At 40.0% G+C, this 72089-nt stretch overlaps 3 protein-coding genes across 4 annotated transcripts; all 3 read right to left on the bottom strand.

The window, feature by feature from the left end:
• Positions 1–6245: 6245 nt before the first annotated feature.
• On the bottom strand, positions 6246–26663 carry slc6a2 (solute carrier family 6 member 2). Of its 2 annotated transcripts, none has more exons than XM_028402582.1 (15): positions 26544–26663; positions 25640–26125; positions 24256–24387; positions 23042–23279; positions 17744–17882; positions 16340–16474; positions 15614–15717; positions 14779–14903; positions 14546–14658; positions 12767–12895; positions 11963–12062; positions 10640–10740; positions 9142–9309; positions 8201–8272; positions 6246–8013 (listed from the first exon to the last, which is right to left on the bottom strand). In XM_028402582.1, exons 2-15 carry the CDS (start codon positions 25935–25937, stop codon positions 7990–7992), a joined length of 1878 nt encoding a protein of 625 aa, XP_028258383.1. In that variant the 5' UTR covers positions 25938–26125; positions 26544–26663; the 3' UTR covers positions 6246–7989. The 2 variants fall into 2 exon arrangements, with proteins under 2 accessions (XP_028258383.1, XP_028258384.1); XM_028402583.1 differs by having other exon boundaries at positions 26494–26604.
• A 5711-nt stretch (positions 26664–32374) lies between these two features.
• lpcat2 (lysophosphatidylcholine acyltransferase 2) lies at positions 32375–38919 on the bottom strand. The gene is made up of 14 exons (XM_028402647.1): positions 38631–38919; positions 38136–38278; positions 36673–36890; positions 36356–36468; positions 36111–36171; positions 35821–35879; positions 35363–35397; positions 35150–35204; positions 34834–34916; positions 34488–34613; positions 34223–34376; positions 33901–33999; positions 33196–33337; positions 32375–33056 (listed from the first exon to the last, which is right to left on the bottom strand). The coding sequence occupies exons 1-14, from the start codon at positions 38739–38741 to the stop codon at positions 32878–32880; spliced, it is 1578 nt and encodes a 525-aa protein (XP_028258448.1). The 5' UTR covers positions 38742–38919; the 3' UTR covers positions 32375–32877.
• Positions 38920–39773: 854 nt separating this feature from the next.
• Positions 39774–51512, bottom strand: mmp2 (matrix metallopeptidase 2). The gene is made up of 13 exons (XM_028401982.1): positions 51191–51512; positions 50807–51033; positions 49859–50007; positions 49357–49485; positions 48727–48900; positions 48146–48319; positions 47221–47394; positions 46830–46985; positions 46618–46744; positions 42822–42958; positions 42199–42358; positions 41802–41911; positions 39774–40929 (listed from the first exon to the last, which is right to left on the bottom strand). The coding sequence occupies exons 1-13, from the start codon at positions 51344–51346 to the stop codon at positions 40826–40828; spliced, it is 1977 nt and encodes a 658-aa protein (XP_028257783.1). The 5' UTR covers positions 51347–51512; the 3' UTR covers positions 39774–40825.
• Positions 51513–72089: the final 20577 nt, after the last annotated feature.

Here is a 72089-nt window from a genome sequence, read left to right on the forward strand (position 1 = left end):
GTCCCAGGATGACTCCACCAACTCTGAGTTCTCATCCTTAGGTCGACCTCCATGGTTTCTAAGGCAGCATTGGGTTATTCAAAAACTCGGATAAAAATACCGCAGTAGTTAATTAATTTAAAACTTCATGCATAATAACTCAAAAAGTATACATAGTACATAAAATGAAGCCTAAAATTAATTAAGCATCTCTCATATACACTACATAATCCAAAACTGTGCTACCCCATCCACTTTATTATGAACCAGCTTGTCAAAAAACCTTTCAGTGCACCCTCCAGGTTATATAAAATATATCTATAATTCCCTCTTTGTGCCACTCAGTCCCTCTGTAACTTCTGTGTATTGCATCTCCCAGACCAGATGTCCTGGCACAGACTACAAATCAGTCTGATAAGAAAACGGCTCAGATAACTTCGCCCAGTGTCTCTTCTCACACACACTTAATGCACATGGTGTGCCTTATCACAGAGGTTCATCGGCAAAGCAGGACAACTCGTGCTAATGTAGAATATACAGCATGTTTAATTGCATTTGATGAGGAGTGCCCATGTGAAATGGAATGTTACACAAATGAACAAACAGAAAAATATATTGCCTTTTTAGGGCAAAATATTTTGTTAATATTACAGACATTTCATTCTACTATTTTACCATTTTTCTGCAGTTTGTAAAATATGGATTCTTTACTTCATTTAGAATATTTTATGAAACCAATTCTATTTAGAATGCCTCACAACAACTTTGTTCTTTGCTTTGAGTGTAAATGTTTACCCATAATGACAGATTTACACACATACACACACATCCACAGTCACAAGCACACACACACCCACACTATCCTCTCAGGAAATCTACTGCTGATGGACATGATAACATCAGTACCATACTCCTTCTTTGACAGACTGCAGACGAGGAACCAGCTCAAACAGGATTTAAAATAATAGAGCAAAAGAGACACGGAAAGTGGAGGAGGTAGACAGAAGGAAAACTGAAAGAAACATGCATCAGAGATCCAGAGAGGTGGAGACATTATCCCAAGGTTAGGTAAAAAATAAACATTCTCTCTTCACTCACGACAGGACGTTTGTGTTTGCCCTATCCTGTTCTTTGTAGATAGCCATTGCACGCCATGTAACTTCTGTACTTTTCAGGACTGACTGTGTAATGGTAAACAAAAACATTGCACAGCAATGTGTAGTTATAAACATCACATTCTGTAGTTGCGTGTAGGCCCCACATTCTTCCTTTCAAATTATATCAACCAATTGGCCTTGACCTCTGACGTGATGACTCTGCTGATTGAAGAAGGATGCTGATTGTGAACTTATCCTTTGCTCATCTCTTCCCACCACATCCTTTTTCACATAGGAACACATTTAAAATGCTCTGCCCTTGTTTTATTGAGTTGACCTGATTGGCAAGTTATGCAATCATATACCACTCTATCAGATGCAGTCCCATCTAGCCATGTCTTTGCCAGATTTATATGTTAAAGGATTTTTGACCACTAGAGGGCAATAATATCTGCATCTACTGTACAAGCAAGTGTGCAAAATCATTACACATTTCTCCAGTTATGTGCTTTATCACATCAATATAAAATTGTTATACTGTTGTTGATACCAAAATAAAATTCAAATTCAAAGTTAGGTTTAATCTGAGTTTTGAGATGTAGCCCAAATAAATGCCAAGTCACTGGAGTTTAAAATAAGATAAATCAACTACCAATTTTTTTTCTTAGGCAGCTTTGTGTCATGCAAATTAGCTTACATATGGCTCACAGCTTACTAAGATTTTAGGATGGAATGAGCTGAATGAAGAGAAGCTTCCTTCGCACTACAACCAAAATATCCATAACATGCTAATTTGATGTAGGTGTCAAAAGCAGAATCAAGGTTGCATGACAAAAGAAATGGATAATGCTCTGTAATAGTGCTATGGGATATAAGATGTTACTTAATTGTAAACTCCGGTTTATCCAGCACACCGTATTCTGAGCTTTCGCCTTTAATCAGTGCTTGTTTCTTTTTTCTCTAACCACCACTTTACTCTGCTAATTGTCTTTAGATGCTCAGTGGCTATACTGAGGTGTTGAAATGTGCCAATAATGCAGTAAAACTGCTTGAGGCTGCATGGAGAAACTTGCTTGTTAACAAGAAAAAGAACAGCTGCTCCAGTTCTGTGTGTAGGTCCCCATGTATTGAAAGCATCTATTGTGACAATACCTGGAGTAATGTACACAGAAGGGAAGAAAAGAAACAATAGGTAAAAGCATAAGAATAGGCTTGGTGGTGCAGATGTGCATGTAAAATTGTCAGGATTTAACTATGGTCCATACGTGGGCAGTGGTACAACATGCTGCCAACAATAGACTGAAAAACTAATACCTTATTAAGGTCTCTCTCTTTTTTATACTAAACAAGGTCATACAGGACTAAAGTAAGTAACTAGGCCATCACTTAGTTTCAGGGGTAATGCAACTGGTCCCTCTGAAGGAGCAACTAGATTTAATCTGGCTATGGTGGTTTTAATAGGCCTGATGTAAAAGAACCATTAAATAAAGAACATGCACTCTTACACGTACCCACTCACACACTCTTGAAACATTTATTAAATAAACAAACAACCACACCCATGCCACAGTGACACCCTTCGTACCCTATCAGGATACCAAACACCCATCTTATAAGGCATAATAGTTCTTACATTAAAACTTATTGACACACATTACATTTTTTAGTATGTCTTTTATCTGCATTTTGTTTCCTGATTTGACTTATTGTCATTTCTTAAGGCAATACTGATAAGATGACAAATACTCCAGTTGATACTGATAAGCCTGGTTGTGAACTGGAATTTGGAGCCTGTGTAATCCTATTTTAGAATGATTCAATAAACAGAAATCTTGAAAGCTTGTTTAAATTGTAAACAAAGCTGTTGCCTTTAACAGTCAATGAAACACACAAACCTCTTTTCAGTAAAGACATTAGGATTATAGTAGCTGAAAAAGAAGTTTCATTAAATCAAGGTTAGATTACATTGAAACTAATGTTATCACCTCTGGAAATTTCATAAAATACAAAAAAGAAACATATATGAAAGTGAATGGAAGGAGTTGTTTACTGTCTGTGTGGACCCACCGCCTACGTGATTTTCCAGTTCGTGTTATCACACCTTTTTTTTTTTTTTTATGGGGAGTTTGTAAAGCAAAAATGTCTATTTTAAGCATGAACCTCATGGTAACCCTCCCAGAAGGATTTATATCAGATTATTGTGGTCTGCAATGGGTGCGTGTGTTCTTACATACATGGACACATGCATAAATCCATGTTTGTTCCCACGAAAACAGACCACAGGCCTTTTGGGAATTGAAGCAGTGTGGATGCAGAGAACAATGTGGTAAAGTAAAACTCCACCAAGACACTTTTTTACTGTAACTTTCAACATAAATGACTATTCAGGTTAAGTTCTTGGTCATAATGTAACCAAAAGTGGGTTTAGGCTTATGTTTGCTTTTGCTTGGGATACAAGAACAGGTGCTACTTGTTTTTTTTTATCTGAAGCCATTCAAGGTGACTGGGGACTCTCAATTAGGTCTGAGAGCACAAATATGGACAGAAGGCTCCCATTGACTACACTTGTCTCATTCTTTTGAAGACAATTTTGACTAGGGCCAGATTCTTTATTCACAGTTCTAAGGGTGGCTTAATAACTAAACAGGAAATACATAATCTACAGAGTGTACCCATGGGAGGAGAGGGGTTTCCTGCCTGTGAGGAGCATCAGCCATCAGCTGCTGTGTGGCTGAATGTCCAAGTTATCCATACAAATTCAGAGACACATTTATTAAAAAAAAAGAGGGAGAGAGAGTATTTAGAAAATATGCACTTTTTAGTCAAAAACAAACAACAGAATCAAATTAAGTTATTAAATAGGCTACACCTGGCGTTCAGAAATGGAAAACACCTAATGGCGCATCCTATCCATCAAAATGGAAAAAACAACCACATGTTAAAATATCAGGAAATAGTTTTGTTAAATCTCGCTGAAAGATTGTTTTTGTCACACTTGGACATCAGGCTGGAAAAGCTCCTTGCTCTTTGACTTTCCTTCATATTTCCAAGAAAAACAAAGGGATATTTGCTCTGCCACTGACATTCTCTGTTGAAACCCGACAGTAACCCTCACTCTAACATTTTATTAGTCAGCACAAATCAGCCACAGTATACACATCTGTGAAGTGTGCTTCAAGATGTACATATGTGCAGACAGAGAAGAATGCTCAGATTACAACATTGTACATTCACTAGCATGATCTCATAGGGAGAAATCAGTGTGTTGACGCTGATAAATGGAATAAATTGGATAAATTGGAATAGACTGCACTATTCATAATTACTCTGTTTCTTAAAAACCTAAGCATGTGATGGCGATGATGTCTTAGTTACATACTGCAAAGAGTATAAAAAAAACATTTTCCACAGAGGGTCTTTTAGTGGTTCTATAATAGCACGTTGACTGCTCCTTCTGTCAGGATTCCCTCCATGAGGTCTTCCTGCCAAATGCATAAAATGTCTCCTGCCCAGTCATATGGAGTATCGTCTGGCAATTGAATTGTAAGAATAGTCCTTGAGCCAAAGAGGTGCATTTAAAAATGGCTCTACTTTACCCTAATCACATTAGTGCTGAACAGATCTCACAATTAAGAAGCAGTCTATGATGGTCTGGCTTGACTTTTATTGGCTAAACAAATTTGATGAAAGTTTGTTGGGTTGACCTTTGTGCTGCAATTAGGTAGAACTGAGGGCAGAGAGACACAAGGAGGATGTGAGCTGAGAAAGCACTCATGTGGATCTTCCACAACAGATCTGAGGCAGAAAGACTAGAAGACATAAAAGTGTTCATTAACAAATTAGCAGACGGCAAGAGAGACACACTACTTTTTTCCAGTTAAACTTTGCTTAACCTGCAGTAATTTGCCAGTGACCTGGTCTGTTCGTTGTATCTGGAAGAATAATTTGTGGGTCTATTAGCTCTAGCCTGCACCACTGCTTTTTACTGACATACTCAAAAATGCAGAGTTAAAGAACCCCTCTGTTCCTTTAAACATATCAAAAACAATACATAACCTGTGAGAAAATGGTGGCATATCACATCCTAAAATGCTTAACCTTCTACGTCTGTTTTGCACACCATGGTAAAAATGTTGTGGCAGAGCCAATGCAAACATTGTTTTGTGGTGGAGTCTTGTATTGCATGTAACAAAACGTCTTCACTTAATTACACTTGTGGTCTTATGTTTCAGAAGAAAGCTTTACTTACATCTGGAAAATGTAATAGTGTTTTAACAGCTTAAATGAAGCCGGAAAAAGTCCTAAATTTGGATTAATTGGTTGTTTTTAAAGGAGTAAGATTAAGGCGGAAAGACTCATAACATGAGCTGAAGTTATGAACAGAATGTGAAGAAAAGGTACACTCTCACCCACAGCCACTCGCACACAGGCACACTGTCAGTGTCCCTTCATGTCACACTATGAGCACTTGAGCTTTAGTTTTAGGTAGTACATAATCCTGCTGTGTGAGGAATTTCAAAGATCATGACAAAGTTCACATCAGGAGGACAGAGATGGACCATTACACTTAACAGGAGGCTCGAGTTTGACTCATGTTGAACACTACTTTTTGTTCTACTTACCTTTGCTTGTTCAACACACTTCAAACAAACCTGTGCGCTGCCACTGTTGCACAGTTTCTCCAACAAGGCTTCATTGTGTCTTTTACCTACCTGTCTCGGGTGCCTCATGTGCCTTACAAAACACCTATTTGAATCAATCCAGCTGTGTACATCCTCCAAAACAAAAGCATCATCTTGTAAGCCTATTTTCTGTAACTGAATATGGACATGTCCTGTACTGCTACATAGGGACCACCTGAGATGCTGCTTTCTCCCCGTACTGCTTATGTTACAGCTTCTATATAGACATCACATAGTCTCAGGCTGCTCAGCCCTTGTACTGGTAAAGACGTGCTTATTGGCTGGATAGAGCGGCACTTGCCTTCTTCTGGCTTGGCCTGGTCTTGGTTTTTCTGTTATCTCATGGACTGGGTCCATGTTATTTGAACCTTTGTGTCACTCAACATCAGGTTAAAATTTTGTTTCAGAAAAGTCAAAGTTCTGGCTCTTACTTTTCTTCAGATAAAACGTATTCAGTATTATAAGTCACAGTACAAAGCATCTTCAATTGTATGTAGAAGAAAATCTTTATTATCATAGTGTGAATACTTCAGACTTCTTCATAGATAGCTGTCACTCACGTTCAACAGGACATTGGTATTGTACACAGTATTTCTGTAAACATAGTCCAGGAAAACCAGGGTGTATTTGTTCACATTCATATGTGACAAAGTAGCCCAGAGTTACACTGAAGAATATATGTATATTTCTATATATGTATTTATTTTCTTCTAAATAGTTCATCTTAGCTATACATCAAACACCATGTTATAACTATTGACAGTTACATTTAAAATACTTTACATTCACGTTTTGCTATAAACAATTTGATAAATACAAGATTAGATATAACAAAAGAATATATTTATATATTTTTATGCTTTCTTATATACTCCACATGTATTTGTTTTTTGTTTGTGGCTTTATTCCTTTCAGTAAGGGTCTTATGGTTGGTTATGGTTATGGTTCCGGTTAAAAACTCAACTTCAGTTTCATTCCAAAAAGGAAAAAAAAAAGAAAGAAAAGAAGGAAAAAGATGAATGTGTCACTCCTAAAGGAACATGTTGGCACTTCTCTGGTGATTTAAAAAATAGGAACACCACATTATACTTCAAAGTAAAATATAAAAGTTGTCATGCAGTTATTTATAACAGTTCATATACTGTACAATGAATGAGGCATTGGGCAGTCATGGGTTTTCAATCTACTGTACACCAACAGCATCCTGTATGGTTGGCAACAAAATACCAATGTACACACTCACACACAGACATATACAGACAGACATACACATGTACGTATGTACACACACTCTTCATCTTGTTGCCTCTTTAGAGGAAAAGCCACAGATTTCTCAGGAGCAATGAACTGACAAAAACTTCACACAGAATAACTATACAAAGTCTCTGTAACAGTTATGCCATTTGTTTTGGTGATTTTTTTTTTATCCCCCTGCATCTTTAGTGAGCAGCTAGACACTCACAAACGTCCGCCTTAGTCTTTCTTAGACATTAAGGTTTAGTTTGAGCCTGGCTTTTCAAAGCATATACAGCCTGCCACATGGGTTAAGGCTTTGGAGTGATGCACACATTGTTCCCTTTTTCTATAACACGAAATGACACTAAAGCGCATTATATCTGGCCTGTTATTTTTCTTTGCTCAGGAGCTTGACCTTGGCAATGCTCTGTTGACCTCTGACTGTGTTACTTTAATGTCAAAGTACTGGATGAGATTGCAATCCACGAACTGGTTTGACTTTACTGGCTTCCTGAGACAAAACAGTTTGTTTTATTTCTCCATGTACGGACTGTAAGAAACATAGTGTCTTGCTTGATAAGGCACGGACACAGACAAGCAGCTGTGCCAACAGAATTGCAAGAACAAAGACATTTTGTCCAATAATAGTGAGCAGGGAACAGGGATTGTGTGTTTGGGTTTTAATTTTAGTGTCTTATCTGATCATCACAAATGCATAATTAAAATTATAAAGAAAAACAAAAAACAACTGTAAATGATTCCCATGGGGGGCACTTCTCCTTATAAGCTGAAGGAGGACTTCAGAATGTTAACAGCCATGACTATGAAATCAAAGTGCTCGAAGCCACTGTTGACAGCAAGGCCTTGGGTTATAAATGCACAGGATGAAGAGGGAGGCTGCTCAGAGAGGACGGAGCCTGTTGCTCTCCTTAAATGTCCGATCACTGGTGGCACACAGGAACTCCAAAAGCCAGATTTGAGGATAGTATTTGTGATCAAATGGCCAACCAGTGCCTGAGCTGGAAAGTAACAGAGAGGTTGTTGATGCTTGTTATATCATTTAGACTGCTTGATTATAGACCCATCCATTGTTTTTTTTAAGCCATCTTATATCAAAAAGTGCTGTGAACAATGTTTTTAAATACTTCATGATACATATGTAAGAAATAACAGAATATTTACATGAAATGCAAAATGCAGCCTTACTTTGAACTGCCGTACGTTTCCGTCTGCCACCAGGTGATGTTCATGTTCTGGGGTGATGCAGTATGCTATTCTCTGCAAAATGAGTAATTATGAGACTTCAAGTTTCAGGTAACAAGTGTGTTACAATTCATAATGCATACATAAACCACTCTGGCCCTTAAATACAACACAGTATTATCAATATTATATGCATACATTTACATTTAATTTGATTCTTATAGGAACAGTGTCAAAAAGCATTTGAGGTTTTAGTTTGCATTCAGCTGAATATCCCACTCCTTTTAAGCTTGTATGCCAATCTACAATGGTAACAACAAAGCAGTATTATATTACAACACTGCCAATTGATCCTTCTAAATATACACTGGTTTACATGTCTTCACAGAGCTTAAATAGTCCAGGTAATATCTGAGATTAAAGAGGGATTGCAATTACATTTGTCTTTAAGATTAATAAATCCTGAAATGTCTCACAAGGAGACTAGTGACAAAAGATTTCAGGAAGAACGTAGGTCCTGAGAACCTGAAAGAAACACAGAGTATACACGGGAAATGCCAATGGGATGTGGAAATTTTTACAGGAGAGTGAAGCTGACACTGGTTGACTGCTGAGGGATGAAAATAGCTCTCCGGTGCTTTGATGATTGTGATCATAAACTCTCAATGCTTTGAACTGATTATTTAATCTGATGGTGTTCTTACAGTGCCAGTGTCATCAAGTTGAAAGTAAAGTTTTTTTTGTTTGAAAAACTTGCCCAGCTTAGACAATTACACAAAATTAATCTCCTTGTGAATATGTTTCTTATTAATATGTTTCTTCTTAAAATAAAAAAAAAAATAAAAAAAGTTATTATATATTTTTATTTGAAAGGATGTGTAAATTGTTCTCATTAAGTGAAATTAGTTTTTCTCACTTTGTGACAAATATGCTTTAATACATACCTCTCTGAATGTTCCCGGAACACTTAGGAATTTATACACAGCATAAAAAGGAACAAACAGCATGGAGGACATGGCTACACCCCAGCCAACATGGTTAGACCAGTTAGGGAAGACGTAGTCGTCATACTTCAGGCCGGATGCTGTCAAAGTACTGGCTATTACCACAAACTGTGGAAGAGACAGACACATCATTTTGTCGATATTAGTCCATCTGTATTTCCTTTAAATTCATCTCCATGAGTTTGTCAACATTTTTTTAATTCATTTTAACATCACTTATAGAGACTTTATAGATGAGAAAGGTTTTCTTGAACCATGATGGGCATAGTAGCTAATCCTTGAACTACATTACTCATCTTCTATTTTACCTTCACAATGGTGCATCATGAACACTCATGCACTTTATTAGTTGGCAAGTTTTGACAAGTAAGTTTACTCTTCAAGAGTACACAGTAATAATTTATTTTTGCTTTTTGTCCCTTTTCTCACAATGCTTTATGGCAATTCTCAAAAATGTCCACCGTTGTCCAGGGGAGGGTGTAGACAATGATTTGTATTAAAGGAAGCACACAGCTGTCTACACCCACCCCTGGATAACAGCTGATGCAGCCATGTGGTTCCTTTAATGCACATGCAGCTACTTTCACCTGCCAGTGAGAACTCGCCAGGAGGTGCACTGAGGTTCAGTCTATCCTCCCTTATCTCAAGGCCCCTGTGGTAGCAAGCCAAATGCACGATTGCAGATGAGTTTGAGTTTCAATAGTGTTGAGTGAGTACACTTACTAGGTGTCAACTTATTGTATTACTTAAGCTGATTTTGGCCATTAAAAGTAGGCTGTGAACTATGAGTTACAGGACTATGAGTTAGCCAGGACAGTGTTCTTGACTACATGTACATGATAAATATGCTATTATTGTGAAATGGCTGCTTAAATATCTAATGATTAATAAAAATAGCATTTCTCTGTACATGCAATTGTTCTTGGCATCAAAATTAATTTATTTAGCTTTCTACTGGTAGCTGATATGTTTGGTTAGTGAGCATAGCCTCCTTTTCTCAATTCTTCACCCTTCTTCTGGAAAAGGGTCAGTGTTGTACAATATTTCAGCACACCCAAAATCCTGCTGGTAGCCAAATATTTTGTAATGCTTCAAAGTTTGTATTGTATTCCTTGGGGCATGCATGTCTACACTAGCCTTGAAAATCACTGGCTAGTTGGTTTGTGTACAACACAGTGCTGATCATAAACAGATGCACAGTGAAGAGCATTGTCTGTGTTATACACCGGTCAAGAACTGTCCTGACACTGAATCCTAAAATGTATTATTGTAAGTGATAGTGAGTTATAGCATGTGTAAAAAGGTACTGACTTCACATTGATATAGCATGCAAGTATTTAGAATGCCAGTTAGTAGAACAGATTGATTATCCGTTTTGGTCAGGTATCACCTATTCCAGTCCAAGGATAAAAGCACAAAATGTGTTTATTTCTCTCACCAAAAGAAAAGCTGGACTGACAAATTTCCAGCAGAGCCTCCAGTAGAGACCTGGCTTAAAGCCCATCATGCGCTCAATATCTTCACTGAAGCGGTCCACACCTGGAGAGGGCATGAAAAGTTTAACAGCAAAGGATACTGAAGAGAGTACAGTTATACACGTTCGACAGTCAGTCAGCGTAGGTTACAGCAGGCTGTCTGTGCCAAGTATGCAGTCTCACTGGACAGTTGGATCAAATCCAACACATAGTCTACACCCATCTTAATATTTTCCTGGTCTGATCTGAGATTACTATGACCTGACATGACATGTGTGTTTTAACTTATTTGCTGAATTATCATATTAAGATTTTCTTGCATATTTTTTAAGTTTTCTTCGGTTCAGCAATTGGCTGCCATGGATAATTTAAAATTTTGTGGAATTTTTCCCTTACTCTTCTAAAGGCATACAGATTCAGCTCAGGATGTGCAGACTGACAAATAAGAAACAGTGACAACCATAAAGCAACAAATACATTTTAAAAGAGCCCACAATCACATCTCGGATGATTAAAGCCTTGGGGAAGCCGCTGATGGTCGCTACATGAATGACACCCAAAGGATTAATAGCCTTAATATTTTTGATAGACCTGCTATGTCACCCAGCATTCATATTTAATTGTTTTCTCTCTCTGTCTGTTGATTGTAAAACATTTCTCATTTGTTACTGAGGAGTGTTACTAACTCTTTTATTTGACCTTGTAGTGGCAGTGGCGATTCCTTAAACCAAGACCAGTGTGACCATATTATCACATCCTGTTTCTTTGTCTCAAAGTCAACAGGGTACTCTGATATAGTATATAGTCCCAAAACTTCAAGAGATTTGCACATTTGATTTTCCAAGACAAAATATTAAGTATTGATGGTATTTACAGGATTGTATAACTGAAGGAGTTGTTGAATATGCTATGGACTAACGGCCATCCTGCATTATCCTGTGCGTTACATAATTACTTAACCAAGAGATCAATAACTTGCAGGTTAAAAATAACTTAACTAGATACCTTCGGTGGATTGGACATGATCCTCAACAACACTCAGTTCTGCTTATGGTAGTGTTCTGTTTTTCAGAAATGATGATCCCAGTGGACCAATCAGAACTGAGTATCAGACATACGTGTCTATGTGAGACTACAGAGTCTCTGTTGGGACATTTGGTTTCTTTTCCTTTCCTTCAACTTTGTTTCAGTTACTATCATTGTAGTTTGTCATTTCATAAGCGACTACTGTTGCTGATGTTGACATATAACGGAATAAAAGTAAATAATAGTAATTAATTTCTTACCATAAACCCAAGAAACTCCAATTGCTTCAATCAACACACCAAATAGTATGGAAGTCCCAGCTGCATATTTGTCTAACAAGGTCAGCACATAGATCCCACCCTACAGTGGAGAAGAGAAACAGGAGATGTAGTGTGGCTGAATAAGAGTGTGGTATAGAAGTCTCCATCCAAAAATGGACCCTTGTGTGCTTTCATTCAGCAAGGGGCCTTACGACTTAATATAATGGACTGTGTTCAGTACCTGTTTGAGGTGACTTAAGGACGAAGTTGTAAAGTTGACACAGTGGGGACTCCCTGTGCATTTGAACTTTTGTGCAAGAAATCTTTGATTTGGATCCTGATGAGGGGTACAGACTGCATGTTGTGCCGGATTGCAAAAGGCATCATTCACTATCTCACTAATTCTATTGATTTGATTTAGAAACCATGTGAATCACTGACAAAATACCTTTCTTTCTCCAAAGTCTGTATTTCTGTAATCAGTAGGTATTTTCTTCTTGCTGCTGATACCATGTGATTAAATGGAAACTACAGAGAAAAATAATCATCAGGTCCCCACTATAATTAAATCTTAATTTGTCATCATGGTGGGATGCACCTTTTGATAAATCATTTGGCTTTTTAAGTAGACGTTTGGACATAACATCAAAAAAAAGTGTCACATGCAGTTAAATTTCTTAGGACATTGCAAGAATATATTACTATATTATTTGATTTTTATTTTTGCTGTAAATAAATCTGAGATAGGTGTAACTAATTAAACAAAAATAAACATCTAAATAGCAAAATTAAACTTATACTGACATTGGTAATGCAGAGCAGAGCAACGAGGAAGGTTCCAAATGCAGTGGCAAAGGTGAAGAGTTTTCTATTCCTCTTGAGAATCTTGAAGTCATCAGTCAGGCCTGTGATGACTGCCTCCATGCCACCCATCTGGGAAACACAAGCAGAGAAAGAGAGACATGGTGCTCAGAAATAGGTTTTAAAATTCAAAGTATTCACTAATGGACAAGTATATCTGTAAATTTGAGGTTTCCTATCATAACTAATGATTCCCTTTGAGCTTCAAAATATTTGTGACGTTTTAGCAGTGTGCACATGTTCAGATGTGTCTTCCTTATATATTCCTAAAATAATTTATCACTTTACAAAATGGGATAGGAATTTGGTACTTTTCAGGAGTGCATTTCAGTGGTCCTATAGAACACATCACCCATTTTGCAATTTGTATATTTATAACACAGTGAAAGCAATGGCCATCTGCTCAAAAACTGCAGATTATTTTAGCGACACAGCTAATCTGAAATTTCTTACCAACATGCTACTAGTAAACATAATTTTACATATTTTGTGTCTGAAGCTGTATTATAAAACCAACAGCAGGCCATAACATAATCAGCATAATCTATACTCATGTTTTAAAACACGTTTTTAATAAATTAAATAAATATTATTTAATTTGATCTATCTGATAAATATTTAAAAGGATTTGTTCATAATTAGATGATGAACTATCCTTTCTCATATGAACATGTCAGTGAATCATAGTAACACTTTGGACATAATTGACATTACTGTACATTTATTTTCTAAATTCTATCACTTTCCCATACAATTAGTTGTCAAGAATCATTTTTGTTCACAGGTTTTCATGCCGCAAAGGTGCTAGACATCCTGTCATCAAGTCATCCTGCATGTTTATTTATCTTTCCATAGTACTTTGTTACTTGAGCCTGCGCTTTAATAATTATAACCAGGGGGAAGAGTATCTAAAATAAATAAATCAGGAAGTACAGTACACTGGACCTATGATTTATTTAGACAACTTCTTTTAGAAAGATACCCTGCTGCGTTACTTCCATGTTTTGTGAGTGTCATGGTACTTGACTTGGTCACGGTAATTTCATTCAGAGGAAGGGTGGTGCATTGGAGGGATGCACAGATTCTGTCTGGACTGTACTGAACATGTGGGGTGGCTGTGGCTCAGGTCTGATGATCGGATCCTTGGCTCTTCCACATGCCAAAGTGTTCTTGGGCAGGCCTGTGCCGTGACTTGCAGTTTTAGTAATGATAAACATTTGAAAAGCATTTGGTTTAGAGTTTTGTAAAGTGCAACGTCTGGGGCCTTTTAACATTAGCCCTGCAACAAATGGCAGGTTTACCAGGCAACACCGTACAGAAAGCTTTTTGGGATGATTCATGGATGTCATTATAGCACACAGTGGGCCTGCTCTGTTCTCTATATGTACAGCAAGGGTGACAATGTTTTTCTAAGGTCTGGGTCAAAGTCAGGGAAATCTGACTGATTTAAATGAGCAGGGTACATCAATCTGTGAACCTGGTACAGACTGAAGCCCTCTGCACCCTATAAATTCTATTTTATAAGCACCATGAGTGTAGTAGTGAGACGACCAGTGCAACTGACATGGAACGTGTGCTTACAAAACCTAGAATTAAATCAGTCCTTTTTTCTATAATTACTAGCAAGGTTATTAAATCATTTTAAAATATATGGACAATTTATATTGTTACTACTATATGCTATTGTTTTTCATTGAGGCTTTATAGTGTGTTGATACTCACCGAGCTGTCAATACCCAGAGTCAGCAGCATGACAAAGAACACAATAGCCCAAAATGTTGAGCCAGGTAGTGTAGCAATGGCCTCAGGGTAGATGATAAACACCAAACCTGCCCCTGTATGAATGACACAATACATGTTTTGTAGTGCAGATTTGTAACTACGATTCAGTATATCACTGACAAACATGAAATATGGATTTTTTTTGTGTTTGAATTTGAAATATCCAAACAAACCGTCTGTCGCCACATCTTTAATGTCCACTCCGTGTTTCTTAGCCATGTATCCAAGCACAGAGAAGATGACAAACCCTGAGAAGAAACTGGTAAAGCAGTTCACAGTGCTGGTCAAGATGGCATCCCTAGATGGAAAAAAGACACCAACAACAAAAATCAGATTTTCACAAGAAAAACAAGACAGTTGCAGCTCTCTGTATGGTTATCGTTCTGAATGATTAAAAGACTTTCAGCACTTGTTACAGTAACATTGCCAGCTCTTCCAGGCTGCAAATCCCACCTGCCAGCAGTGAGTGATAAGGAAGTTAGAGGCCCAGGCTCGGGCTGAAGAGGGTACAGGAAATGAGAAAGGACAGAAGAAGAGGGGGACATAATGCTTTTACCACAGTGCATAGCTCAGAAACTGCTGTAATAACACTCAGCATTATGTTTCACTCACTGGGAAATCATTTAATTGAAGGCAATCATTTTTATCCTTAGTTAATAGTAGTAGATATGATTTGTCTGCTGGGTAAGTTATTTATGATAGCAATAGGTCAAACTGCTGCTTTTTGATAGAACCTACCTCCAACCTCGCCAATGCAGTCTCTAAGATTAGCAAAGCTCAAAACATCATGCCTCCTTTTACTGAGGAAGAACAGCCAAGCTTGCCAAATACACAGCCTTTGGCTGTCATCTGGAAACCCTTCCTGGCCTGGACTTTATCTGTCTTGTTAACACCTGGCTGCTGGGGCAAGCTGGACAGATTGGCATCACTTCTGCTGCGTTATCTAGTTACAAGCTGGAAGTGGCCAGCAGGATGTTATGTCAATGTGGGCTTGTTTCAGACCCTCACCTGTAGCAGTTGTTGTCAAATTTGTTGTAACTGGCAAAAGCAATGAGGACACCAAATCCTGCACCCAGTGAGTAGAATATCTGGGTGGCAGCATCAATCCACACCTGTGGCAAAAACAAGAAATTTCAAACGTTTCAAATTTCAAACAGCTGAGATATCATATTGACATTAGCTAATTATAATATACATGCTCTTAATTACAATTTAACTTTTTTATCTTTATAGTGCCATTATTTTAACCAAACTTCATGGCTGTTTACCTGTACACTTATTATCAGCCAGGACTGCCTGGCTCTGGTTGCAAAACATCTCATCTCTCAGTCCCACACATATTTTGCAAAACATGAACCTTTTCTCAACCCATTACACATATAAATGATCTCAGCTAGTGGAAGATTGTATCTTAAGTATGTGTGTATAGAGTACATTCATTCCTCTTCTGTGCATACACTTAGTATGGGAGGCACCAATGGAATCTAGCCTTTAACCCTCAAAGCACAAGATACTCCACCCAATGGAACACAGAAGGGAGGCCCTCTCTATCTACTTAGGCTCTGATATACAGTAAATGGTACTCTCAGCATAAATGACTAGAGTCCTACGGGTTAACAGAAAACTAGTGTTTACCAAATGATACAATACTGAAGTGAAACCTGAAATTTCACACCTACAGTGACAATCTGTTTTTAAAGGATGGTTTGTAGAGTAGGAAGGACTGCCTTAAACCTCTAGATTGTTGAGTTTCTTGAAGTCAATATGGAGATAGGCTCTGATGCCGTCCATGGACCCTGGTAGAGTGATGCCTCGGATCAGCAACACAAAAAGAACCACGTAGGGCATTGTAGCAGTAATGTACACCACCTGAATAAACACAATGGTAAAAAGAAAAAAAATGATATGGACCATTTATTTATTGAAGCATTCTCATAAGGTGGCCCACGGTGGAGGCCAAAAATCCTACATGTAGTTTTGGCCTTACTGTTTGACTCCAGCAGATGTTCTTAACCACTGATACACAATTTAAGACCCAAAGGCCTGATTTGGTCTATGATAGGGTAGTGGTTTGCCCACTCATAATTGTATTATTCACATTGAAATAAATTGATTTACGGGAGAGTATTCATGCAGATATTTAGCTGAGGATTCACTGACCAATATGAATATAGTTTGACGAATAGTATATTGTTATAACAAGAAAAGCTGTCATAACATGACAAGTGTGTTTGTTGTCACATGATTAGAATAACATTTCACATTACAACATAATACAAATCTAATATTTCTCTGTGGAAGGTCAGTGCTTATGTACACTGACACGGGGGAGGAAAGTGTTGATTTCACGGCCCCCCTAACTGTATGTCCAGTGCAAGGACACATGAGGTTCGAATATGAAAAAAACAAGAGTATCATGTAGAATAATCAAATTTAATTCCGAGGAATTATAACAATTGGATTATTACATTTGAAGGCTAAACTAGTCAATTGCTTCCAATAAAAACTATAAAAAACCCTATTGCGTCCCTTCAGCTTCTGAGTGGTTTACATACCTTTCTATGGCTGCTGTTGAGTTCTCCTCCATGTGTATTAACAAACATCAATTTCAGTTCTTTTTGATGTTCTTTCCTCAGTATATGTTGGCAGCGTCGCTAATTCATTTATTCATGCATTGTCAACCTTTTGTGTGTGACGTGTGCTGCGTAGGAGGGCCGTATGAGGAGTTCTGCACACACACGTCTCGCGGAGTATGGTTACCTCCGTGCCGAAACGAACTTTTTTTTTTACTCTTACCACCCGTGGAGCGAGTTCTCTGTTCTCTGTTCTCGTGGAGTATGGAACAGCCTTAAGCATTCGCCCTTATAAAGTGTTAAGGGACACTACCTAACCCTATTACCGTACCCTTAGACATTTATGATCAAATAGGATTATCAATCATCTTTCAGCACACCTAGGTGAGAGCCAATCTGTATGTTTCAGAATGTTTAACATTTCACTTTTTTCTTTTAACTGAAAATGAAGCTAAAAAAAAAAATAAATAAAATACAAGGTAATTGTCCATTTATTTTGTAAAAGCACAAAGCCAAAAATCTTTCACAGATACTATAGTTGGCACGCATGATTAAGGTTCTGTACCTTCCCTGAAGACTTGACACCTTTCCACAGGCTGAAATAGAGGATGAAGACCACCACAACAAGGCACAGGGTCAGCTCCCAGCGAGGCAAGCCCAGGTCATTGATCCCCCTACTTTCATGGAGATGCAGCACTCCTCGTCTGAGTAAGGACAGACAGATAAAACACTCAATTTGAACATGTATCATGATATATGCCATCACTATTCATATTGATGGCATATATCAGTATCAGCAATATTGTCCATAAACGATTCAACAATATGATGTATTTACTGCTAAGTTATACTTGGAGCACATTAGCTGGTTTTCTGTGGTTTGGCAAGTTATTTATTTTGGCTGTATCTGATTTAATATATTTTACAGGCCCACCCAGGTTTTACAGCAGCTGGGGAAGTCTGAAAAAATCAACCTAGATATACAGTAGGTGGTGAAGATAGGAGATGATGTATGTGACAAAGAATCCCTCAGGAGACACATTTCAGCGTTCCACCCTTTGTCAACATTTCCAAGCCATTTCTGTTATTATGCTCGCTGAACATGTCCAGTTAAATTACTTATGAAAAGAAAACATTTTATGATTCTTTATTCAAAGTTATTAAACATTAATGTACATTTAATCTTTTTACGTTATCTACACCAAAGATATGAGTCTGAGTGAAAGCCATGGGAAGTTTGATAAAAGTCAGGCAGCTTTTGAATCAACGGCTTTCTTCACCTTCCTTACATAGAAAACCTTTGAAACAGTCAGTAATGACCCCTGCTATTGTTTCACTATTGTCAGCCATTCTCTCGAAGCTAAACACTTAGTGTCAGATCAAGGTGAGCGATCAAAGATTCAAGTGTTTTATTATGGCATAATGAAATAGGGAAGAAGACAAATGCTGTCTCTTCCTGCCCAATCTAAATATTGTTTCCAGCTGCAAGCTCATTCTTTGAATGTCTGCTCTTGATTACTGGGAAGGAAATACACAGTTCATATTATTGAAGCAAGGGCAAAGTTCACGAGGGACATAAAACATAAAATAACATTGTTGAGGTGTACCAACATTCATCTGGCAAATAGTGGGTTTAGGAAAAATTAGATGAACATTTGAAGGTCAATGACTGTGTGGTCCAAAAGTTGTAAAGTTGACAGTGACTTGTTTGGTTACATTATGCCTCAAAGTACTGCCACACACTTACAAATGGCTGCTTTACGTTTTCATGCAAATAGATTAAACCAGTCAAACAGATCCAGACTCTAGCCCTGGTCATATTTTGCTATTTGTTCAAAACTTATAGCCATGAATGCCAAGAAAATGGTGGAAAAGCTTGTTGCAAATTGGAAATGTTTACCAACATTAAAGGTTTTTTTTATATATATATATAGATTAGGACGAAGCAATCATTTATGCCATTTAAGGGTTCATTGCATTCTCATGGCAATCAAACTGTTCTGTCATGTATGCAACATGTCTGCACAAAAAATGCCACACTTGGTCTAATACGCTCGGCAAATACGAGACACGGTCACATTTATACTAACGTATATAAAAAATATGCACACGTTCATTTTTCAGGATCAAAAAAATCAACCTCATGTTTTGTTTTCCTGTGAGGATGGGCTACATTTATGTGTGTGGACATTTTGCACTTGTCAGTTTCCATTTAAAATTGGCACAAAAGTATAAAATAGCATAATTGTGTAACTACGTTTTGAAACTCGGGTCTCTGCTCTCACTGAGGTGTCATAATGTCAATCTAACAGAACTGACTACACAATGTCTTAAATGTTTAGATGTTGCTCCAGAACTCAGACACACTGGGAGTGGTTGGGTTTTATTTGGATATCTAAAACTTTAAAAAGCACATTTGTTTCCAAAGACTTTCCTCAAGAAAGATTCAATTTAGTTGGCATGTGATGTTATGGGATGATAAACAGTGAGACTGGATTTGGATCTGATACTCAGGATGCTTACACAACAGTCCAAAACACACACAGAAAAGTTTGTTCTGACACAAACTCCGAAGGGACCCCAGGATCTGTGAAACTCCTCTGTAGCTTTTACTTATCTTTGGCTGATAATAAACTCAAAGCTATGTGGTCTTTAGGGAGGCAGATAGTGGCGTGAAGACATCAGTTTATTTGGGTAGAGAAATTTAGAGTCTTTGCTCCAACTTGCAGAGTCTGTGTTAGTGTTTTGCTGTAATGCCCCAAGGCCTCCTTGCTCATCTGATAACAGTGATAATGCACTGCCAGTAAATTCATACTATAACATAAATTCAGGTCCCTTTGGCCCAGTTATCCTAAACACATTTAGTGTTATCATCACCCAGCAACCTGGCTGTCCTACAATCCTTACACTCACTGCTGCCATTAGTTGCTCTCTGTATACTTAAGGCTGGCACACTACTGCCTTCAGCCTGTTCTTGATGAAACGAGAAACAAGGCATGTAAAAATAAATAAATAAAAGGGACGTAAAACGCAGCTGAGGAGTTCTACCCAATTTCAACCTAATTGATTTAATTCATTGCATATGATCCTGTCCTTGTTTTTTTAATAGTAATTCTTTTAACAAATGTTTGAAAGGGTGTGTGCAACTGAAGCTTTTTTAAATGTCTATGTAATTGGAGCTTCTTGTTTGAAAGAGGGCTATTTATCAAGTCTAGTTATCCTTGACATAAAATCAGATGTGGCTGCCTCAGGCTGGATCTAAAGAGAATTGATATGAGTGTCTGTTAATGAAACGTGTTCATGTTGTCATCACTGACATTAAAAATGTGAACTTTAGTTGATGACTTCATCTCCTGTACTCATCAAACACAGGTCTGCTCGACTGAACACCAGCCACCAGGGAAACTTAAAGAGAGCTGTTAAAAAATCAGTGTTAACATACTTCATATTTACTAGGATGTATCACTGCACTCATTAGCCTGCATTGTGACATTTCATCAGACCTTACAGAAGCTGTGTGATATTTTACAATAAGAGTGTATAAAATGACAGTGTGTTATACCAAAGCATTATCGCCTACATCTACAGTTTCTCTTGATTTTCTGGGGCTTTGAAGTTAATAAAATGTAATGTTTAGGGGTCCTAACTATAGAAAGTGTCTACAAGAAGTTGGTCAACATTTAGCAGCTTAAGTTGCATTATGTTATTATACATTCTGTATACAAATGTGCAAGGGTCTTTGAATTTCATCATCCAGTGTGTATGTCAGGTTGTCCCGTTGCTGCTCGTCTAATGTACTATGCCTGGAGCTACATGTTTTGGGTGCCCATGTGTTTTTGTTCCAAATTGCCCCATTCATGATGTAGAGTTTGAGTGATTGTTGAATTTTCAATATTGAGTCAACACATAGAAATGTGTATAGAGAAAAAGTTCTCTGAAGCTTTTCAACCTTGATGAGCTTCTTCTGAAGCATGCCGGCAGGTTTGAACTGTTATGCCTTTAAGCTTGGAGGCAGCAATGATACATGTTATTCAGTAACGTTAATAGGCACAAATCAGTGATTTGGAAATTTAACATCCTTGTAGAGTCTCTGATCTCTGCACGAGTGAAATTAATCACAGATAACTACCCAGCAGATCTCTTGCTTCCAGGTCAGTTCTCTGGAAGAGGCCATGTTTGTTAACTGTCCTTGTGTGGCTTTTTCCACCCGAGTTTGATAAGCAAGCCCTGGTTTAAGTTTGACTTCAATTATCCATACTGAACCAGGTCATATGTTTAAATTAACTGCATATGTGGTGTTAAAGTTAGACCAGCTTGAACTTTTCAGCCACAGGTATTTTGACTGTATCCTAATATTTATTGCTTCAAATAATGACCTGTCCTATGATAACTTTGTTGATTAGTTTTTGATAAGTCGATCGCTATCGTTAGAAACGGCTAGTCAAGTCAGCTGGCCATCATACGTTATTATAACACATACATTTTTATAGGAATACATGGATCATAAAGTAGTCTGATATCTATCATATTGCTGTTTTTGTCTTCCTGGACTAATTGCCTTTACATCCACTAATCTAAAGGTACTTACTCATGTGATTATAAGCACAGCCTACTGTACTGTCTGTGTCTTGAGTAATAAGTCATAGAATTGGAGACTCACAGTAATGTATTATTACCCATAGTTGGTAAGCCTAAACTATACCAAAGCAGCCAAGTGTCTGAAGGAATGTTCCATTACACTGTTTTACTGCTGAATGTTGCTACTCCCTATGTTCATGCTAAACTAAACTAAAAGGGTTTGTGGATGTAGAAGAGTGTAAGAGGTGAAGCAAGAGAACTGTTGACTCAGTTGGCCTCCCTCATGCTGCGCCTTGGCACTGCTTCTGTGCTCAAAACTAGCTGTAAGCAGGAGGATTTATTGTCCCCTACAGTGCCTAACCTCCATGCGAGATCTGTCTTCAAGTACCCTATTCTTGGCAGTCTGTCTATACACTTTGCTATTTTTTTTTAAATCCACCTTATATATACTGAGCTCTGTTTTTATGTGGCCTGTTTTGAGGCTGCTTTACTTTTTTGTAGATCTGTCATAATTCACAAAGCTAGGGCTTACATGTGGAAAAGTGATTTAAAAAATTATTAACTCTTTACAGTATATCTTTCAGCCTTCCTGGAAGCAGGAAGCTAACCAAGGATACATGGTAAAATAGACATACTGTTCAAGACAATGTGGCTCAGCAGAATGGAAGTGGAACTTTAACAAGCTCAGTTATTGGCTGTGACACACGCTCAATGTATTCTGGTCATCATGCTTAGCATGTGTCCCTTGTATTGTCCAAGTCATTTCACAGACTTCCTCCAGGCTGCACAGTCAGCCTTCACAGAAGCTGTGGAAGAACTGGCTGTCTTTGAACTATAAACAGATGGGGCTTTTTCATGCACTTCAAAGAGTGCATTTGAACTTTTTTTATGTATACACCTTTTATAGCAGACATTAATGGTTGGACAATTTTGTAGTCCTCTACTAAAGTTTCAATGACTGCTCAGCTTCTTCACATCCATGATTTACCTTTTATAGTACACTAGAATTAAGCCAATCTTTGCTGGTTAAATGTTACTCACATATTGGTCCATAATGTCAAATGTAGGTTTATTTATTTACCAACCACCAAAAACTGTAGGAACGAGGTCAAGAAAAACAGAAGCACCTCACTTTTTTGTGAAAACACATAATTGTGCCAGAGATCAGAAAAGTTCAAATGTTGAAAATACTGGATGCCCTTAAAGTTACATACAATGTTGGCCATGCATAAGTCTACATATGCTGTTTGTGAATGGACTGCTTTGAATTTAAGAAGTGACTTACTCATAGTACTCTGCTGCTGGGGTGATCTTGTACTTGGCGTAGGTCGTGCCATTGCCAAGGACAGATCCGTTGATGGCTTTGGGGTCTGTGCAGTTCTGGCTATTCCAGCTGTTACCACATTTGAGCCATGGTAGTTCTCTGGTCATGGAGGAGAACAGGTAGTGGAGGGACCAGGCAATGATGACATTGTAGTAGAAGCCAACATACAGGGCTATGATAATCACAGTGTAGCCCACACCTAAGTAACACAAGGGTGTGAGGAGAAAGTTAACAGTGTATTCTTCCATTCCACATAATATTGTTCATCTTGTACAGCTGCAATACATATACCAAATTATTAAATGTATGCAAAGACAGTACACTTATGGACCTTTTTTTGCCTTACGTTTTTAATATACTTTCAAATAATTATCTCAGTGGGTACAGAGGTAACTCAACAAAGGCTGATATGTTTACGCATACGTTTCAGCATTTTGTGCCTTCTGTTTTGGTGTTTGGATGTGTTCCTTTGGAAGCTGGATGTCCTTACATCTAACAGAATAGCCCATGAACCCATCACTCATTTTGTACAGGAAAAACAACAACCCAGCCACCGTGCTGAGGCCAACAAAAGCAGTGGCTGCTGCTGTTTCGCAAGTGCAGCCAGAGGACTGAAGTTATATATGTGAGACAGGATTTTTATAGTTTATGTTCAAACTAAATGTCATATTCGAGTCAGTTTGAGATATGAATCAATGTCAATCAGTTTGTAATGGTCTCTGTGAGTATACAGTATTGATCATATTTGATTTAAAATTTTCAATGTAGTTCTAATTAATTTAATTGATTAACTTGCAATTAAATTGACCCCAACTATGACTCTTAGAGCACTGACTCAGTTAAGCTCTGCTTCCTTTACATTAAAACTGACATTTGCACAAACATGGACAGAGGCATAAGGTTACAAGTACAATCTGAGATATTTTGTTTAAAAATACTGACAGATGAAGAGATGACACATGTGAACCTGAGTTGGAAAGGACAAGAACAAAGGGATGAAATTAAAGGGCAAGACACTAAAGAAGAGAAGACTGAGCTGTAAGTGGCACATAGCTATAGGTGAGGCTGAAGTAAGTAGACATGCATGGTCATGCAGGTTTATTTGTCCATTGCAGTGCAGATTGAGTGTATCTCTCTCACTGTGTGTGTGTGTGTGTGTGTGTGTTACAGTTCACCTTTAAAAACAGGGCATATTTTCCAAACGGTAGCTGCCCCTTCCCTATTGTACTGGCCCAAGGCAAGTTCCATGTAGAACAATGGCATCCCCGCAATTACCAGGAAAAGAATGTAGGGGATCAAAAAGGCACCTAGAAAGAGAGAAATAATTACATTAAAATATTTCACATTATTTCCTCACTGGCTTAGTTGTCAGATAGTTGTCAGATAAAAAGAAAGAGGGGGGAGGTCTTGATGTCTTGATATTTTTGGACAAAAAAAAAAAAAAACACGCCACCATAACATACAAGTGGGAAGGCTCACAGCTATTTTCATGCTGTGCCTCAGTAGCACATCCACCAACAAGGAAATGACCTCCCATAATTGAATTGTTCTTGACATTGTCCATCACAAATGACACATTATTTGCAGTAATGAATACATTTTGCTGAGGGCCAATGTGATTGACAGGTAGAGTTAACCACAGAGAACACCGAGCACAACATGTTGATATTTTCGCCATGTGAATGGACATCCAGACAAACAGAGAGGGCACACCTTCTAGTGAGCACTCTGTTGTCACCAGTGTTTTAAAACACTCCTTTGTTAATTCAGCCAAACAGGCTATACTCACTACGGTGCAGCTTCAGTGTTCATTGGCTTTGAAAACAGTCTCTTGCACTCAGACTTACTGAGTAAAATGAAGTGGATTAAGAACATGCCTTTATGAAGGGAAGCATTTTCTCCATCATGTAAACAAACCCTTTCTCATTAAAGGTTTAAGTGACTCAGCATGGCGTTACTTTAAAACAACAATGTAAATTGTTCACTGAGATCCTCTTTGCTCTTATTTGGCTACTGAAGATAAAGCACTAGCAAACTCGGCCACTTCATCTCAACTCATCTTTAGAAAGTTACATTTTCCAAAATGATCAAAGTCCAAAAATCTGCCACTCATCAGTTTGCAGGGGAGTTTTTGTGACTTTTTATGAACTATTAGACAAATTATACAGTTCAGTTGCAGATGGTTCACAGTATCTTTTTCCAGGCGCATGCCTTGATACAATGAGGCATTTCCTTCATCATGAAAGCTAAAAACACTTCCCCCATAATACACCTGGGACCATTAAAGGAGATTAAAGGAACTAAAATTAGATCCACTATAACTATAGCCAAATCTAAGTAAACCAATAATACACTACTTTCGTTTCAAGGTTTTTTTTGTGTGTAACGAGTCACAGGTTGACACCTGACCCCAATAAGAAAGAAGACGCATAAAACAATAAATAAATAAATCAATAAACATCACAGAGGAAACTTATATAAGTACGTATAATTTGCAGTGCGCCTTTAGATTTTCAAGCTTCTGTTAATTAATCGAGCAGAAACCCACAGCGTACTCACCTCCTCCATTTTTGTAGCACAAGAAAGGAAATCTCCAAACATTGGCCAGATCTACCGCGAAGCCAATGACCGACAGCAGAAAGTCTATTTTCTTTCCCCAAGTTTCTCGGTTGTCATCGGAGGTGGTTCCGAGCGGACCTGCGTGGTGAGCAGGGGTGGGAATGATGGACGAGCTGGTGTACTGGACGCCATTCTGGTCCTTCACCAGTATCAATTCCACCTCCTTTTTCTCCAAATTGCACTGTTTCAGCGGGGCCACCGACGAGAGCTTGTTTTCTGGCATGACCTGGATATTCATCTTCTCTGGGGTGCGTACGAAGCCCAAGTCGGCACGGTGCTCTCACGGCCCCCTGCGGTGTCTGGCGGAGCAGATGGTCTGAGATGGTGCGCTTGAATAAGGACCGTTATCCCGTTGACAAAACCCGAGAAAGTGTAGAAGAAAGTGTTCTCCTCTGGAATTACAGGTGACAGCTCCGCGTACATGGGCTGGAGAGGAGGGAAGAGAAACGGAGAGTTTGGAGATGTTTGTTGTTTGTGCGTAAAACATCAACAGACAAGTTCTTCCAGAGTTACGCACAGCAGATCGCACATGTTATTTAGTGTGAGTGTGGAACAGGTGACATTTTTCTTTCAATAACAGTCATACCTAATGTATACTATTAATACAAGTACAGCAATAAGATCAAACATTATCTCTGTGGTCTGATGCACAGCAATAGCAGGTGTCAAGTGAAAGACACTTCAGAGCAAATCCCTTTCTACGTCACTACGCGCGCCGAGCGCATCGCGCCCTGGACAATCACACAGCTAAAACAATACTCATAGAAAGATAGATGATTGTTTGGATATGTCACCGTATTAAAGCTGCTTAAATCCCTGCGTTTAAAAAGGCTTTGCTCCGTACTTGGTCAAACTAGGGACACCTCTCCATGACCCGATGCTGCTGTTGTCCAGTTGCATCTGAGGGAAGACTGCCCATTCTGAACCTTAAGACTCGCCTTCTCCAGCAGGGACGATATAAAATGCGAGCTTTTAAATCGTTTCCTCTCTCTCTTCCACGTGATATTTTATAATTGAACACTTTCTCTCCAGTTTGATGTCGACTTGGCATCGTTGCATTTTTGCATTTTTCTGAGCTCAAGTTTTAAAAAAAAATGAATCTTTCATATTTCACCGGGGTTTAAGCTTAATCCAGGTGGAGAAGAACATAATATAACGTCTTGTATTTTTTTTCCCCTGAAAGCCAAGTAGCCTATGTTCTTCAGGACTCCGCGACATCTTAAAGTTTTTATTTAGTGACTACATTTGCCATGATGAGAGCAGGAAAAAAAGACGGATCATCATTATAAATGTGTGTTTGGATGAACAAAGTGAACGAGATATAGGCACATCTAATAAGGTTCCTATAGTATTTGAATTTTACATAAAACTAAACTTTTTTAATGTTTTAATTTGGACTTTATCTGTTTCTTCTCTGTACTAAACAGATTGAATTACAGTTTTCTAAGAAGCCGTAAAAGCATTGTGTTCCATGTGTAATTCAATTCTACAGCAGCTTTTGCCAGGGGCAATGATTTCTATTAGATATGGTTGATCAGTTCATCCCATTAAAGTCAATGAATGTCCTCTTTGCTTCCCAGTGCTTGTTTTATAAAACCCTAATAGGGCTGGTTTTGGGGCGTTTTGTTTGTGAAGATTGAATAACTGCATTGATGCTAAACAAAAAACCCAGGTAACAAGAAAGGATCATGTGTTATTACTGTTGTTGTCTCCTACATTAGTTTTGTTCTTTGCTGGACTATTTTACATTTTCAGGTAGATTTGAATATGAGTTAAATCATTTGGAGTGTGTTTTTGAGTGTGTCAAATGAAGTGCCGGTTTAGAATTGCCCCTACAAATATTTTACTTTGATATGTGAGGTTAGTATTGAAACATATGGACACTAATAAGCAGGAACAGGACACATAACCTTGATCATATTGTATGCATGGAGGTGTACCTCGGTGCTCAAGGCAATAACATCCTTCACATTTTTACCTTGTTCACCCTAGATCCCTTATCCAGGATGTTATTCTTGAGACCTCCCCTCTCTCTCTCTCTCTCTCTTAAGGTTCAGCCTCTCCCATGTCGACCTTAGAGGGGCAAAGCTAATGAAAGACGACACAGCCCCTCAGCAAACACAGTATGACCCACTGGATTTAACCTGAGCATTTGGTTAGGTCACAGCAAAAGTTTTGCTCCTTTTTCTTGTTTTTTCCCTCTGTGTATTCTTATAAAGGAGCACACCTAGGTGCTGTTTACAGCACTGTACACTACACAACACGTTGATGATAGTTTTAGAATCACTAATATCTACATACACAAAGTGCCTCAAATTCATAGAATTTATCATTACTCAACTAAATACTCCAGATTCTCTTGTATGTGTGCTAATGACACATAAGAATAACATTCTTCGCAAACTTGTGCATTTATGATTTCTCAGAGTTGAGGTAGCAGGTCATTACATGGCAATCGGGTCATATTAGCAAAGAGTTGGGTTTGTTTTGTTCTGCATCCATTAAAGCTCTCTGGTTTAAATCTCAGGCCTCACTGAAGCAGGAGTGTCATTAAGCTTCTCCCTCTGGGCTTTACCAGTATCTACAAGGATTTAAGTGCCCCAGCAATGTTAAGTCTTTTCCTTTACATGCTGTATGCATTTGGTAAGAAACATAGCAGTGGGAGTCAGGTGTCCAGTGACAAAGTTCCTCAGTAGCCTTTGGATATCTAATATTTACCAAAAGGTGATCACTAGTAAAATGATCATCTTTGCTTCAGCTAACACTTAGAAATACAATGTGGTGCCATTGTCCTCAAAACACTTAAAATAATAACCAGGTTCTTTGTTGACACGTCCTTCGTCTATACGTCAAAGAGTTTTATCTTTCAGTAGTTCACACACATCCTTTCAATTCCCAAGCACACATAGTACACACAATAGGGGGTACACACATGTTGAGTAATTAGGAGACACAAAGAGGGAGGCCTGACAGCATGAGGATTGGCATAATTGCTATTTGAAATGTGTTTCCTATATGCAACTAATTTGACTCTCCATTCCCTTATTTCAGCTCTTTAATTATGTAATTGTTGCATAAGGCAAAGTGTTGAGCAGTCATAAACACTGTAACACATCACAGTTGATTCCTAGAAGTCAAAGGAAAAACACTGGTTACAGTGATTGAGCATGTTTCCCTTGTCTCATAGTGTAGAGGAATGTATTATTTGAGTTTGTTTGGAAAGTATAAACACTTCCACACCTTATTTGGCCGGTCTCACTGACCAATATAAGACAAATGTCTTTTCCACCACCTCATACTGACCTATCCAAAAAATTACACAGGAAATGTTTTTTTTCTCTTCATCTAAAAAACATCTGGAAAAGAATTAAACATGGAGATGTGAAACACCCAAAACATTGAGCATGAAAATAAACCTGGGCTGTAGATAATGGTGTACATACTGGCACTGATGTTTCATTTGGTTCTTCAAACCTTGCCCTCACCCGGACCTTCACTGTTGTTATAAACCATCACAGAGGAAATAAGGAACAATCACTTTCCTGAGAGAATAATAGGAGAGGGAACATCAACAAGGTGTCATCTGGTGCGACAAGGAAATGTAACAATGAGGTTTGGAGGAACTCCCCGAAGAGCTGAAGAGACTCGTAGCCTGGTTCAGTCCTACAGAAGTCAAGGGTGGTGCAAGATGTTCATGTAGTGTGGGAGTGTGCTTGTGAGTACACGAAACACAATAAAAATGTCAGAAGTCCACACCATGCCAGTCTCTACAGATGCAATCATCTCTCAGAGTCAAATGCATTCCCTGCACAGAGCAGTTGGACTAAGCCATGTCTGCTCTGACGAAGCAATGATTTCATCTTTATGTCATGCTGCCCTGAAAGTCACTGATTTTTATTGGAAATTATGCTGAGCATCCCACAAACACCCATCATGTCATAGTGCATCAAAGGGAAAAAATGTAAAATATAATGTATAAGACATTAACAACATTTACAATTCACTGGTACAGTTATGAAGGCATTTTGGTGTAACTCAGCACATGTAGCCTGAAGTACATTATCTTTTTCAACACAGCATTTCAGCTTTATGTGAGGTACCAGAGAGAATACCTTTTATGATATGTAATAGCTCCTTTGTAAATCCAATATTTACAGTATTTTGACCTGCTCTGAAGCCAGCAACCTTCTGTGCTTCTTTAGGCTAATGTTAATATGCATTGTAATGACACGTTTGTGTTAAGTGTTGGAAAGTACGATACATACATACTAGAATATCAAATATTCCATTCATTTAGTTCAGCTGCATTTACAATATGCATGAATGGTAAAGAAGCATTCATGAAATCATAGTGTTATTGTTTTTGCATTTCTGCAGTTATTGTACAGCTGTTCATCATGCAGGATAAAGGGTGACGTACATACACCCAGGTATCCTGTTGTTATACAGAGGAAAGCCTAATCTATAGGAACCGACATCCAAAATAACTTGGATTTCTTCCGCTTACATAATATTTCTAAAACATCCTTACACTAACAAACCCCAACCACGTGTCACTTAAAAAAAATGCACTGGCAGTCAATCAGTCTGTTCTCAAACCTCGACTTTACATATATGAAACATAAAAAAACATATCAGTGAGATGGTTAGAATTTACTGAAAGTTTGTGAGATGGGCAATTGAACCTCACTCTGTGGAGTTGACCTCCGCCAGGACCTTATTTTGCCCAAGAAAAGCCTGCTACCTTGTTAAATTGAGGCACATAGTTGTGTTGTCACATCAATTTAACAGAGAGGCCTGTCGGTTCTGACCTTTCATTCCAGCCTGGCACAGTGAGGTCCCCCCCCAATCTGTATGAGGCCTGTGTCCAGCCTGCATCCACAAACAGAAGCTCCTCACTCACTCAGGTTCTAAAGACCCCAAATGAGATTACCAACACATATCTCCTGCAATCTACTGCGACAGGATCACCCCCAGGCAAGGCTGAAATGGATACAGCAATATACAACAGCCATCCAGAGGAGAGCAGGAGGATGGAGGGGCGTGAAGCCAAAGAACAGAGAGCTGTGGGGAAAGACTCGCTGTTGTAAGTGCGGCAATGATGTGATTTAATTGATTCCATGCCATCTCATCAATTTTGATTAAAATGAAATGAGCCTCTGTACGTTTGAAAAGGTTAAAACAAATTGAAGGTGGAAATCACAGCTGGTAATCACAGTTTGTCTAACAGCGGGCATTTAATGAAGAGATGCGCTCTCCATCACTCATTTCAGCCTCCTCTGTGCATATAGAACAGAACCCAGCTTTTTTTGTGCATTTCTCTGCATGTGAGCGCACATCATCAATGGCGACAAGTAGTTTCATGTTGTCAGGAACAGAAATAAAATTAGCTCATTATCTCAGCAAAAGGAGACGCTTTCACTAATAAACAGACATTTGGTACATTGGAATCAGTTGTAACATTTTATACAAAAACCCAAAGTGTAAGCCAAATTCCAATGCTGTTAATGATGAAGTGTTCAGAACCCACATGGTGTAACCTCAGATGAAAAATTCCCGTCTCACAGGTAGGGTCATTGAAAGGCCAAATGAAGAGAGATGGAACATATACAGTCCTGCAGTAGTACAAATTGTAGCACATAAATCATAATAATGATTATTTTCTTTGAAGACATTGCATAGGTTTTCTGTGCTTTGAACAGAAATGACTGATTTCTTGAACTCCATGATCAAAGATTCACTTTATCTTCTGCTGGCGTTAAAGTATAGAGGTGATAAGAAGGATCCCTCATATCACCCCATATCTTCTGTTTCTAATACCTGAGGTCACTCATAGTGAAACATCACTGCACCATTCAATGTTATCTTTGCTTCAGTTCAGGAGGATTTTGGTGTTTGGTGGTCTTGTGTTTCACGTTGTACAAATGGATGCACATTTTTCTTATTTGTATTCATAGATGGCTGACATGAAATATGAATTTAATCAATTAAACCTCAATTTTAGTAAAGCACTGACTGAAATGCCATTGCCACTTACACAGGCAGGTGGAGGAAGGCACAGCTGAAATAGGTGACTACTGGCACCTTGTGGTGGTTTTAGTGAACCGGTGGATCAGCCGCAGCACATTAGGCCTCATTATAAAGAAAGTCTGTGAAAGTCATTACAAGTTTCCTCAGTGATTAATATTAATAATTTATTTTAAAAAAGCAAACTCTGCAGTGTTAACAAAAAAAGAAAAAAATTACATAATTGCAACACACCCTGCTAAATAAATAACAATGCCTCTAGTTAATGTGAAAGCATACCCCACTGGAATATGCTCTTGTGAAGAAGCACTGTTGCCTTTTTGCTCACAAATTGCCCTATTTTCAGTGGTTGATTTGCTTTAGTAAACTTAAAGCTGTGCAGACGTGCTGCTGTCTCAGCAACAACAATCTTCAGTAGAAATGCAAATAGATACACATGCAAAGCAAACCTCTGGCTAATTATACAGCCATCTTACAAGGTCTGTGTCCCTGAGCGCTGGAAAAAAGTGTAATGCACAGCATCTATATTTGTCGTAGACATAGCTTTAACACAGAACATCTCTGGGTTGCCAGACTAGGAAGATCTTAATAAAGCTTACTGTACACTAATTACACTGCAACACAAAAGGACTCTGCTTTAAAAAAATATGTTGGTTTGGCAATTTTTATACTCATTTACAGAAAAACCACAAAGGATAGAACATACACAAGGATGTGTTTTTCTCAGTCCAAGAAAGACCAAGCAGAGGCAAAGCAACACATAGTGATGATCTGAAGTCCAAAGGTACAAGAGGGTTCAACAGTTTTCAAAACACTGATGACATGTCCTATGTTCTGATATATTTACATCCGATGACAAGCTTTACATTTGTGTTTTTTTTCTTCTGATGAACACAAAGAGCACACACAAACCTTTACAGATGTAAAAATTCAAAACACACACCTTGTGCAATGATGAGGAACTTTAAAATCTCTGTAAGGCACTAAAATTCAAAATTGAAGCACTCTAAAAACATATAAAATGTAAGCTTTTGACCAAATACAGGTCTGGAGTGGCAATGACTTTAATTATACTGCAGCACGATGGCAGATGGTATGCATGCATTTCCCCTGTCAGAGCAGTGTAATGAGGCCTACAGTCATTTTCAGTGTCAGTCGTCTTTTTTGTCAGAGGTGCCCTCTTCCTGGTTTTCCCCTGATTTGGTCTGACCGGTCAGTTCCAGATCACCTGGCTGTGCCTCCTGGATTGCTTGGTATCTCTGGAGCTCTAGGTACGTGGTGAAGAGCTTGGCGTACTCGGGGTGGGTTGAGGCAAAGTCTTGAAATTCACCTGAAGAATTACAGGCAAAGAGAAAAACATTTGAATTCACTGCAGGGTATAGAATTTGTTTAATTCATTTATTGCACTAATTTCCTTTGCAAAGATTAAATGTGGCCTGGGATCAGATCTTTGTCCTAAAACTACTTACTGAAGGTGATGAATCCAGATCCATCAGCATCGATTTCTTTAAAAAGCTTGGTCATGTTTAGATCTGACACACCCAGAGCGGAGCGCAGCAGAGCTGTAAACTCTTCTCGGGTGATTTTCTCATCCTCATCTGTGTCAAACAGCTGCAAGACACAGGACAGAGTCAGAAATCTGTGTGTGCCATCAAATGTGTGCAGGTTGAGGAATCATTAATAGTAAGAAGAGGGATAGACAGGTGAGGGAATCACACTTAAAATGGAGTAAAGTAGTAAAGTTATCTTTTAATGCTGCATAAATGGCAGAACTGTTTGTCCAAGACTACATCTGACCTTATGCCCAGAAAAGTGACTCCATGCTTTTCACAACAGACACACATCGTTAAATTGACATTATCCAAGCTTCTCTGAATGCTGCTCTGCTCTTCCTACAGTACTGCTGTGCACACTGCACAGACATAAAAAGGCAGGGCTGGGTGATAGAATCAGTCTACTTATATATATAAATATATACACACACACAAATATACCTGGAAATACGACAACATTTACCAAGGAAAGAGGGATAATATCCAGTCCTGCACAGTGTTGCCACACGCTGTTACTGTCTGCATAATAAGTCCCATAAAGTACTAACTTCAATGAGACAATAAAGTGCAGTCATTTTATGTGACTTATACACAGAATACATCATATTATTCCTGCCCTACCTTGAAAGCCAGTCGTAGAACATCTTCAGTGTTAGCCGGCCGACACAAGATGGTCACACCAATCACATACTCTCTGAAATCAATGGTGCCATCTCCATTCTAAACAGAACAAAGAGGCAGCATTATAGCATTATAAATACATTCATTAAAAAAGTAAAAGTTATTATGATGTGCATTATTTGGTAAATGTGATATCAATAGTGATCCACTTATTTATGGTATGTTTTTTTTTCAAAAAGAACCTCATTCAGGATAGTATTGATAAACTCTGGTCATATAAAAGTGAATAGGTAACCAGATATTTGATGTAAACATCTCTCACCCTGTCAAACAGTGCAAACAGCTCTTCTAGGACCGGGTTGACGGGTAGCTTCAAGAATTGGGCAAACTCCTCAATAGTGATGCGGCCTCCCTTACAGGAGCTGGCCATTGCTGCAAAACCCTCCAGCTCTTTCTTCAGATTGTCCCACTTCAGACTAGGTGAGCAGGGCACAATAAAGAATTATCATATGATAACAAAACATTCAAGCCCTAGCTTTAAGTGTTAACTTCCCTGCTTAGTGATCCTTTATGTGAGCTGTACTTACTTGAGTTTGCGACTAATTTTGGTGAACTCAACCAAGCCGGCCTCCATGGGAAGTGTAAGCTCGCCAGCTGAGATCATCAGGCGGCAATCTTCATATGTGTGGTCTGTCACTGGGACTCCCAAGGCCCTGAAAGCAAAACATTTGAGTATGATGTGGTCAGGTGCTTGTGAACGGCAGAACAGAAAGACATGTAAAGGATGAGAGTGATGTAATACAATAAATCAATGCAGAGCTACAGACAGTTTAAAAGATACATGGTACAATTCAAACTGTGACCATTAAATATATATGCATGTATGTATTGTATTGTATTTGCTCTACTATGTACACACAATGGCATACTGACCGGGCCATAACTTCTCGCACTCTGTTGGCAAACAGAGCTGGGCTTTTCTTCTCCTCCTCAGTGGGGGTATGTGGAGGCAGGAACTGGAAAAAAGAACAAAGAGATAAAAAGGTCACAAGGAAGGTCAAACATAAAAGTAAACATCTAAATTTCTGCCCGGACTCTGCAGCAGAAAAAACATCTCAACCTTATAACAACAGTGAGTGACTTACTAATGTACCAAAAAAACATACATACATACATCCCGTGTTCACACTAAAATTTAGATGAACTAAAAGTCTCTATGTTACTAAACTAGGTTAATGCAGAATCTTACCTCTATCTCTACTGTGGTGTAGAGCTGGCATAGTGTTAGAAGCAGCAGCGTCTTCCTGTACATGAGAGAAACAGAACAGTTTGTTATTTATTCATTTGTTAGTGCTGTGTTTAAGACGGCAGTCCTAAAAGTAGACAGCAGATGCATCCTTTATAAAACATAAGAAAAATCTGAAATCTGTAAACAACCACAGTTGTGATAAAGTATACTCACGAGCTGAAGCCTTGCCAGGTCCAAGTCACTGTATCCTGGAAGTAGAAACAAACAGAGGATGTATAATAAAACATGGATGAAATACACATTAGTGTGTTAAGAGTTACCAATGGTTGGTGCAGTGTGGCTTTTAGTCTACAGCTCACACAATGTGAGGTGAAACATGTTAAAGATATACCATGCAGCATATGTCAGCAGCTGTTTGTATACACAACATTACAACCTATTCGCCAACAAACAGCACAGAGTATCAACATGGTAACAAGCCACAGACAGCAGTGTTTGACAACCCCATGTGCACACAGTTATTATGCACTGTTAATGGCTAGAACTTCCCACCACTGCATGAAGTGTGCAGGAAACATCTAGTAGGTCATGAATAAGAGCAAACATTTTTCTTTCTTTTTTCCACACATTGTTTTTAGGAAGATGCTTGTGCTTGTTTGTGTAACACTCACCATTTTGTTGGGATACCTTATAAGAATAGGCTGCACAGGGACCCCTGGGATAAAGGCACCTGAAGGCAGGACAAGAACAAACAGCAACAAATGAAAAACATTATTGACTCTGTAGTCATAAATAAATAAATAAATGATAAATTAAACGGCTGCAAGACTATATGGATACTGACATCTCCAGCCTCCTTTAGAATCACATAATAAATGAATAGAACTAGGTAAAAAAGTGTCCTTCCTGTTGTTTAACCTTTGTGTGGATACAAGTAAAAAACCTTTTTTTCTTTTTTTACCTTGTTTAAAAGTGATAAGACATGAGCGATTTGTACACGTTCCCTCTGGAAAAATCAGAACCTGGGGAAAAACACATAATTCCTGAATGTTAAGAAATCATGTAATACTGAAGCTAAAACAACATCCTGAATAGCTTTAGGATTCATAGCTGACAAACTCAGCTACAAGCTTCTGCAGGTATAATTCATGTCAGTTAATATCAGGACCATTTTGTGTGGGTGTGTATGTTTGTGTCATGACAAACCTGGGGCCAGTGGCCTCCTGACTTGGCTCTGTTGTCGATCTCTTGGATTGTATTTTTCCTGGAGTCTGGGTCCTGTCTGGACACCAGCACTGGCTGGAGACAGCGCACAAATCCTGCAGAGAGGCCGAAACAGACACTTTAATACACACAAAAAGAAAAGATAGCTGTGATAAATAGGGCAGCAGCATTTTTAACTTAATAATCATAATGTTACGTATCAGGTATTAAATAAAACAAGCTGCGGCATGTCACATTAATGTGCTGTGTTGATTCTGTTTTACAGCAACAAACCACAATGCCAATGAAAAGTGTCTCACTGCCAAAGATGGGTGTAGCCAGGTTCTCGACACGGGAGACGGTGGAGGGCAGGCCTGCCACAATGCACACAATACCATCAAAAAAGGTGGAGTGGGGGGCCACAGCCAGGATGGGGGCCTCACTGCTGGAGACCTGCCTGCCCTTGACCACCACTCTGAAGCCCATGCAGAAGTAGTAAGCTCTCCCCAAGGCAGCCATCACCGTGCGGCACATAAATCTGGACAGGACAGAAATGACAGGTAGCATGCTTGTTTGTTATTTTGCATTTCTTTAGCAAATGGACAGCACTGTTGTTGTAACAGGAAGAGTTGCACCATTCTGTACTTTTCTGAACAACGTCAAAATTGCAGAGCCTGTTACCTTCACTTCCTCACATGCTGAGAGAAAATGATACATGCAGTACAAAACTTGTCTTTAAGACTGCAGTAATTATTCCTGTTTAATTGGACTAAAGCTTAAAGCCATATAATGCAGTTTGTATTGTAGTTACTACAGAGTTTTTATAGCTGATGATGACTCATCTTTCAATATGCAGAAGTGACAGAACAACACATTGTGGGGCCTTCAGACCGCATCTGATCTAGCCAATGCTGCCTTGTTTCCCTTTTGTGTCAAGAACTAGAAAAAAAAGTCTTTAACCACAGTGTGAGAATCTGAAACTTTAAATAGTACACAGATAAACAGGGCAAGATAAGCTTTCATCTTGTTTCCATCAGTCACCTTTACCATGTTTGGTCATATGCACAATCGTGTGATCTAGGGTTATTTTTACAAACGCACTGAGACATTTAATGAATTTTATAATAATCTCTATATAACTATTAGAAATTAGATGATTCAGAAACAGCAAAATGAGTATTTTTTAGTTCCCTATAAGCCCCCACTAACACCACTGACTGTTTCCTTTCTGAGAACTGAGGGGAACCGGGCTGAAGTAATGCCTGTAAGGCAGATATGATCTAAAAAATATGATTCAGCAGAAACTCCTGCAGCTGCACATTCTTCAACTCATGTCAGGCACAATTATTTTGAGAATATGCTGCCTTCGCTCTGTGTTCCTGTCCAGTTTATGAAGCCAGTAATTCTGCTGCTTCTATGTAAAACATTTTGAGTAAGTATCATTGCATTTCCTCCTCAGTAGTTATGTTTTCTATGAAGGCAACATTTTTAACACCCAACTTCTTTGCCTGTGAAATTTAGTAAAATATGATCCTAGTGTCTGCTGCTTTGCAAACAAAATGTTTGCACAGCATGTAAGTGCAGTGATGTAGGTGGTAGGCCACAGGTATTTTGTAAAAAAACATGGCAGATATTCTGAACCCTTTAAATCCTCTAAGTGTTTAAGAGAGTTTGCAATCCACAGGATGTTTGATGACAACCAGTGTACTAGTGCCCATTAGGTTAGGCTGCTTTGGGACACTGCTGTGTTGCAGTGGGATGCTGTGTTTGTATCCACAGTTACCGTCTCCAGCCAGTCATTGGCTCCACTGCTCCTTTCAGGGGATGCTTGAAGGTTATTATGACAGAAACTGGCCATGTCACCATCAGAACCAGGGACAGGAGGATGGCACGAACCGGGACCAGGAAGATTCCAAACAGGACACACTGCAGGGAGAGGATTACACACACTCATGCATTACAGGCCTACTACACACTGAAGACTGCTGTCAGGGCTGCACACTGCCTGCTGACTTTCCAGCCAGCTGAAAGATGCACGAGTCTAGAAATCCACACAGCTTTCTAGAAAGCAAACAACGGAGCCTATTGTTTGTGCTGCATGTAACGAGGCTTTGCAAGCCGATTGTCAAAGCCTCGTTGGAGAAGATTATAGGCCCTGGCTAGACTACACAACAGCCAGTGTGCGTGCGTGTGTGTAACATCTGAAACACTGCGCGTCCCTGCTGTCAGGAGCAATGACTACATTCTTCAAAAGCCACCCTTTAAAGAGCATACTCACTTTAATTACAGTAGCTTTGCTTAGTTTTGTGTCTTGAACGAACGGGTTGATGACCGCAGGCAGGAGCAGAGATTGCTGTCTCGGCAGGGCGAACACTCGCTGTGGCGGCATTGCAGTCCAGTCAACGAGCGAGAAAAGGAAAAAGGAAAACGTTTCAGAAGAGGCGCCGTTATGTTATCATCTGACTTCCTCAACGAGGGCCCTGCTCTCATTTCTCCCCGTGAAGAGGCGATGTTGATACGGAGGACGCAGACACGCAGACCACAGAGAGCGGAACCGGACTGGCGCTCCAAGCTCCACCTCCAACGTGCTTTCAGAGAGGGGTCTAATCCGATCGTTGCGCGATTGTAGCCCGTCGTTTAGGTTTGAACGAGTGTTCAGCCTCTGTTCAGTCTCGATAATATCATTTAGTTTGCATTGACACATTTTAAAGATGAGACATGATGATGCTGTAGACTTTGTTCTTAGTGAAAAGATCCTCAATGAAGACACGTTGATTTTTAAGAGCAAAACAAAAACCCACAGATAAGAGCAGCGATAAAGAATTATAGTCTGTTTTAAGGAAATAATGTCAGGTGTGTTATGTTTACAAACTTCCGTAGATGTCCACGAGATGGCGCAGTTACAACATTTTTTTTGTGACGCCATGCCCTATTTCATCCCATCTGTGCTGTTTAGAAAGGGTGGGAAGAGAGCACTGTTTCTGAGAAGTCAGTTTCACTGCGTTTCAGAAGGAAGGTGCATTCAACACTACCACATGTATTTTAAACCTACTGCTTTGCATATTCTGATTTTTCACACGAATCCACTAGTCCGAGCGAGTTCACACCACAGAGATATGTAAAGCGAAATGTAAATAAGCTGCAACCAACAGCCAGGTACAACCTTAAAATTTGTTTAAAGATACACCAGCCATAAAATATTAACACTGGCAAGGGTACCTTTGCCAGTTTTTATAAATACTGTAATTTAATTATAAAATGATTTTTCTTAATATTCAGATCCTTTAGTTGCAAGTATGTTTTTAAAATGTGGTGTTACAAGTGTTCCTAAGTTTGTCTGGTTTGGTATTAGCTGAAGGGTAAAAGCTTCATGGTGAAGGCACTCAACTTTCTTACCCAAATATTTTTTTTTACAAATATAAAGAGTTCCTAATATTGACCATCTTTATTGATGACAGTAACAAAGTGCATTAAAAGCATTAAAAAAACCAACATGACAAAATGACTATATTGTTAAAACACATGAAAGAAACAATAATACAAAAAAGATCATTAAACAATACTATTGTGGTACTCTTGTCATGATTCCATCATGCATCACACCTATACAGCCTCTAGAGGCAACCTGTGCCATAAATCTTTCTGTACCATTAATAAAGGGAAGGACAACATGGTGTTGCCATGGCAATAATTTGGTCTCCATGTTGTGCAGTTCCGTTGTATACTTCTATACAAAGTGCTAACCAAATAATGAATATAGTGTGCCAGCGTACACTACTTTCTGACATCCAGAGGATACTAAGTAGTCCCATCAGACATAGTTACATAGAGTATAAAATATATGTAAAGGACTATATGCAAAAAGCATCTCTAAAAGCACCACTTTCGGTCACATTGTGCAAATTCATTTTTTTTCAAATGTATTGCACAAAAATGAGAAAAATTAAAATGGATACATTTGATACACTGAAACTGCACTTATACACTGGACACAGAAACCATTCTAAACCAACATTAAAACCCTCACATGAAGAAAAAAATCGCCTTAAAGAATTAAATTTGCATAAAAGGCAATATGTCACAGCACAGTATAGCACTGCGTGAATGCAGTGTGGACATACCTGATGTCTGACTTTTAAAAAAAAATCTACAAAACAATAAAACAGGGGCTAGATATAGTAATACATCTGCATCAGCGTAACAAATAAAAAGTCACCACATCACAGAAATAAAGCAAATATCCAGCTGTGTATGTTCAGCCGGTGTAGAAAGTCCCGAGGGGCCTGTCTGACTAGTTATACAGGGAGGAGGGCGTGTTTTCCAAAGAAGCGTGCAGAGTTGCAGGGACAAAAAACTTACAACAATGTGCACTGCGGCGACCTCAAGTTGTGTGCGATAATATTACATTGATGACCCCACAATACAAGGCCATCATTGCAGGAATTAGCCAGCTGTGAGACATTTTGGAAATGTTCAACAGCCGAGCCAGTCCTTTGTGATTTCACCCAACTTGACAATCTTCAAGCTGCTGTCTTCTAGTTTAAAATAGTGGTTCCCTTTGAAGAAGTAGCTGTAATCTGTTAAAGACATAATATATGTGTTAGAATATTGACTGAGTTTAGCATTTGCATTTTACAGCAGAAATCCCCATGCAAATATTCAAGATTTTAGAAAGGCACACAAACTGTGTAATCAGTTTCAATCAAGCTGTCAGGGATTAAAATACCCAATCAAGGTCTGCTGAAGTCAAGTCAAGCCTTCCTCTTTCTGAATTATGCTAATCAGGAAGCATACAGACGCACCTCTGTAGAGGGGCACAGACTTGCTTTTATAAATATGTTTGTGCAGCTTGTGGGGAAGGGACTGTGCGATGCTTACAGTGCTGTATGTATGTTTAGGAGGGCAGTAGTGGAAAATCCCTGGTTGCCTACCATAGGCAAAAAATCTGCATAAACCCCTCTAACCTCAGGAATACTTAGCTGACACTGACCGACTCCCTGTGTCATTCTGAACATTTGATACAGCTCTTTCTCTCCCACTGTCTTCTGTGAGCAGATAGGTACGAACTCACTCCCTAACTTCAAAACTACTCCCTTTGGACTGTCTTAACTTCCCAACATTCTTTGAGCAGTCAGACCCTCTAAACTGGATGGCGTCATATGGGTTCTGGCATATGAGGAGTTTTACTGGTGGAGGCACAGTGCCAGACACACTGATAGAGCTGACTGGATTTCCCTGCAGTCTTACCAGAAGGAATGTAAGCCTGCAGACAGTAAACTAGCACTCACAAAAACAGCAGTATAATTAAAGCAAAAAAAAAGTTCCTAATACAGCACCCACCTGGTTAGCCAGACCACTAAGGTCATCCGCACTTTAAATATTGTGATTTTAAAATCATACAGATCAACTCCACTTAATAAATAAATCAGATTAAAGGAAAAATTCTCACCAATGCCATTAAGACTGAAGGCAGAGTCGATGTTATCTGGGATGCCATTCCATGAATCTGCAATAAGCTTGGGGAATCCAGGGTCCATTCTCTTGTTTTGTTCATCATACCTGTATGTCATGAGAATGCATCCTTTAAGTGCTGCTTAAAATGTGCCTCACACACAGAAACACACTCTTACACTGTTCCATGGAAATAAAGCAGCTACCAACAGTAAATCCCCAGGTTGTGTAAAGAGTAACAGGGCTGTTGTGCTTTACAGTGCAGTTTATCTCACACCAAACACTAACTCGATCCAGATGCAGCACAGTGAGCAGCGATGACATCAACTGCACAATCTAGAATTATCCACATAACAGGCACACGAAATGCTGCATTCACTTCACTCCCCCCTTACCTCCAGAATTGGTCCCCTGCAAACAGGTATGTCTTCCTGTTCTTCCTGAAGCTGAAGGCAGCATCAATTTGTTGCAGATCAGTGGGGAGTTCAAAGCTAGAGAGTTTCTTGGGGTAGCCTTTCTCCAACTCATCGGCTTTGTAGATCCACACCTCGTTGCCTGGCAGGGAGAGGAAAGAAAAAATGGCTAAAATGACACTGGAAACATATTTCATATTTATGGTAAGTGAGACAGGGCTGTTTCAAATCTATTACCGCACAGTGAGATCATCACCAAGCCTTATTTAATGTCTTTAAAGCTGACATATATATTATGTAATCTCATCCATTCTCAGAAAAGTTGTCATATAAGTGAAATGCAGAGCTTGTATCATAAACCACTAATAACTATGGTGGAATATCCCCAGAGTGCACAACACACACAGGAGTCCTGTGCCAACATTCCTGCTTCTTCTAATGTTTCAATACGCAGAAATGGCTGATCATTCAGGGAAAGGCCCCCAAGGGTAAAGAGAAGCCTCCTCTTTATTAAATACTGGAAGTGGATTTGTCTCTCTGGTTACAACAGAAATGCAGCTATAACATGTCAATATTCAAATTAAGAGCTTGTGTTCTTTATGTACCTGCAAAGAAGACTGTTTTTTCCTCCACTGGATTTTCATAGGCAGCATCTATCTTGGAAGGCAGGTCAGGCCAGTAGGTGGCCACAAGCATCGGGCCGTTAGGCTTGCTTCTGAAGTTGACTGACCTGAACAGGAACCTGGCAGAGAGAGAATGAGTGTGTGAGCGAAGGTGAGGTAGATGAGCTTGGGATGTAATAAGAGTGAGAGTGAAGGAGGAACAGAGAGGGTTCATGAGGAGCTGAGGGGATAGAGACTCAGTGTGTGTGTGTGTGATGGGGGTTTAGTGCAAGTGCTTCACTGGCCGAGCCAGCCACAATGGCCTGATTCATGAGCATCTGGTTCTCGTTAGGACTAAGGCTTCAGACGCCAGCGGAACAAGACCCATCTTGCCCGGATTTCCAACACACAGCTGCACAACAACAGCAGCTTCCCAAACTCTTTTCCACTGACCTATTTTGTAGAAGAAAAAGATCTGCCAATAGCAAAGATGAACTGTCACAATGATAAAGTGATGATGAAAGTTAAACTTTACTAACAACCAAGAATAGTGTACATACACAACACACGCCCAATTTGTCAAAATGAAAGATGAGACATATTCCAGTCTGAACTAACCATCTATGGATTTTATTATGTTAGCAGTGTTCTAGTGGATCACTTTGCTGAGTTCATGTCATGCACCAACAATATCCAGAGCGTTCCCAGTCTGCATCAAAGCTTTAATTACATCCTTTTCTCCCTCTGTCATTTCTTCCTGTATATTCAATAAAAAGGCAAAAACAATATCTGCCTTGGAGGTGATGAAGAGGACATATTCCACAGAACAGGTTTCTAGAGATATATGTCTTTGCTATATTTGTATAGTATGAATTAAAGGTAGGATAGGAGATTTCATTCTGATGCACTTTTTGTTAAATTAGTGTTACTTCTCTTTACAATCCGATAGCAACCAATTAGTTCGGCAGTTTCGCTTTAAAACGAAGAATATTAATCATCTGTGGAAGCTATAAAACGCTAAAAACATCAGCCAAGCCTGCGAGGCGCCCCTGCACATAGAGTTGGCTGGTTGTCACGCTCTGCACGCATCAGAGAGGTACGTGCATGATGGCCGAAGTCACAGACTGGTTGGGAGGCGTGGCTTCGGGGTGAGCTCCGAGAGAAAGGGGCATGTGTTTACTTTCAAAATCTGGCTGACTCTCACTGAGTTTTCAAAATCTCCTACCCTACCTTTAATAATTGTAGGTTTGGTGAAAGCTTTTTCAGTTTTAATCCAAACCATGATGGTTTCCTTGGCCTTGCTAAGTCATATTGACATGTAAACCTAACCAAACTGTATCAGTAAGGAAAGATTAATATTCGCTGCACAGGACACGACCCAGGGTCCCTAGTCAAAATCCTGAAACGAGGCCCACTATCTAGCTTACCTCCGTCTTGAACACATTTGGCGTTAAAGGACTCATTGGCATTTGATATATTTTGTTGTTTATGTGTGTTGTTATACAGTCACTGCGGCAATAAAGAGCTGCAGATATAACTAGAAGTGTCTACTAAAGTCTACTTCAAGTTGTGATGTGTACTGAAACTAATGTTTTTCACTGCAATAAACCTTTATCAAGATTGTTAATCAAATACATGTGAGCGTGCGTTGCCAACATAGAAGTGAAGTAAATTGATTGGCCCAGTGAATCGGAACATTCTCTGACACTCGATCTAGCTATTTAGCCAATAATATTGGGAAGACATACGATATTAACATTGGATCAGTGCATTCCTAGTATTTTTCTCTGATGTCTTTGACAGAATATCCAGAGTTAGTTTGGCTGAGCTGTAAGTAGACACAGTCTCTTTGCTACACTTTGACAAGTGAAATGGCTGCACATATAGTATTAATCTGTTGTTACAATGGAAACCACTGGTGTTGTCAAATCCACGCAAATTGGAATTGCTATATATTCCAAACAGCCTCGATGCAGCCTTCGATGCAAGTGCATGAGCATAGATACTTGCTACAGATGAAATCAGTAGTTTGGCCAAACTGTTTCTGTAAGACAAACTTTATAATTGCCTTCCCCTTAAGCCTCCAGACAGACAGACAGACAGACACACTTTAATGCTGAGCTCAGGGAGTGCTGCAAGCATTACTCATTGCATCATGTCGAGATTTGTCTGACAACATAAATATGCTGAGCCAGCAGAAAGAAAGATTCAATTTGTACAATTGGAGACTGAAGTTAGCTTTAACCCCAGAGCCCCAGAGGGCAGTGCTCATTGTGTGAACCTATAAAATTTGGCTTCTAGCAGAGCTCTGCGGCACCCAAAGCTGACATGGCCTTCAGGCAACTCATTAAGTCAGATCAACAGGACTGAAACTTCACTAATCTCAGACTTTGGTGAGAAATGCTGTACTGTATGTTCACTGGGACACCTTGAGACCTCTGTCCTCATTTTCTCTCCTTCACCTCTACACCAGTTCTCAACTTTTTGGTAGTAGGGTGTATTTTCCCAAAGCATATTGCAACACCTTGTGTGGTTGCATATAGGAGTTCACAAAGCTGCTGTACATAACATAACATGTGCCCCTCCTCATGAGTTGAATACCATTACACAGGATTATAGTTTGAAAATCTGTTAAAGTAATTCCTGGCAGAAATAACCCATAGTTCACATATAGAAATGCACTGATCACCAGGTCTACTGATTCAATATGTATGTCTAATGATCAGTGAACAGCAGAGTTGGTGATATTCGCTCTTCCTACCGTCTGAATCTTTAGCCTGCTAAACCTTCAAAAAGAATTAAGTTTCAGCTCAGCTTGATTTCCAACAGCTGAGCCAAAGTTTTCATGGTCTGCAGAGCACTCTGGCAGTTCCTGTGCTGCTCCGTTGATCATTAAAGCAGGATTTGTGAGCAAAACTGTAGCTTGTTTCTCCCACTTTCTCACTCAAGGTTTCGAGTGAGGAAAAACCAAGCTAAATAAAAGACTAGATTCTTTAACACGGAGGTCTGCTAGACTGTTTGTTTTGGACCTATTTCCAAAAAAATGTCTGAGACAGATACAGAGCTCCAAGTCAATTTTTTAGTTGACAGATACAGAATGTTGTTTGTGCTTTTCATCTGCCTCCTTTTCTACCATATTGTTGTCATCGTGAATGCTGGTTTGTCTGTAACAAACTTCAGCTGTTGTGATGAAAAACATTCACCTTCCTGAAGGAAAATACACTGACTCACAAAGATTGTTTGAACCCAACCACTTTTTGAAAGCTCCTCTCCCACACGAGGTCAGCCAGTAGACACACACGAAGGTTACAAGACTATGGATTCAGTGGCGCCGGTGAAGGAGAGGACTGCAGACTGTGATTAGGAGTGATGACTGTTTTGGTAGTCACTGTATGATTACAAAAGCAGTTTGTTGTCAACGCTTACTAATTGTCACATTATGAAACAACCACAATCCCTGAGTGGTCCACAATGTGACAAACAATAATGACAAGAGCGCTCATATTAAACTACTCATTGTTTGCGGTGAGACGATTACAAATTCAGACTGAATCTTCATCTACATGAGATGGTTAAGAGCAGAAATATGTCATTGGTTTTTGTTTGTCACTATTCCTGTAGATTACAGGCAGGAAATTCAACCAGATTTTGGCAGTTTGAGTGGGGGGTCAGACACAGCCTTCTCATCACAGTTGTGACTCAGAGAACTAGTGGAAACAGATTTTTAATGGATCATTTGCTGCTACCCTCACATTTGGTCTCGACCTGGAATATGCACTCTCTATTGAGAAATGATTACCTGTCTTTGAAGAAGAAGGTTTCTCCTCGGATCTGTGCTACAGCATCAAATATAACTGGCTCTTTACAGATGTCCATTGGAGTGACAGGACCCTGGGTTGGAGGCATAGGCTTGTCTGTCGGCACACCTGTTGTAGGTTTTATCACAATAGTTAAATCATACACTCTCAGTAATGAACTTAGTATCAGGTCACAAATTGCGTTTCTGCCTACCATAGAGCTCCTGGATGCCCTTAATGTCATCATTAGAAAGTCTGAAGTCTTTGGTAAAAGTGTAAATAGGGGCCATCAGTGCTCCGGGGTCCTGAGAGTGCTCCAAACCAAGAGCATGACCAAACTCATGGGCTGCCACCAGGAACAAGCTGTAACCTAGAAACAAGTCAGGGTAAACAATGTGCTTCACTTGTATATAAGGCCACAGCTACTTGTCTGTGATTTCCCTCAACCTGACCATCTGACCTTTGCTCTAGCATCCTGCTGGCTATGACTGAGCATGTAATTAAAATAAATACATGACTCATTGTGTTGTTTGTGGCCAGTTCACAAGAACTACAGTAAGACATACTGTCCACAAGTATCAACTGCAGTGTCAGAGCCTTCATACCTTGGTCAGGACAGAAACCCCATTTGCGGTCATCATCGTAACTCTTGGTGCTAGCGCACCACATCTTGCCGTCGCTGCGTCCAGAGGAGGTGCAGGAGTCATAGGTGTCTCCGAGGAAGGTGAAAGGAAAGACACAAGGGCTTCCCTCTGCATTTCCTCCCACTGTTGACATTGCTGGAGATAGCAACAAAATAACATGTCATGTAACGATGGTTACTTCATTATGATTTATAGTCACATGTTTAACGTTAAAGTTTGGATTTAACTGTGTTGTTGTGAAACGAGCGCAGATGATGTTGAAAAGAGCACCATGGAAGCAACTGGCACAAGACACATAACATCAATAACTAATCCACTAGGCACAAAACCAAAAAGCTCCCGCCCAAATTGATTTTCTTTCAAAGAGAGATCATTTTCAATCTGGCAAGATTGGTTTTGTGCTGTTTTTTTTAATCATTTCTTATTCAGCACAAGCTCTCACAAATGTCTCTGAAGTAAAGCTACACTCCGAATCAAATAAAACCAGATGAAAGCCCCCGTGGTTGTACCTCTCTCTCTCTATCTCACTACCTCAGCCCTAAAAAAACAGTCCTAGTCTGACAGAATGGAAAATAAGCTCTGCCACTGCACATTAAAATACTTTCACAGCCATTCAGCTGACCACAAGCAAGACCAAAAACCCCAGCTGGGGAATTCCTGCAGACCAACACATGGCAGAGCACCATACACTGCACATCAAAATAAACACAACCAGTAGTGTTCAGTTACGCAAGCATAAATGCAAACTGAAGGCCTTGCACCAACATAATCTGTCTGTCAGTCTGTATGACAAAGAATTACAACAGGATTTTACCTAATGCATAACTGCTGATCTTTCAGCAGATATGTAACAGGCCTTACAGGACAGCAAATTTACACCACTTACCAGTTTCTGGGCAGAAACCATATGTTGTGTCTCGGTCATAATCCTCGGTTGTGGCACACCAACGGTAACCATCATCCCTGCCCTGAGTGGTACATCCGTCATACTTGTCCCCCTGAAAGGTGAAGGGGAACTTACATGGAGCTCCCTCTGCATTTCCACCCAGAGTGAATAGCACTGTAAAACAAAAACAAACATGTTGTAGTGTTATAGGAGACTTTTAACAGAATACACAGCTCCAGTACAAACAGGCCTGACTCTTGTTCCAAGCCTATAAAACATCTTAGTACATGTGTACTTTGGCAGTTAGTTACAATGGGCATGTGATCATGTTAGTACCATGGACAGCAACACAACACAGACAAACAAAATGTTTGACAAAGCCCCATGTTTTAAAGTGGGGCAGTAACTTGGAAATGAAATGTTCCATAATCCACTCCAAACAAAAAAACAGCGCTCTCCTGGCATTCTCTCCAACCTACTTTCTTCCTCTCCAATATCAGCAGAACAGCTTTGAATATAGCAATAATTTGAAATTTTCTTTGCCAAAATCTGTGTGTTGACAAAAATGTGTAAAAACTTACATTCATGAGGACAGAAGCCATATTTGCCATCATCATCAAAGTTGTAAGTCGTGGAGCACCACAGGAAGCCGTCATCACGGCCCTGAGACGTGCAGCTGTTGTACTCGGTGCCCATGAACAGGAAGGGGAATTTACAGAACTCTCCATCAGCATTGCCGTATTTCGCCTTCACCACTGTACAAAAATCAATCAATCAATCAATAATGCTGCTATTTTTTTTAACAATATGAAACAATAGTGCAACTATAAACGAGATGTTTTTTTTGTCCATAAGACCATGGAAATAAATATCTAAATGAGTTCTAAACTAAAATCTGGGTCAATGTGTGCACACACAATTTTCTCTTTTCTATTCATCTTCCAGATGGCTGCGGTTTGTCATATATGTGCCAGAAAGTTTAGACAAAGTTAACACAATGGAACAAAACAAAGCGTATCTGAATGCCAAATTATATTATAACTGACATAATCTCACTGACAGTATTGTGGTCTCTTTTATTTGTTTTGAACTGACCACTTTTTTAGACAATAAGTAATTTGTTTGTACAAATACCAGCTGTATGAAAATAAGAAATGCAGCTTTTGCACCATACATGTTTTTCTATAAGTAACATTTGTCCATGACTGTACCTTGGCCCTCCCCCAGTGTCCACTGCTCATCATCATCAAAGTGGGAGTCTCCCCCAATTCCTGACCCTGGGGCAAAGGCATGAGCCAACAGGCCATCCTTGCCATCAAATGGGTAGCCATCTCCATGCTCTGTTGGTGACATCACTCAATTTTAAAAAACAATCTGAAACATTGACTCCTTTCTAAAAGCTTTAAAATATATATTCAAATATATTTAACATCATCACATCTTCTGCATAGCCTTTTGTTTATGTCCCTCTGTGCTTGTTTTCTCAACAGGGTCAGCTGTGATTATACAGAATGATTCCATGACACAGTGAGTAAACATAAGTGCTTATTTCAGCTGGACTGACCTGTGTTAGCACCACAGATTCCCACTGTGTTTTTTAAGTGTTCCTATAATACCAGCTGTCAGTCTGTGAGGTTACTGTAACAGCGGCTTATATAACAGTATATAACACAGTATTTTATATCAAATATAGCTTCTGTGCACTTGGCATACCGTTGCGGCCAAAATTAATCATGATGTCAGCCTCTCCGTCCATGATGCGAGTGAAAGAGAGTGGAGTCACATCACTCCATACTTTGAAAGCTCTGAAGAAAGCGTCATTTATGACTTCTTCATCCAGATCAAGAGAGTAACCCAGGATTCTACACATAAAACAAAGACAACAAATACAAATAAAATCAGACAAACTCCATCAACATAATGTGCACAGTCAGCTCTTTATGTGCATGTTATCACTAGATCTCTTTGTTGTTCTTAAGATCATGGAAAAAAAAGCTAGCCAATAACAATCCATGAGTCATCTGTGAAAGTGCTTCCTGAAACAATGTTCAGCCACAAACCCACTCTGATGCTTGCCTAAAGGCTCGCTTTTCCTGAAAACAGTCTGAGATCTTGTAGTTGCTATTGTCTTTGGCCCTGCAGTGCTTCTTACAAACACAGGCAGACCGGCTGGAATGATCAGGCCGCAAAAAAACGCTGGTATAAATAAACTAGACCCACATTGTTGCAAACACAATGAAAACATGGACCTGACACATACTGTGTAGGAATGCTGGTGTTAGCAAGACATAAGATGCAAGCACTTCAAACTGTGTGGATGGGGGTGGGGTGGACTGGAGGTTGAGGAGAGGGTGGGGTGGGTTGAGAGAGGGGGGGGGTGGTCAGGCGGGGGCAGTTGTTATTTACCAATATCTGGAATGCTTTGATTTATGGACAGGAGGGAGTCGAACATGTAATGATGTTATGATGTGATACATGCATGTATCTAAAAGGACTACTATTGGACCCAGATATTACTTTTAATGGGGCCTCACTCCTCCAACACTATGATATCATTTTATTGATATATTATATTTAATTTAAGCACTTCAGGTCTCAGTCAGAATTCATTGGCACCCTCTGCCATCATAAAATAATCACCAGAAACGTTAATGCTCTGACCTGTAAGTGATGTCGTTCTTCTGCCACTTGGGTTTCCTGTGGAAGAAGTTGTAATTGGCCACATCTGGAACGCCACAGCGGGGCTTTTTCATGGTCTCCACAGTTTTGGCATCAATCTCTCCAGTTTCTTGCAGAGAGAAGAACTTCTGCATTTTCTTCAGGGTGTCTTTGAGCACCATGAGATTACATCTGTCTTGTGGGCATCCATAAAATTTATTCAGATAGTGCTAAATGAGAGATATAAACATAGTAAGCGCGTTAACACTCCTCGACTAAAATGTTTGTTAAAGTTTTAGCCAGAAAAATAACTAAACATATGACTGAAAATAAAAACTTTCACAGCTGTCTGAAACCATTTTGTGAAAAAACAAACATCAAACTTACCAGGGCAACTTCTTTGTCTGTTTTGGGTGCTGTGTCGTCTCCAGGAAACCTTATAATAGGAGAAGGTCGAGCGTTTGTTGCATGAAACACGATGAATTGAACCAAAAACACTTTGAGAACAATCCGACGACAGCTAAATATCGTCGGAAAGCCCATTTTGTCAGGTTAAAATCTGAGCTGTGGTAAATGCCGTCCGCTGTGAGTTGCAGTCCTTTCAGTCCGTCCGCCTGTGTTGCCTCTGCTCCTCTGGAGGATTTTTTTCCTCCTTAACGGGACATCCTGCACCTCGGCTCTATGAACTTTCTGAGTTATGCTTGCACATGCACTTTTTTCCTTTGCGCCTTCTGCGCAGTCTCCAGGTTGAGCAAGAGGAGCAAACTTTGGGCTGGCGCATTTCGTCACACTTCAGCAGTTTTCTAAATATTGATGTTAGTTCTGAATGCCCAAAGATAACATGCAGGAGAGGATGCACTTTAACACTCCGATAGTCTCATTTTTACAGTATTTACAATAGTCTACAGGGCTTAATATGTATCACTGCTCTGTACCTGGTGACAGAGCCATTTAAACAAAAATCTTGTCATTTTTGGTCCTGCAAGTGACCCCAAAACTGATTGTCATTGTCGTGCGTGTCATGCCCGCAGTTTGCAGCTGACTTTATCATTGCAAGAAGTGGGTGTATCCTGCACATCTGTTTATTTCAGCTTCCAAGCTTTTTGTTTTCATCCACCATCTGTGGAACCATTTAACCCTGCAGGCTCAGCATTGTTCCAAAGTCAGCCATTTTGTTGCAAAACTTTTAAATTAAAAAAATCTCTTTGCACGGATTTCTGTATAATCTGTCAATTCAACACAATTTAAGAACATAACTTTTCCAGATGAGAAGCACAGCGACACCCGGCTGCAGACAGGCCAGGAGTTATTTAAAGTGCTATGTTGACCTCTGGTGGTAGGATGTGAAAACTGGTCTCAACCTCAAGTTGAAAATGACACATGTAGTCTAATAGTCCATCCATGAAATCACATGTTCTCTCTTATCCACGTTAATGAATAGATTTAGTAAAATGAGTACTTTAGTTTTTGTACTTTCATAAAATATATCTTATTATGAAGTCATTAGGTTGTAACAGTTTTTACTTTTAAAGATTATTTAATTCATCTTCTGTGCATAAAAAAACAGGTGTAAATAACAAAAATGACAAAAATACTGATTGTGCAAATGCAAACAGCTCGTTAGGTACAGACTCATTTAGCAGAAGACATTGTGGAGCCATCACTATTGCTGCCCTCTGGTGGTTGACACATGTCTTGCAGCACTGTCTGCTCTGTGGCCCTCGGAGCCGGTCTTCTTCACTGACTTGTAATCTAAGGCATAGATTTAGGATTCACTCTAACTTTCTTTGACATGTCGTTGTTTCCGCTCTCATAGCGGATTACTCTGAACAGCATACAGAGCGGACTCTCTAATAGAGAAAGCTGAAGGACTTTTTTTGCAAAGAGATCTGACAGATGGATAGCTCACAAACAGGATTTTGTGGTATATCTAGCAAAGCAATTTCCCTTCCCTTTAGCCAGAGTACAGTTAATTTTTCATAGCCGGGACTGCTGTTGGTGGTTGCAGAGTGAATTTAACATCCATTTGCCAACAATATCCAGGGCCTGTCACTTTGGAGCAGGAGCTTTATTTCATGCACTGATACATGCTGCCATCTCCTCTAACTGACACACACACAGCGATCTCTTGCAGAGCTAGGGGAACAGAATGGCTACCTATTAAATGTACATGGGCCTGCCTCTCCAAATAGAAAACGCTGAGATGTGAGAAGTTGAGCCACCGCTACAGTAATTGAATGCCTTTGTGCATATGAATGCAATTTTGCGAGTGAAAGTGGCATAAAGAGATTGCGATGATAAGCTTGGATTTGCATGTAAATTGTTTTCTTTCTTTTTTTCTCTCTGTTGAATACTTAAGCTTCTTCCAGATTTAAGCGCCTCACAATATATTGCATGTGTGTTGTGATGAAATATCCTGGGTGGGTGTCTTGTTGGTGTTGATTGCAAATGCATCTCCTCCATTTGTGTTTGTTTGTGAGATTTGAACACAATCATGGTGTTATGGAATGCTTTACATTTGTACAGTCGATTTCTACTTCAACCTTTACACCATGACATATGTGACTTTATTACAGGAAATTCAAGTTAGGATTATTTTAGATTTTCTCTTAGTTTTTCTCTTACAGAAGTAAGAGAAAAAGTAAGTACTGCAGTGTTGTAATATGCCTGCTCTGGTTCTACATCGAACAAACTCATGTCATTAATTATGAGGATGAGCGCCTTACGCTCACATGCCAGCCTCGTCTTGCGACTGGGAATGGGACATTCTGGACATGAAGGCCAGTCGTATCAAGGCTCTCCAGCTGGCTCCGGATCTTCAGGCCCAATGATTGACCCCCGTCCAGCTGAACAGACTGCAGACCTGGATGTCACCCTCTCCCCTCACCCTGGTCCTCTGGCTCTTGCAAGGACCCACACAGATTCTCTGATGGGTCATCAAACCAAACTGCCTGTGTGGCTGGCTAGCACCAAGGTCATGAATGACAAATATCCCAGTCCCACAGCTCTTCTGCCACTCCAACTCAGAGCTGCTCGAAGTGTTGGAGAGAATAGTGTGTAATGTTCTGTGTTGTTGGTCTGGGCTTGAACGCACCGTTAGCCTGAGTGTGTAGTTAATACTGACACTGAGTGGTTTAGAATCAGTCTGTTGGCTTTGTTTGTTTTATGAGCTTTGCAGGAGTAATTAAGCAATGGTTGCTGAGTAAATGAATGCAGCTACAGCCCTGTCAATAAATCTGTTTCAAGATAACTTAATTTGGCTAAGCACTGTGTTACAGAATACTGTGACACATATTATATCACTCGGTTTGAAACATTCTGATGATGAATTATTGAACATAAATCCATTATCTTGAACATATTTTATTTATGAATGCATCAAGACACTGGAGGACTTTAACACTGCAGGGTAATTATTGTTCCACATTGTGTCACCACTCTTCTCTCAGATGCAACCGCCAAAGCAAACTGCAATGAATCAAAGAACTGCAAGTTTTGATTGACACATTTTGTGTGCACAAGGCCCAAAGCGACATTAGCCGAATTGCTTTATTTAATACTTTCTCCCTCATTCTGTTTCTCTTTTAGCGCGCCTTGTAAACACTGATGCAATAATGCATTCCATTATACAGAGGAGAGGAGACGAGTGTCTCGCGTGGCTCCTCTCCATCTCAATAATAGGTCAACAGCTGTATTTAAAAAATTAATCACATTCTTGGCAGTTGCAAAGGTTAGCCGCAATGCTCTGAGATGCAATATTGGAAGCTCAGATCAGCAGCAAGTCTCAGCGGGGATGAGGAAGAGTTGCCTTTGATGAGTACAGCATGTAAATGATTTGTGTGTGTTTATGGGACACGGGGCTGGCCCTGCCTCACTCCAAGACAGCAGCGTCGGCACCACTCTGTGGCAGAGGCTGGCAACAGCAGATGGAAATAAGTGAGAGGGGAGGGTTGACCCCACTACAAGTTTCACACTCCCTTCAGCAGATGTTTTTTCTCCTCTCCCAATTCATCCCTCTATTGTTTGTTTTTTATTTGTATTCTATACCATTTCACTTCTACAAGTCCGCACAATACAATGCAGTATCTGACAGATTGTCAAAGATGTGTGCTGTGATGTATTATCAAAGCTTGTTCATCAAGAAAACATGCTGTCCAATCTGAGATTTAATTATCACAACTCGGGCTTACTAAACAGCTTGTTTGTTAGTCCAGTGTTTCATGATGGAGGCTATGTCGGTCTGTTTGTGTCATCTTTCAAGAAATTCAAATACTAATGCCTTTTTTTTACATCAAAGACAAATTACGCTCAAAGTTATCTTAAGGTAGAAGGACATGTGTATAAAATATGAATCTCTACCTTGGATTGCTTTTAGTAATTCTGAAATATTCACAGTGGTATTTTGGAGAGCATTGGCTCATGCTTGTTGCGTGCTGGCTGACACTTGGGGATAAATTTTTCAGTGAGGATCTGATTTGGCCGTCACAGTAAATGGATAGCCTTGATAAGTCAGGAACATTGCTACCTAGATTGTAGGATGAAAATGAAATAGTGCATGATGCAAGTGAGTGAAAGCAGTGTTGAAATGTGGCCGTCTGTCTGCTGCTCTTAACGGTTCTGAGAGCTGTGCTGCACATTGGCTATTATGTTGTTTGCTAATGTCAGCGGTAGAAGCATCTAACTCTATTACTTGTAAATAGGTAAACCAAGGAACAATTACCACTTCACTTCAATATTTCACTCTTCACTGGAACAAGTTATCTGCTAACGTTTTGGCTCGTAGTCTGAAGGTCCCACCCCAGCCACAGTTCACACATTAACACCAGTTTTTTATGCAAATGGTGATTTTTCTCCCTTAGAGTGTAATTAACAATGAAAAAACAATCAGAAGATAAGTAATTGTCCATTAAAGGAGAATGAGAATAGTGCTTCCAAAACAACAGAGCCCCTTTGGGAAATCAAATCATCATTTTCCTCTCACTCATTAAAGGAAGAAGACGACTGAGCCTGGCAGCAGATTTCCTGGCTCCTTTTTAAAACTACCTGGCCTTCTTTTAACATATTGTATTGGCATGGAAAATCGTATATTTGCCAAATGGAAACAGCTTCCAACTCAAGTATTTATCTTTAATATATACTGCTTTGGGGAAAAGCTGCAGGCCTTCATTCAGTAATGGTGAAATACACCCAGGTGAGCAGCTTTAATCTGATTAGAGTACACACACAAACACACTAACAGACTGAATTTAATTTGACATGTATCTTGCAGCAACAACTGGACCTGATTTAGGTTTTTTTTCTGTATTCCCTCCCACAACCACCAAATTCAGACATCAGTCACTTTAAAGTGGCTAAAACAAATCCCCACAGTCACCTTACCAAACCTGCTTCCTGGAAGATAACAGTAAAGTCCAATAGGTCATTCATTATTATGGTTTGGACACAAATTCCAGACAAAAGTGAATTTCCCATTCCATGTCAATAACAAGCTTGATGTCACCTTTGAAGGTAAGGGAGCATGATTCAATAAAGTTTCCTCTCTTTTTCTCAGTCTGACCCCGTGTCACCTCATTAGTTAGAGAGAGTTTAAGTTACATTTTATTGTATCTCTGGTGAGTACCCTACAGGCTTCCAAGAAACACAGAACACCAAGGCAGACTGACTACAGCTGAACTTTAAGAACGGGTTTTACGTTCATTCAGGTTTTAAAGGAACATACAGACAAAAATGATTAATGTGGGTTGACTGGCAACATTATCCTTTTCTTCAGACACAAGGGCATTATGTTCGCATGCCCGTCAACAGTGAAGGCCACTTTCTGAATGTGTTGCATGAAAACATCTTTGTTGTGTGATGTGACACCAGAGGTGTGCCGATGTGTGAGCCAGTGTTCTGCCCATGGAAGCTGTGCCTACTCCTGTTGCTGCTACCTGTGATCTGTTGTAGGGCTGTGTCTGCACCCCATAGGCCCCCCCTGTGTTTTTAAGTACCGGATAGCACGCATGCCACTGCTGTCCGTGTTTGCAGGATATTGAAAAAGACCTTTGCCAGGAAGTTGAGGCCCACTGGCCATCGGGGAGTTGCGATCACATACTGCTCCAGATTACCATATCACATTTCTGTCTCCATCCTAATAAACAACAAAGTCCGATGTGTAATATGTGATACTCAATGGGCTCTTTTGCTTAAAAACATCTAACCTCCAAATGCGTAGCAGAAGCTGAGAGATCTGCTGGTCTGTGCGTGTGTGTGTTACACCAGACGTGTATTTACGGCTGTTTAAAATAATAAATAACACATGACGGGCGCTAACATATCTTCCTGAGTGCATTGTGTTTACAGCATTGAAATGTAACCAGAAATGAATCAATGCACAAGGTAGCCTGGTTTCCATTACTATGCAAACCAGATAGATGGCTTACGTTTAATTTATATATTACTCCCAGAAGAATCATTTTTATTACAGCCAGATCTTGGTAGGAATATTTGGCCTATAAAGAAATTAACTTTGTCTCTTTGCTAAGTACACCAATGCATCAAGTCATTATCTGTGTGACAGATGAATCATATTTGATATTACACAAGACAAATGTATTCATATTGCATATTTTTCTAATTTTTCCTGTCTGACCATCTGTGTGCCTTACGTCTTACCAAGATTAATCCGTTGATCCTACTGGGATAGAGGGCAGGTGTTTCATCGTGACACACAATAGTAAGTAAGAGCTGATATCAAAGCATAATCCACTGCATTATATTTTAGATCTTTGTAACGTATCAGGGACAGTAATTTCCACAACTGGGCCATATTGAGGCCAGATTTTATCCTGTGTTCATGTGAATGTTGGGACTAAGCAAAAGGGGGCAGACTGCGGCCAGAAAAGTCACATGTGGAGCATTTTGAATGTCAGTGGAATATGAAATAGCTCCTTGTGTCCTTGGATGAGTGAACTAAATCAGTTAAGCGGGATGACCCTTGACTGGATAGGTGTGAATAGGGCTGGAGTTAGGGTTGAGAGATGTTTGACCTTTGAGACAAAGGGCAACGGTCTAAATACCAATTTATCCTTTTTCTATGAAACTGCAGTATTTTCATCTCACCTTCACCCTAAGGTGCATCAGCTTAGGTGTGATTGAAATCAGACAATGATTACTGGAGACAAACCTCACCTAGCACGCTGTTCGGCCTGTTACAGCCACTGTCTTACAAGTGCCCTCTTAAATTCACTTATGTAGAACACTTGTCTTTCCCAAGGCGTTAGACAGGGCGAGTGGATGCACAGACAGATTGCAAACTAGTGTTAATGATCGGCCTGTCAGGAGGAATCTGTATTACTTAAATCTCCTGGTCCTGCTGTACATGATCAAAGTGATGCAAATGCAATGTTGTATTGATTTCTACAGCATCGCTGCTCTCACACTCATATTACTGCTTTTATTGCTCCTCAGTGTCTCCAACCAGAACTATTGTCATTGAAACAACCTGGAACAAGAGAGAGACGGTCTCATCCTGATGTTTATTGAAATATATTTTATACAAAATGCAGATAACTATACTGCAGTTTGTAGTTTTTTAAATCTGTATATCCTATTTCAAATTTTTAAACATGTCAATTGAAGATCAGAGGATTAAAGAGGACACAGCTATAACAGATGGTTTTTCTGTGATGTGTCCTATATGCTAATCCTTTCACAATACCCGCATATCTGATATAATATCACATATTCTTACTTTACTGAGATGTTGATATTAACCTTTGTACACTCCTAAAAAAAAGAGTGTGACCTGTAAATGATGCAGATTTGATCGGTAAAATCTCTGTCGCCCATACAGAATACTATTGCACAGCAGTAAAATCTATTTTAAGTCCCTTTCTTGAAACGTGAACTCTCTGTCACACTGAGACATGGTGATTAAGACACCCAGTGGGAAATGAAAATGAATTCTTTCAGCTCTGGAGAGGTGTTGTATGGAATAGTCACAGGTCACCCTCCAGGCGTAGTAATTCTTCCAATGCATTATCCCAGTAATGATATATTTCAGGAATAGTGAATAAGGATGTTTCTTCACACAAGACATTTAGTGATATGTAGTGAGGGAAAAATCCCACACAGGGACAGACAGAGTGCAGTCCTGGCTTGAACTCCACTATGTTCACTAGCAGCAATGTTTTCTCTTCTTGTTTGTGGCAAAGTTTTAGGTGCAGTGAGAAGGCTTCATGGATGTGCACAAAACTACTAGTTGATCTTCACATTCTTTACTTTAGAGAAATCAATAATTCTAAATATATGTACACTTTTTTCTTTTTTATATTGAAGCAATCAGTGGTAGAATGATTAATTTCCAAATATTTATGGAAAATATAATACACTGATTCATTGTCCTCAATTTTATGAATGATGTTGCACAAAACAATCTACCACTGTTTACTTTACAGTGCTGTGATCATTTTTTATTAGCAGAAGTTTGAATCGAGTGGTAGAAACAACAATCGTGATATTGTTCTTTATTTGTTCCAGTGGTAGTTATGAAATATATTCAGCATTGCTGTCTGCTCAGCTGACACCCGAAAGGCTGCTGTGCTAGTGTGTGGATGGCACCCTTTAGTTTTCTAATTGATAACTACTGGGTGCAGTCTGACGGAAGCAGTGTGCTGGCAAACACACGGGAGGAAACCACTGCCAAGACAGATTTTCTATCAGATTGCGCTTTGAACTTCAAGCTTATGAGCTGCTGACAAACTCAGACTCTACATGGCAGCATACTGCAGTGCCCCGCGCCTTCCTTCCTCTGCTCAATCCCGGAGACCATGTGGAATATACAAAGTCAACACTGGGGTCCAGTGAAAGGAAATATCCTGCTGTTTTCCCTCACAAATGTGTGCAATCTCTGGCGCTCTGTGATTCCGTCTTAACTCTAAATGGAAACAGTGTTGTTTCTTTTCTTTCACGCTACCACCTAGCAGCAAAACAGCGTGTCAGACCACTTTCTTCTGGATAATTTCAGACATGAGAGACGTATTTGAGGCCTCTCTTTTGCCTGCATTGCCTGGCCTTCATTAGTCTGACTTATTGGTTGCACATGGTCAAAGTGGACTCTGTTTTATCCTTGTGCAAAAGGTGCTGAGGAAATTGCTGAGTCTTCCGTCATAAGACAAGTTCTAAAGGCGATTTCCTTGGCTTGCTTTGCACGCGTGGCCTGGCGTCGGCCCGGTGGCAGGGGGAATAATGAGGCTTAGGGTGAGCAGGGCCTTAAGCCTAGTAGGTCCACTTGCCACAGTGAAAAGTGATATCTACACTGGACCAGACACGGAACCCTGAGGACTCTCTGAGACCATCCTATGAGAGATTACCTTTGCTATCATTCACCTTGTAGGCCTCCTTTAATTTACTAAACTAATAGTGTTCTCACGTATGTATCAATAAGAAAACAGTAAATGAAACTGGCCACTATAATGACTGGATATATAGGGGGTATTTGAGTAATTGCAGGTTTTCATTCCAAAAGAAGGGATTAAGGATGAAAGTGCTGTTTTTTTTGGCAGCAGATTTTATTTTTGACAGCTGCACATTGATGTAAGTGAAGGAGGAACACGTATGTATGACAGATATTTCCAATATCTGCTCACCATCATCATGGAATTCAACAGTGATTACAATAACACACTAACATAGTGATAACAATGGTGATTTTATTTGCACTGAAAGAAAATGTGACCCATGCAACAATACTTATCTCAAGAAATATACTACTGTGATGTACATAACAAGGCACAGATTTCAACAGCCACATACAGAGGGCCCATTGTTACATATGTATGTGTCTTTCTATGTGTGTGCTCTTGTGCCCTGGGTGAAGATGAAAAGTTTTTTGGACTTGTAACCCCACTTCCCCTGCCGGTAATCACCCCAGAGCCCTGTAATCCCTGGCGCATGCAGATGCCGCCGGGGGAATATTACTGTTCATAATATTAATCTGCTCTCAAATTCCTTTCTGTTACCAAGATGAGGGGCCTCGTGCACCATGTTCTTATGGGTATTAAGTGTGCTACAAGAGATTCATCGAGAGGTAGATTCTGACTCGTCAGGGATCAAGCCCAGCCTGAGGTCGTATCGCTGCTTTAAGGAACACCCACAAGCATGCAAAACCCATCTCCATATTCTCATAAACAGCCTGACATGAAAGACGCTGTGCCACAGCAGGGACTCAAATCCACACCCAACCCACATGAATCATGTCAGCCTGAGCCAGAGGAGGGTTAAAGCCTCTTTAAGGTGCTCGGTCCCTGGCTGTGATACCTGACTTAGCAGCAGGTAAACCCCCCTTGTGCCACAGGGCTGAGGAGAGCTGCATTGTCTCCATCAGCTGATCAAAGGCATGGCAGCCTACTACCACTGCACACTTTTAAAACCAGAGGAACAGGAATGAATAAGAAGCCGCCAGATGGATTTGAACCTGTTTCCCATTCTGCTGCCGTTCATCATCCCGTACCTGGAATTTGGCATTGTAACAGTTGTTGTACATAGCTTAGCGCCAGGGTGGATTTGTGGCTTTTCAAATTGTGCCTCAGCACAACAATGTAATCATGCTAAGCCGCTGGGAATTTATTATTAAAAAAAGCAAGACTAATAGCGACAATTACTTTAATCACAGAGTAGCTGTCTTTGAGGTGTGGAGAAAGAAAAAATTAGCTAAAGTGTGCTATTAAGAACTCTGATGACCCTTTTCCCACATGACTAATTTCCTCACTTCCTTCCTTTTATGCTGATGATGAACATCATTACTTGAGTGTATATTTTTAACGTCACAGGAGCTGAGAGGCCAATCATGCAAATGAAAGCCTCACAACATCCTTAACTGGCAATTTGTGATTTTAAGTTAATGTTTCCTTTTTTTCTTCTCCCTGAAATGTCTGAGCAGGTGGGGAATTGGATGCAGTCCACTGTGTCACTAGGAGTATTTATGCAATCAGGCGAGGTGTGGCGGTGCCAGTGGCGTGTGAAATCTGTCAGTGGGATTGACATCTGGGTGATGGATACCTGTGAAATACATTCACATCTCTGAGAAGGAAGGATTATTTGTCTAGTGTTACACAAAACACTCCGATGAGGGACTCCACCATCCCTCCCCCTCTATGGTATAAGAAGAGAAACCCTGTCTAAAGGTAGAATGAAGTAAAATGAAGAGGAAGGCCTCCACTGCAGCAGTGAGATCATTTTGATGTCTGCGAAAATGCACATTCAATTACAAAGGCAGCACTGCATGTAAAGCTGTTTGTTCACTTCCCTGAGCAGAACAGCCAAACTCAGAGGTTGTAATGGAAAGTCAGTCTATTGAAACACTGAGCCTTAACATGCCAGGTGTTTATGCAGTGTCTTCACAGGGGTTTGGATGGAAAAATACATTATTTCCACATTAGGTGTCTTTCTTGTAGGCAGGAACAAAGAAAGATGGCGGAATGTGTAATGCGGCATATTGATCAGCAGGTGTTTCGCCATCCTGTGGTGTGGTGTGTTATGACCCTTAGCTTCCCTCAATAGGGGTATTAGTCACCATTAGCTGTTCAAAGATCACCTTGCAATGGCCGGCTGTCCCTGTGGAGGTGACACTGTCTGGGTGTTACCTACTTGGCATATGCGGACTTGTATCTTAACCTTGACCAAAGAAAATATATTTTCTCACAGTTAAAGATATCCAATGAGGCCAGAGGCTATAAGGCCTCAGGGATTTTGCTGTCCAACCCCCTCTGCTTCTCCTGCTGCCTGCCCTGTTAGCTATCAGTATAAATGCAGACCACCAGTCATGCATTAAGTGCATAATTATTCCATTTCCAAGATAAATCTGGTGTATAGTGTCATATCCATCATGGCTGTCACCTCCTACATGGAGAGTAGGGCAGTAAATGAAAGCCTTTTTGCTCATATGCACTTCTATATAGTCATCAATTTTGAGCAGTCTATTCATTGTTTGCTTTGACAGACGTGTGCTAATAATGAATGATCAAGCAATGTCCCTCAAACAAGAGCAGCCAGCATAGGCATCTACAGGCACTGAGGAAGAGGAGGAGGGGGTGGTGAGGGGTGTCATTCCGCAACACACACACACACACAGAGCAAGACAGGCAATCCTCCTCTACATTAGCTCCCTTTTTTTCAAGGTTGCTGTTCTGGCACTGAGGACAATGTCAGAAATTTGTAGCGATCAATATTTGTGAGTATGTCTGGTCAAGAGAAGGACCCATATACAAGTGTTAACAAAGGGCCTAGGCCACAGCGATGTGGTTTTACAGCTTGTATACACCCGGATATGATGTGAAAACAGTGGTTGAGTCCTCGGATGGTGCTCAAAGAGGAGCTCTGATCCTTGTCTCCGCCTTGTATCTCAATAAATAACATAGCTTGTCCACTCAGGATGGACATGGAAAAGAGATTTAGGCCTTGACCACTGGATGATGTTTATTTTTTTCCTCATATTATGTGTTATTCCATTTAACATGGGATTAGGCATGTTATGACTGATATAAAGCTGAAGCAAGGCTTCTGGGATGATTGGAAGCAAAGAAGGTTATGTGATGTACATAATAAGAATATTCAAGCAATATTGGGGTTATTTTGAAAGGCTTAGTGGAGGACAGCAACCCAAAAATCCTTGGTTTCACTTTACTTTATACTGGGGACTTCTGGCGCTACTGGGTGCATTCAAATTTAAAAGAAAATTAAATAGTTGAAGTATCCTCTTTTTAAACTGACAGATTTAGGTTTGATTCAATGACTGTAGAAAATATCGCTGTGTGTCTGATATAACAAATCTGATGCTCTTTGTTGGCAGATGTTAGTCCTTCACAAAAGGTGCATTAAAAATGCATCTAGTATTATGGAAGGGGTGTATGTGCCATGTATTAGTGATATTAGGTTGGAATAATGTTGCTAGCCTACAGAATTTCACAACAGACAGTCCAAATGCTACTCAGACTCTTCAAAGATATGTCAAGCGTTACATGCTTGGCTGCCCCTGTTGCATTTACAGTAATTGATTCTTTTCAGTGATTTTAAAATTCTGAGGTGCCTGCTAGAATTGCATGTTTAAAAGGAGTGCAGGCATGTCACGCATGGCTTACCTCCACAGATATGCTGCTTTCTTGTAATTCAATCCAGCCTTTCTGCACCTAACCAAGATGATTAACTTCCTCGGACACAAGTGCTGCTGGGCTTCTTCTCCAGGATTATGCCCAATGTATCATTTTTTCCATGTAATCTCATGCATAATGACACACATTCAGTATATAAATACTCTCATTTTATATCTGACTGGCTTTGGAATAGTGGATGTTGGTAGTTTGTTGTTTGTTTTTTTTCCCTATATAATGCCTTTTTGACATATATTTTCTACTTTAAAATGATTAAAATTGTGTCATTTCTACAAAGAAAGCTCTTTCAATGAAAACTATATGGAGCTGAAAGCAAAAATGACTGCTTTCTGCCTTTGTCTGCAGTTTATATGCCATCTCCACATAGCTTGTATACATAAACAAGCATTTCAAAGCTCTATCAATTTTAATACTCACTGTGTTTGTGACCACAATGTGAGACAAGAAGTTAAACCTGCTGACAAAAGGTGTTTGACTTTCCTGTATTGCTTCTTTTCTGGTTATATGGACTTATAGCCAACAACCTTTGCCAATACTCATAGAACAAGGGGTTACAGTACCAACTGGTTATGTGGGTTCTTTTTTTCAATTAAGGCTAAATGAGTGATGTGTGAACACTTGAACAAATATAAATATAAGCCTGTATAACTGTAACTGTGTAACTGTAGTTGCTGAAATGGCCACTTGAGGCTGGCCCTAAAATGAGTCAGCCACCCATTAACCTTCATGCTAATTATACTGCAGAAATAAACAAAAAATGAAAAAAAATCAACAATTTTTAAAATTAAATAAAGTGGAAAATATTTTTTTTCTTTTAGACGATCAAGATGGGTTTTTGTTTTTAGAATTTTGGTTGGAAAGCCCTTACCTATACCATGCTGCTTTTAAATTTTTGGCCTATAAATTTTTGATAAAGGCGTGTGGACCAAACAGTGAAATGATGCACACACAATAAAAAAAAAATAAAGGACGCTTCAAATGTGCTACAGCTCTGCTATACACAGCCTTTATCTGTATTATGCTGGTAAACAACAGAGAAGTTATTTTAGAAATGAAGCAATTAAGCAGATCCAAAATGAACACAACCCCCTAGTAAACCAGCACATGGTAATGTCATTTGCATGCCTTTGAATAACTAATCTCTGAGGGGAGTTCCTTCAGATGGAATTCTCGATGCCATGCGCTCTTTGTTTTAAACACAGCAAACAAACAAACAAAAGCATCCTGGGTTCAGAGTTACTTCAGCTACCCCCACCCCCCACCCCCATTCCCCATCCAACCTCTATGTCTCTCACACTCGCTCTCGTTCTGCTGTCATATGACCTACAGCTGACTGGCAGAGGTTGCAAAGGGCATCCGTCACCACAGCAAAAAGAGGGGGTACCATAAAAAAAGGAAAATATGTGCTCAAGTTGACTGTAGATTTTTATTTACTTTTTATTTTTTTGAGAGGAGGGGGTCTTAATTTGAATCATCATCCATCATGGTCAGAGCATTTCTTTTCATCCAGATGATTGGGGAGATGACAAATGAATGTGGGAATAAACGGAGTGTCAGGCTGAGGAGGGAGATGGATGTTCTCTCAGCGGGGAGGAGTGGGACAAGTACAGTTAGCGCTGGCAAGTGGCCAGAGCTTCTGGGCTCCATGTCTCACCACTCATCACCCCAGGGGCAACGAGCAGGAACACTTATCCTCTTCTGGTCCTTCTGTCACCCTCCTCTTCACTATTTATTAGTAAATGAACAGCATGTCACATTGATACGTGCACAACCCCCTCCCTCCCAAACCCCCAACACACACACAAACACACACCACTACCACCAACACCGCATCGTGCCTCAACTATCCCCACTCACCTCCATGACCTGAATTGTCTGGATGTCAATCACATAAAGGTATGAAATACACTTCTCTTTACAGCTTCCAAGGTGTGATTGTGTCATGTGGCAAGATGAATGTTAAGGTTGTACTAGCAGTTGTACGGATGGCATTATACAACAGACACGGTGAACAGTGGCCATGCCCAAACAGTGAATAGATTAAAGACAGTGTGACTGTGTTTTATTCTGGCCCACTGTGTTCTCTGCAGGAGCTGCAGGGCCACTGTGCCCATTGATGTGTAAAGCAGAATGAGCAGTACGAAAGGGTTGTTGAGTTCATACTGAATTAGACACTATTAGAGAGTGTTTGACTGACATACAGTAAGCCCATTCTTCTTCACACATTATTAGCAAACTCACTTTGATCCTATTATACAGCAGACAATTGTTATGCTAGAAATGAAGAAAAAATAATAACGTTATAAAGATTAATGCACCCCTACACCTCATTCTTCCATCCGCCCATTTTTGCATAGACCCGGGTCTCATATAAATTTGAATTGGTTTTTCAATGATTAGAGTGCCTCAGCTCTCTCTCTGGCTAAACAAAGAATTTCCACCGGATCCATTGAGATGAAGTTAGATTATGCATTACTGCAATATTCAATTTAATAACTGTGATTTTCCTTTATTGTTTTTTCTGTTTGCATTGTATTCCTTTAAACGACTTAACCAGGCTGGAAGGCAGGCTGGCATAGACCGGGGTTCTGCAGCTTCGCCTGACAAAGACATACACAGGGCTCACATCACTGACTGAGAGCATGAATAAATACAGGCTTTCTTCAGTGAGGATGACAAAAAGTTGAATTCATGGTTCAACTGGCTTAGTGGAGCAGAATAAATGTGATTAAATTAATTACAGAGTAAATCACTATCTGTCTCAGCTCAAATAGCTTCAACAATTACAAAGATTATTGTCAGTTTAACTTCTATTAATCGTACTTTAATCATATTCCATCTTAGAGCTGTCACTCAGTGTTGCCTTTATTGTACGGTGTAAAAAAAAAAACATTGTTTAAGTATATTAAAAAAGTAGTTGCTCACACAGCATGTGCGTATATATACATGTTTTTTTTTAAATGGCAAGTGGGTAATCTTTACATATGAAGATCTCACAGCTCCACTTTTCTGAAAGCAGGCATGTCAATGGTGTCATTTTGAATTTGAAGAATTATAGTGATTGAGCTGCATAAACAACCTGCAGAGGAAGTTAGATACACTGTCACATCCAGACGCTTTACTTTGGGAAACAAAGACAGTGGAAAAGGGGATTGTGATCGCAGCACCGTGGCATATTGGAACAAAAGCCCAACCTGAATCATTTATCTTTTTCCCCTCTTTGAAGCGGAGAAGTGCTGTCTCCCCACAGCCTCTGTTTGAGCTGCGCTGGCGGAGTACCTGGGGAGGGCAGCACCATGCAAGACAGTCGACTGTGAAGCTCTTGTCCCCATATTTAGTCTATGCAGAGAGACAGTGCACACAAAAGGGAACGGGAGTACAGCAGCTCTGGCCTGAGGCTATATTGTGTAGGGCTCCCCGAGCTTGAACAAAGTGCGTGAGACATTTTCGAAACACAGATGCATTTTGTTACAGAAGAAAAGAATAGATGAGAAGTAATGGTAACTCATGAAAATTAAAAAAAGGAATGCTCTGATGCATGCCATGTTTCAGCAAGCTCCCGGGGTGATTACATCTTATTGAAATATCCAACACGATGCTTGTTTTGGCTTGCCGTTATGCGAGCCAAAAGGCAGTGTTAAATAAGGCCATTTGATTCAAATCTGTCACTTGACACCCCCTCTGGTACCTTATAATGCATGATGTATGTAAGTGAAGAGCTCTTGAAGTCCTAGGTGCCACTCCTGTAAGTCTACGTGTATGCATGTCTGAAATGTATTTATTTATTTAGGGGGGGGGGGGGGGGGAAATCAGATTTCTCTTATTTATACCAGACATACGATATTTTGAAGACATCTGTTATGTTATTAATTTCACATAAATCTTAAGCTTCTCTATGCCTGAAATGAGGCTTCATTCAAGCTGAATTAATGAAACATGATTGTAAGTCCCTCACGTGGAAGAGGCTGTCATACAATATTGAGTTGCTTATAATCACTGTGTAATCTCACTGTCTGCCAGGGGAGGGCGGCGCGAAAGCCTGTAGAAAAACAATGTCTTGAGGAGATCAGAGGCCTCTGTCTGCATCTGGCAGGGTAAAAAACGCAAGGAGTCTGCAGCAAAGGAGGAAAAACGACTCACAAAGAAAAGCTACAAATTTATGCTGTAACTCCTGTGAAATGTGCTAATTGTTTAGATCAGACTTCTCTCTATTGGCTTGAACTTGTGTGGGTGTGTGCCTCACAGAGCACAGGGAGGGGAGAGACTCTCACCTCATACATGAAACAGAGCTGAGGACACCCACTGCAATGACTGACAGCATCTGTAGCTCACCCGTGGGTGCAAGGCACAAAAGGGACTCACCAAGCTGCAGTGGGTCCTTGCTCACATTTGTGTGAGTGCACATCTTCATCAGTCATTTTTTTTCAGCTTTAAAAGTCTTATTTGGCCTGTGCCATGTATTATCTGGTGTGCGCAGACTGTTGGGGCTGAATGCCTTAGTTCTCTGGTGTTTTGATGTGTTTAAATGTCAGCTGCGAGGACAGTAACAGCTATAGCACTTTATCAGACAGACAGCCCCCCTATTGCCAGGGGTCAGCAGTCATGGCACACTGGATGGCTGGGCTTACACTAGGTCTTTCTTGTCACTTCATGTTGTGGTTGTCACACCTCCACCACAGCGCCATCGCATTACTTGGCAAGGCTTGTTACACACCTGCCCTGCCACTGACAAGTCTCCAAAATAGAGTCATTTTGTAAAACGTTTTGCAGTGCCAAAGCTGCACATGGCGCTCATTGCTGAGTTAATACCCAGTGACGTATAATGTACTCCATCACCTACATCAGTCAAGGGAACGCTGGGCTTTATCTGCGATCTCCATCGAACACTGCTGCTCCAACCCAGCCTAATTATTTTTTATGCAAAGCAACACAAGAGGAGTGAGTGACACAAAAACACAGTTGAAAATGGGATAGACCTCATCATTGTTTGGCTGCGCCCACGACTTAATTAAAATTCGCAAGGAGCCTAGCTCCTTTGTTCCCTCTGTATTGCAGCATTGTTCATCAGAAGTGAGTAGAAGTACAAATAATCGAGTGCAAACACTTCCTCCAGTGAAGCTAGCCCTTTCTCTAGAGGTTTACCCTACTTTACTTTTCAAACTGACAGAAATGGGTTGTCTCAAATCTGCCACGGCATCACTTCATTAAAGAAGTAGCCTGCTTTAAAACAAACAAACAATACACCCACCCACCCCAATCCACCCCACCCCCTCAAATCAGGCACATGCACACTTGCCACCCCACCCATCCAAAATGTGTCACATCCCAAGCAATCTGTAATTTTGGACTCCAGGGGTTAATTGCCTGCCATGGCATCAAAGGAGAGTTTTGATGTGCTTTTTGAGGGCTGTCTTTAGCCAAGCTAGGGGAGTAGAAGGGAGTGAGGAGTGAAAATAGGAAGGGATGTGGTGAGAGCAGAAGGAGAGGAGGGCACATGAGATTTCACTCGCGGCATAGCAGTGCAGGCGTCTCCTCAGGTAATCCTGCCTCTCAAAGGCATTATTGAATTTTCTTGTTTTTCTTCTTCTCTTTGTCAAGGCAGGGAGGAGAGATTGTGTGCGAGGGAGAATTGAGGTGGGTGGGGGGGGTGGGGTTAAACAGAGTGAGCCTGACTTCTGAAGGGTCTGCAGCGGGTGCTTGATTCTCATTCACCTCTGCAGATCCACGTCAAAACACAGCCAGACCTTTTAAGGCTCCTGGCTTTGAAGTGAGAAGAGAGCCTCAAATCCACGCTCTCCGCCACATATGCCCAGTCTGAAAAATTAGCAGCCATGTGCGTCTCCCTGCCCCTTTGAAGTTCAACGGACCGCTCTTCTCTCCATGTTCTAACAGAGAAATCAGAAGGTATGCAGCCTGACTCCCAGATTAAGGATAGCGATCGTGCTGGATGGTAGATGTAGGCAAAGTGGCTCATCTCTGGCTTTTGTTCAGTCCAACCATGAAAACCTTTAGCTTGTTAACACTGTTTACCTAACTCTCAAGAAAAGCTCTGCAAAGTTGAAACAGCTAGTAAAACAGTCAGTTGTGACAAAACCCCCCCTGTGATCTGTCTGACATGGATCTAAAAGGCTGCAGGTGAATCAAACCAGCAGCTGTACACATCAAAGATGTATATTTTTTAATTTCTTTACTAACAAAACCTGAAGAGAACTGACAATTTTGTTTATGACTAACAAAAAAAGAATTAGTCATGACTAACATGCTTGTTATGAAACACAAATACAGCATTAAAAGGCAGAGTATTTGCCCTGAGGGACACTGAGATAAAACAAAAAGAGCAAGGCAATAAAAGCTCCTTTAAGCCCTTAGAAAAAAAGGTGTAGCGTAAAAAATCTACTATGTATTATTCATAAATAATAGAAATCATAGATGAATCCTTCTGATAGTATTTGTATATGCTGCTTCATGTTTTTTTTCGAACCTACTTAATAAAAAACTTAATTATGAAAACAATAAACATTCTCTTGACCTCTAGAGCCACATGGCTCTCTCCTCAGGCTGAGGAGATTTTGGGAAACCCTTCGAGAGAGGGGGGGTCTTAACTACACAATGTGCTGAACCTGCTTATCCTATTGTAATCTGACCTGATTGGAAGGGTTTGATTAAAAGTGAAGGGGGCCACACGCCTCCTAATCCCTGCTGAGCAACGCTCCATGACCCCCTCTAACCTCCTCAATTGCCATACGGCTCCCTCCTGTCAAGACAGCTCAATGCACAGTACCAGACGGTGGAGAGTGCTGCGCAGGAGTTTAGGGCCACTAATCCCCAAGCTTGTCTTGTCCCTTTCTCCTCTTATCCTCATCAATGAGACTTTCTCTGCTCACAAGAAGATTTGGGAGATGACTGCTATTTTGGTGCTGAGAAGTGAAATAGCCCAGAGGGGCTGTGTAAACATTGTGGCTTAGCACTAACCGTCATAAAAGAGGCTTCCAGACTAGTCTCCATACTTCTAAGGCAAGCAAATCCGCATCTTGTTATGAGGGAATCGGCTGTGCTAAAGCCTTGCTTTAGTGACACATCTTGTTGTCAGAGGGTTTGTCTAAACAGGTATCACAGCTGTAAGCTGTCGTATCACTGCACATCATCAGCATCCTCTGAACTTACTGTCATCACATCATCCTTCCACTTCACAAGGAAGCATCAGAATCAGGGTTTTTAGCGAAAATCATCATTTCGGTGTCAGTAACACAGGAATAACATCTGGGTTTTGGCACACCTGAGTGTGTTCAAACACAGACTGTTTAGATAAACCCCCATCCTCAAGAGCATCTTTAAGGCACCTCGGAAGTCACTCTAAAACCTCCCCAACTCCATACCGTTTGGCACCTGACGACACTGATGGAAATTTTCAGGTAGAGATGTTTTTGTGGGAGAGATGAGGGGATGGGATCAGCTTGCTGTCAGTGTCAGTCTCAGATGGTTTCCTCTTAGTGAGCTTCGACAAAGTGTAAGTTTGTGTCAGTACATACAGTATATTTTAAATGCTGTGCTTGTGTGTGTTCATACATGTGTTTAGAGGTAGCATAGGGGTGCTGGTTCTCTGCAGGCAGCCTGCCACGTGGTTCTGATCCAATCTTATTGAGACCAGAGAGGAGGCTGGTGTGAAGTGGCCGGCTGTTAGGTCAGTCTGGTTCAGGTGTCAGAAAGAGAAGGGAAGAAAGATTAATGGCCTCTCTCAAATGAAGGCCTTCCTCCAGTTGCCCCTGCGCTGCCTATCAGGGAGGATCAGCTAACTAGCTGGGGATTGCCTGGGACAGGTAGGGTGATTTTTTAAGGCCCCTCTGCTGATTGGTTTGGCGTGTCTTGTGCAGGGGTCACTGAGTGATGGAGTGGCAAGGACAGCGGCCTGCCTTTTGTTGGCCTCTTCGAACAGCTCCGCCATTCATAGCCATGTCTCAGGGAAGTCTCAGGTCTCAACACTCAGCAGTTCCTTTTATCAATTAAGAAAATATAAAAAGAGGTTTCAATTGAAATATGTTGACATGCAAGTCATGACACCAATTAAAACAACATTCAGCTAACAAAATGTAAAGAAATAACAACTGTGACACAAAGTGGACAATGTTCATGTATTGTGA

Source organism: Parambassis ranga, chromosome 3 (genome assembly GCF_900634625.1).
Source record: "Parambassis ranga chromosome 3, fParRan2.1, whole genome shotgun sequence".
Classification (NCBI taxonomy): Eukaryota; Metazoa; Chordata; class Actinopteri; family Ambassidae; genus Parambassis; species Parambassis ranga.

Excerpts from the sequence above, each read along its gene's own strand:
- lpcat2 (XM_028402647.1), bottom strand. The coding sequence starts at position 38,741 with ATGCCGCCACAGCGAGTGTTCGCCCTGCCGAGACAGCAATCTCTGCTC. Across the intron at positions 38,279-38,630 it reads GCAAAGCTACTGTAATTAAA|TGTGTCCTGTTTGGAATCTT; the intron begins GTGAGTATGCTC and ends CTCTCCCTGCAG. Across the intron at positions 34,000-34,222 it reads TGTTTGCACTGTTTGACAGG|AATGGAGATGGCACCATTGA; the intron begins GTGAGAGATGTT and ends TGTTCTGTTTAG.
- slc6a2 (XM_028402582.1), bottom strand. The coding sequence starts at position 25,937 with ATGAATATCCAGGTCATGCCAGAAAACAAGCTCTCGTCGGTGGCCCCG. Across the intron at positions 14,904-15,613 it reads TTTGACAACAACTGCTACAG|GGATGCCATCTTGACCAGCA; the intron begins GTGAGGGTCTGA and ends TTTTCCATCTAG. Across the intron at positions 14,659-14,778 it reads TAAAGATGTGGCGACAGACG|GGGCAGGTTTGGTGTTTATC; the intron begins GTTTGTTTGGAT and ends TCATTCATACAG.
- mmp2 (XM_028401982.1), bottom strand. The coding sequence starts at position 51,346 with ATGGGCTTTCCGACGATATTTAGCTGTCGTCGGATTGTTCTCAAAGTG. Across the intron at positions 50,008-50,806 it reads AAGAACGACATCACTTACAG|AATCCTGGGTTACTCTCTTG; the intron begins GTCAGAGCATTA and ends TTTTATGTGTAG. Across the intron at positions 48,901-49,356 it reads GACACTGGGGGAGGGCCAAG|TGGTGAAGGCGAAATACGGC; the intron begins GTACAGTCATGG and ends ATTTTTGTACAG.